The sequence below is a fragment of the Carassius carassius genome, chromosome 19, assembly GCF_963082965.1.
Source record: "Carassius carassius chromosome 19, fCarCar2.1, whole genome shotgun sequence".
Classification (NCBI taxonomy): domain Eukaryota; kingdom Metazoa; phylum Chordata; class Actinopteri; order Cypriniformes; family Cyprinidae; genus Carassius; species Carassius carassius.
This window is the reverse complement of record NC_081773.1, coordinates 3,396,858-3,468,946: the sequence shown is the minus strand read 5'-3', so window position 1 is coordinate 3,468,946 and position 72,089 is coordinate 3,396,858. Positions and strand designations below refer to the sequence as shown.

Here is a 72,089-nt window from a genome sequence, read left to right as displayed (position 1 = left end):
TGAGGAAAGACTTATTCTATTTTTCTCTTCTTATCTCGGATTTTTATTTCTTTCTTGCTTTCTCTCTCTCTTTGTTTCTTTCTTACTTTCTTCTTTCTGTAATTAATTAATTAATTGATTAATTAATTACCTTTTTTTTTTATTAATTTCCTGTATTGATTGGCGTTTGGAGGAGTTTGTCAATGGCTCATTTGGGTGAAATACGAGGTGAGTGTTTTAATTTAGTTTGTTTATTATTGGTATGTTATTATAGTATGATGTTGTACATTGTTTTAATGAATTGATGTGAAGAAATGTGTGCTGGTTAACTCATTTAATCACACATTTCTACCAGCTCACTGATCACATGTATTTTAGTCCCTGTGTATGAAAATCAGTAAAATATGTGTTTAATTATTTGACACAATTATAACGCTGGCAAACTACAGAGCTGCTCAGATGCAATTCAAGACAATAAAAATGTAAAGTAACATAATTGGATGTGAGCAGTGCCATTAGTGGTTGATTATTAATAAATGTCATTAATAAAGGCTGTAAGTGTTTGATGTGTGTAACATTGCAGGCCCGGGCCGCTCCAGATCCAGGAGTGCTGCTGTCTCTCAGACGGATGATCAGGAGGTTGAGAGACGTGGCTCTGGTGACGGCGCTCAGGAACCGCTGCCAAACCCAAACCAGCCGCTGAGCCAAGAGCTGCCTGGACACATCGCACCTCTGCCTTCAGAGTTGGCCGTTTCTGTGTCCACAGATCAGCCTCACAGGAAGAGGAAGTGGCAGAGCGGCAGCCAGGAGGATGAGCATCTGTCTCCTTCATACAGGAGAGCTGCCAAACGCTCCCGCAGAGGTCAGATTCACTCATATTTAACACCTGATTAAAGACTCACTCAATGATTAGTCACTGAAAATGTTCTTCAGCTGAATCACAGTAACGTTCTGTAACCGGTTTAGATTCTGCAGCATGTTTTCTGTTAAAGACGTTTCTTGTGATCTTGTGTGTTGCAGAAGCGTATGTGAAGGGCCCATTGCTGGGGCGAGGAGGATTCGGCTCTGTGTATGCTGGGACCCGCTGGTCTGATGGACTGCCAGTGAGACATTTTCTTACCTCCTGCAGTTAAACAGCTTTTAGAAATGTTGATGTCAGTAAATGTCCCCCATGAGTGATAAGTAGTCAGCATGGTTTACTGTGATTCATCTGTCTACAGGTTGCCATCAAGTACGTCTCTAAACGAGGAACACAGAGACTGAGAGTTGTGAGTTGAGAGTGAATCTGTTGCTCTGTTTGGTCTGATTCAGCGCTGGATATAACGGAGCGTTTGTCCTGCAGGAAGGTCAGGGCCGGCTACCGCTGGAGGTGGCGTTGATGACCCTGGTCAATTCGGCTCCTGCCTGCCCCAACGTCCTGACGCTGCTGGAGTGGTTTGACCGTCCCAGACGCTACACCATGATCCTGGAGCGCCCGCTTCCTTGCCAAGATCTGGAGAGTTTCTGTGAGGAGAACGGACGCCTGGAGGAGAGTCTGGCCAAGAAAGTGCTGCTGCAGCTGATCACGGCGCTGAAACACTGCGAGAGCCGTGGAGTCCTGCACCGGGACGTCAAACCAGAGAACCTGCTGATCTCCACAGACTCACATGACATCAAGCTGCTGGACTTCGGCTGTGGAGATCTGCTGAAAGACTCGGCCTACAAACACTTTGCAGGTTGGTTTGATCTCCCTGCAGTGATCTGTGTTTGTTTGTGGACTTTTGATGATCGAGCGAAGGGAATCTGTTTGGACTGGGGCCTCTTCAGATGATGTTTGAGGTCTTGTTGGGTCTCTCAGGCACTCTTCAGTACGCCCCTCCTGAGTGGTTTCGGCAGCACCGTTATCATGCGGGACCGGCTACGGTTTGGTCAGTGGGGGTGACGCTCTATAACATCCTGTGCAGCTGTTTCCCCTTCAGAGGCGCATTGAGGGTCACCTCCAAAAGCAGACTGCTCTTTCCTAGAGAGCTGTCGACAGGCAAGAGACAGAAATCAGGTCCAGATCCAGGTGAAGCGTGTGGTTTTGTGTTCCTGAACACTGTGTTGTGTGTAACAGAGTGCCGTCAGCTGATTCGCTGGTGCCTCAGTGCAGCGGCATCAGATCGGCCCAGTTTAGACGACATTGAGCGCCACCCCTGGTTACACTGAGCAGGTGGCCAGTGACACACACTTATCTGACTCACAGCAGTCATGGCTGGATTGTCTTGTTAGGATCAGACTAGATAAATGCTTCTGATTGTTTGTATAGGGTGAGCAGGAGTGACACAGGAAGTGCAGAGAACAGCTTCCTGATCACCTACAGAAAGAGCAGAGGATCATGGACTAATGGCCGCCACACAATGAAGGGTTTTGATCCTCTGCTCCAGTCTGTGAGGGGCTCTGTGTGGATGCTGGAGGAGTCTGAACACACAGCAGCTGAAAACGCTGCCCGACGGGCCACAGATCAATATGTGTAGTTTCTCCACAAATACAGTCGAGAGAAGGGAGAAAAGTTTCAAAGAAGCAAAACAGGATCAGAAAGAGTCTGGGGCAGGGTGTTAACTAGCATAATGTATTCATGGAAGAAAGTCCACTTGGTGTTAGACAGAATTTAAGTCACCAAAAAATTAAGTAGTAATTCAAGTAGTCCCCACAATGTTTACGAAATAGAAATGTTGAAATTTTACAAATTCAAAAGCACTGAATATAATTAAATCAAATTGTGACAAAATGTTAAAGGATGACTTTGCTTTGGCTCATTTTAACAAAGTAACATAAACAAGCAGGAAGCTTACTCAATTAGGCCCTAGTCTCTGCTTTTTATTATTTTCTTTTTTAGTTTAGTAACTTCTGCTTTAAAAGGATTATTTTTGTTTTTAGATTACAATGTGATTTGTGATTTTAACCCTTTTTTGCACATAATAAATGCCTACATGCTTACATTCACTTTATTTGTTTAATCCAAATACAAAATCCGGAGATATATAGAATACAGTATACCACAAATCAGTCAAAACATACAGAGATATTAATTTTTGTTCATAACGCTCAGCCCTATACAGACGTGTACTGGAGTTTTTCATAAAGTGTACTGGATTTTTAATTTATCTTTCTTTTTAAAAATGTCAGAAAAAATAGCAAAACCTAACTAAACAGTTACATAAAACAGTAAATTGTTTACCCCCCGCCCCCCTCAAACGCCCGCCACGTTTTAGTTCATTGAGCGAACGAATTACTAAACCGTGCTCACAATATATTTATTTTTTCGTGCATGTCATGTGCGGGGTAGAAAGACAATATTTTTTAATAATAATAAAAAAAAAAAAAAAAAAAAAAAAATATATATATATATATATATATATATATATATATATATATATATATATATATATATATATTATTTTTTTATTTTATTTTTTGTCACCATTTCTGAGCACTTTATGGTTAGGCATTATTCACAACAATATTCTACAACAACATTACGTTATATATCAAGGTTTAATTTTAGTTGAAAATGTGTACAAATATTTATGACGAGATCACATCATAACCATAGACTGTATAAAAACATAACACGCGTCGCTATAGCAACTACGATTCGATTCACGTGACAGCGCGAGTGCACGCATTTATCTTATACATTGAGTTTTTATGCACTTTTCAATATTAACTTGTGAGATATATTAATAAAAGCATAAATCATTATAATCATAATGTATATAATCAGAGATGCTATTATGAGCTTTGGTTAAACTGAATTACAATTTATTAAGGTTTTCAATAGTCTTGTAACGTTACTCACGAACGCGAATTGTAGTTGCTATAGCGACGCGTGTTATGATCTGATCAATATCTGCTGGTTGAGAGACGAGGCGACTTCAGAGACTTCTGGAGAACATTTTCTGTGCTGAGATTGTGATTTTCGACGGAGTTCAGAGCAGAGACTTTTATTTTAGCAGATCGGAGGATTTTTCTTTGAGTAGAGTTTTATATTTGAAGGATTTCTGAGGAAAGACATTCTATTTTTCTCTTCTTATCTCGGATTTTTATTTCTTTCTTGCTTTCTCTCTTTGTTTCTTTCTTACTTTCTTCTTTCTGTAATTAATTAATTAATTGATTAATTAATTACCTTTTTTTTATTAATTTCCTGTATTGATTGGCGTTTGGAGGAGTTTGTCAATGGCTCATTTGGGTGAAATACGAGGTGAGTGTTTTAATTTAGTTTGTTAATTATTGGTATGTTATTATAGTATGATGTTGTACATTGTTTTAATGAATTGATGTGAAGAAATGTGTGCTGGTTAACTCATTTAATCACACATTTCTACCAGCTCACTGATCACATGTATTTTAGTCCCTGTGTATGAAAATCAGTAAAATATGTGTTTAATTATTTGACACAATTATAACGCTGGCAAACTACAGAGCTGCTCAGATGCAATTCAAGACAATAAAAATGTAAAGTAACATAATTGGATGTGAGCAGTGCCATTGGTGGTTGATTATTAATAAATGTCATTAATAAAGGCTGTAAGTGTTTGATGTGTGTAACATTGCAGGCCCGGGCAGCTCCAGATCCAGGAGTGCTGCTGTCTCTCAGACGGATGATCAGGAGGTTGAGAGACGTGGCTCTGGTGACGGCGCTCAGGAACCGCTGCCAAACCCAAACCAGCCGCTGAGCCAAGAGCTGCCTGGACACATCGCACCTCTGCCTTCAGAGTTGGCCGTTTCTGTGTCCACAGATCAGCCTCACAGGAAGAGGAAGTGGCAGAGCGGCAGCCAGGAGGATGAGCATCCGTCTCCTTCATACAGAAGAGCTGCCAAACGCTCCCGAAGAGGTCAGATTCACTCATATTTAACACCTGATTAAAGACTCACTCAATGATTTGTCACTGAAAATGTTCTTCAGCTGAATTACAGTAACGTTCTGTAACAGGTTTAGATGCTGCAGCATGTTTTCTGTTAAAGACGTTTCTTGTGATCTTGTGTGTTGCAGAAGCGTATGTGAAAGGCCCATTGCTGGGGCGAGGAGGATTCGGCTCTGTGTATGCTGGGACCCGCAGGTCTGATGGACTGCCAGTGAGACATTTTCTTACCTCCTGCAGTTAAACAGCTTTTAGAAATGTTGATGTCAGTAAATGTCCCCCATGAGTGATAAGTAGTCAGCATGGTTTACTGTGCTTCATCTGTCTACAGGTTGCCATCAAGTACGTCTCTAAACGAGGAACACAGAGACTGAGAGTTGTGAGTTGAGAGTGAATCTGTTGCTCTGTTTGGTCTGATTCAGCGCTGGAAATAACGGAGCGTTTGTCCTGCAGGAAGGTCAGGGTCGGCTGCCGCTGGAGGTGGCGTTGATGACCCTGGTCAATTCGGCTCCTGCCTGCCCCAACGTCCTGACGCTGCTGGAGTGGTTTGACCGTCCCAGACGCTACACCATGATCCTGGAGCGCCCGCTTCCTTGCCAAGATCTGGAGAGTTTCTGTGAGGAGAACGGACGCCTGGAGGAGAGTCTGGCCAAGAAAGTGCTGCTGCAGCTGATCACGGCGCTGAAACACTGCGAGAGCCGTGGAGTCCTGCACCGGGACGTCAAACCAGAGAACCTGCTGATCTCCACAGACTCACATGACATCAAGCTGCTGGACTTCGGATGTGGAGATCTGCTAAAAGACTCGGCCTACAAACACTTTGCAGGTTGGTTTGATCTCCCTGCAGTGATCTTTGTTTGATTGTGGACTTTTGATGATCGAGCGATGGGAATCTGTTTGGACTGGGGCCTCTTCAGATGATGTTTGAGGTCTTGTTGGGTCTCTCAGGCACTCTTCAGTACGCCCCTCCTGAGTGGTTTCGGCAGCACCGTTATCATGCGGGACCGGCTACGGTTTGGTCAGTGGGGGTGACGCTCTATAACATCCTGTGCAGCTGTTTCCCCTTCAGAGGCGCATTGAGGGTCACCTCCAAAAGCAGACTGCTCTTTCCTAGAGAGCTGTCGACAGGCAAGAGACAGAAATCAGGTCCAGATCCAGGTGAAGCGTGTGGTTTTGTGTTCCTGAACACTGTGTTGTGTGTAACAGAGTGCCGTCAGCTGATTCGCTGGTGCCTCAGTGCAGCGGCATCAGATCGGCCCAGTTTAGACGACATTGAGCGCCACCCCTGGTTACACTGAGCAGGTGGCCAGTGACACACACTTATCTGACTCACAGCAGTCATGACTGGATTGTCTTGTTAGGATCAGACTAGATAAATGCTTCTGATTGTTTGTATAGGGTGAGCAGGAGTGACACAGGAAGTGCAGAGAACAGCTTCCTGATCACCTACAGAAAGAGCAGAGGATCATGGACTAATGGCTCCCACACAATGAAGGGTTTTGATCCTCTGCTCCAGTCTGTGAGGGGCTCTGTGTGGATGCTGGAGGAGTCTGAACACACAGCAGCTGAAAACGCTGCCCGACGGGCCACAGATCAATATGTGTAGTTTCTCCACAAATACAGTCGAGAGAAGGGAGAAAAGTTTCAAGAAGCAGAACAGGATCAGAAAGAGTCTGGGGCAGGGTGTTAACTAGCATAATGTATTCATGGAAGAAAGTCCACTTGGTGTTAGACAGAATTTAAATCACCAAAAAATTAAGTAGTAATTCAAGTAGTCCCCACAATGTTTACGAAATAGAAATGTTGAAATTTTACAAATTCAAAAGCACTGAATATAATTAAATCAAATTGTGACAAAATGTTAAAGGATGACTTTGCTTTGGCTCATTTTAACAAAGTAACATAAACAAGCAGGAAGCTTACTCAATTAGGCCCTAGTCTCTGCTTTTTATTATTTTCTTTTTTAGTTTAGTAACTTCTGCTTTAAAAGGATTATTTTTGTTTTTAGATTACAATGTGATTTGTGATTTTAACCCTTTTTTGCACAAAATAAATGCCTACATGCTTACATTCACTTTATTTGTTTAATCCAAATACAAAATACGGAGATATATAGAATACAGTATACCACAAATCAGTCAAAAAATACAGGGATATTAATTCTTGCTCATATCCGTACTGGATTTTTAATTTATCTTTCTTTTTAAAAATGTCAGAAAAAATAGCAAAACCTAACTAAACCGTTACATAAAACAGTAAACTGTTTACCCCCACCCCCCGCCCCCCATGACCGCCCGCCACACTGATGGTACTTAAACTAATTTCCAAGGTTGGCAGGTCGGCATTTGTACTCTTTTAGGTACATTCTTGTAACTTGATTTTTCTGTGTGATTTTTGTCATAATTTCATATTTTAAATACTTTTGTGTGTATATATATATATATACAAAATGTTTTATATTAATATTATTATTATTATTATTCAGCTACCATCAGAGCTACTCAGACATTCTTCTATATGTTGTCTATAAAGAAGGAGAAGGAGCCTTTCTCTCTCTGTCATTAGTGTTCAGAAAGTTTTATGGCATCAGTTTTCAAAGAAAAGCTCACTTTACCTGGCTGGACATTATGTATATTTACACTTTTATTAACTGAACCGGTTTTATAAAGATATTTAGAAAGTTTATTGCATTAATTCAGAGGTTTTATTTATTTATTTTTGTAGGAATCGTTGACTGGAAGTCTGTCGGTCCAGATGTGAGGTGTGATGGCTGTAGATGCATCTACAAAAACACCACTGGATACTGTGGCCATGAAACAAAGGGGGTCTTCACAGCGTTCTGTTCAGACGAAGAGTTTGCTGGCTTCTGTTCTGCTACTACCGCATAAATGAATGAATGAATGAGTGGTTTATTTATTTATTTATTTTATTTGACTTGAATTGAATTGGCAACTGAAACTAAAAGCTAAATAAATGTTTTAGTGGATAAAGCTGTGTCTGTTTGCTAAATGTCACTTAACAGAGGGTAACTAAACTCTTATGACAATTTTTTTGTTTTGTCAACTATATATTTTTCTCTATCAGACAGAACATTGTTTTTTAGTGTAAGACTTTACAATAAGGTTTTTTTTACATTGATGTCTTAACTAACATTAACTATGAGCAATACATTTGTTAAATTATTTATTAAGCTTTGTAAGTATTAGTTAATAAAAATACAGCTGTTTGTTGTTTGTTCATGTTCACTTCACAGTGCTGTAACTAATGTTAACAAATACAACTTTTGACTTTAACTTAAGAAGAGCTAGTGCCACTAACCGGGGTAAGAGACATTTGTGTAGCGGATCTGACTCGAATCAGACAAATTAAAGAGTCGATCAGGACTGTGGTTGAAACATGAGCCGAATTCCTCAGAAAGGCAACAGGAAGTCATAAAACATCTGTGCCACAAGTCCCAAGATAACCAACCAACTCTTTCACAGAACAGCTTTCAACATTAACACCACTAGAACAATTACTGACAATTTCAATTCAGAGAAGAGTTTGTCAAATTTGGGAAAACAAATTGAGATGCAACGCCGGACATCACATGTAAACCCATGAGAGTACTACACAAGATCCTTAAACACTTCCCCCACCTAGCAGAACCAGACTGATATTCCTGGTTCTGAAAAGAAAGGGGGGCCTTTTAACCTCTGGTCTCCACAGAAATCTTTGTCAGATAATGGCACAGAAAATTGTCTTTTCTACATATATATGGACCAAAATGAACTCAAAAAGACTTATAAATGAATATCAGTCCATCACTTCACTCCATATTCATTTATATGTAACCCACACATTTGACTATCATGTTTAATCACTTATTGTGTATGTTTTTTAATAACTATTGGATAGCTTAAGGATACATATTCATGTTTGGTGTGTACGTTTTTGAATCTGTTAGCTTGAAACAGTCCTGACCACCAGTTATTTGTCAAATGTATCATATTCTTGTTATAGGAATCATGTCCAAAATTAGACCCTGCAAGAGCGGGAAAATTCGGACCATGTGCTTGATAAGATAACATATGATTTATGATACCCCCGAGCCAGGACAATATCTGATTGGTCAAGACAACATTTGAGGTGTGGCCAACAGGCCAGTTTAAATACTTAAGACACCATAAAATCTTGCTTTTAGTTTTAGCTTTGCTTTTGCTATCAGTCATGCCAGCTTTTAGTATGCTTTTAGTTTTTAGCTATGCGTTTAGCTTCTGCTATTAGTCATGCCTGACTTTAGTTTGCTTTTAGCTTTGCTTTTTAGCTTTAGCTTTTAGCCATGCTGTTAGTCATCACTGTTCTTTGAGCGCGGTTCCAGCGTGCTTCGGCCTGCACGCCTGCTGCTACTTAGCCACGATGAGAAGAAAAAAAACTTCTCTATATGGCTCAATGAACTGTACCAGCTCCACTGTACTGGAGGGTCTCTGCATCCCGGTCTGTATTTTCCTGTCCAAGATCCTGCTAAACTGATGCAGTTCATGTCCCAAATCCTCAATACTTGAATCATACAATCGAGCAAAATGAGTACAGAGCTGTCTCTTTTAGAAATGCATCATTTTTAGGGTTTAGAGCCTGGATGCTGTTCATTATGTCACAGTTTGTCCTGGAAAAACGCCTGTTAATCTCACTGAGCATCAGATCAATGATAGGGTAGAAGAAGGTTGTGCGAAACCCGTCTTTACCTCGTTCCGACTCTCTCTGACCAACAGTGGTCATCACACAGTGCTCACCGAGTTTAGAGCTTAGCATTTTTTGTCGTTTTGCCGGTGGCTGTGTTGCATCACATTGTCCAGAAATGTTCAACACCTCATCCCAAACATCATCAAAAAACAATTCCTGCCTGAAATCCTTTAATGTCTGAACTAAAGCTTCAACTAAATCTACAGCTTTTGAAATATCAAGAGTCGAGGCCTGTAGCATATCAGAGAGAAGTTTTGTTTCTCCAAACACGTTACGGAGAGTAACAAGATGCACTATGAACTCAAGATCTATCTGTGCCGGCAGACCTCGAGCCTCAACGGATCTTTCACCATTATGTTCTTGGGCTATCTCTTGCAGGAGCCGCTTGAGGGCAGGTAGTTGATCCATAATGTTACGTGGAGCTATAAATCGGCATGCCCAACGTGTGTCACTTAATCGCTGAAGCTCTCTTGGTGCCCTTTCATACATCTCTCTTTGTATAGCTAGCCATTTAGGATGAACAGCTGATCCAGATGTGAACACGTAAAGTTTCTCTAGTAAAGAGAAAAACTCCTCAGCCTCCGGGACAGCTTTGATTGTATCTACTAAAACAAGGTTTAGACAGTGGGCACTACAATGGATATAAAAAGCATATTTTGCTTGCTCTTTGATTCTTGCCTGGACTCCAGAATGCTTACCACTCATGACAGAAGCCCCATCATATGCTTGACCTACCAGGTTCTTTTTGTAGCCTACTCTAGGCCATGACTTTCTAGCATGTGGATTATTTTCTCACTAAAACTTGCTGCATCCAGCTTCTCTGTGGACTCAAAATGGAGAAAACTTTCCTGGATAGCTCCATTGTAGTAATATCTCAGCACCAGAGAGATCTGTTCCTTATTCTTTACATCTTTTGTTTCGTCAGCCATGATGCTGAAGAATTCACTGCTTTTTACTTCTTCTGCAATTTCAGTTCGAACCATGTCCGCTTAACAATCTAGAACCTCATTCTGGATTATTTTGCTTGTATACTTTGCATTATGAAATGATGTTAACCTTTTTTTAACAGCTTTATCATGGTTACCAATTGTCTCTAGAATTGCCATGAAGTTCCCTCTGTTATCAGAGTCTACAGACTCATTGTGACCTCTTTGGGCCATGTTTGGAGTTGCAGTAAGTAGCAGCCCTTCCCCTATAGTTTTTATGTATTTCCTGTTTTCTCTGATCTGTCTGTTGTGTTCCTTATTTAAGACATTTACCAGTGTTGCATTATCTGCTGCAGCTTTCTGATAATCCCGCCAGCTAACCATAGCTTGTTTGTGCCTCTCAGATCTTGCATGCATTGCAAAACCCCCCCACTTTATTGGTTGCCTTCTTCAAGTTTTTGAATCCGGATGGCGAGTCAAAGACTGTGTCAGGACTATTAGGAGGGCTAAAATGTCTGCATGTGTAACAATACGCAGAGTCCGAGTTTTTTGAATACTCAAGCCAGGGCAGGGTTTCTGCAGGTATCTTCAAATTAAATTTAATGCCTTTTTAATGCCATTTTAAAAAATTTTAATGCCATACACGACCCATGACTAACCACGGATATTTTATATACGGATATAATCGTTTTATTTTAAATAGACATGTCGCAAATTATTAATTGCAACCATCCAGTTTGATGATGATGCAATCATGAAATTATATAACTCAGAACTGAATTAGAAATGGCTCAGGAGGCAGCTTAATTAATTGTCAATTTATTTGGAGATATTTCAAAATTAGCAAAAAGAGAATTATTCTATTTATAATTTTATCATCACAAAAACAGCTCTTCAATAAGCTCAACTTTTTAAATGCTGGAACTTAATGTATTCAAAGTACATAGATGTAAGCAAGAGCTATAGAAATTGCACATTTTGAGGTCATTTACTGTGTAAATAAGTTCATTAAGGCATGTGACTTAATTCAGTCGATTTTAGTTCCAACTCTTTTCTTTTTCATTTCTTCCAACTCATCTTCCAAAGCTTTTCTCTTTAGTCCACGCATGGCACCCTCTCTCTTCCTCCTCTCCTCATCAAGGTAGATCCTGTATCTGGTCCTGGCTGAGGCTACAGAATGCAGTAGTTCCTTTGCGAGGGACACTTGAATGCAAGACTCTTGCTCTCTCTCTCCCTCGCGCATATTAATCAAAATCAATTGATACGATGGTGTCGAAAAAAAAAACACTCCAGGGATGAAATGTTTCCTGTGTTGACAAATCTTGTGCAATATCCTAAATTACCGAATGCATTGCTTGTTTTTTCTGTTTACATTTCATGGTGTGACACTTCTTTTCTCCCATGATTGAAAGCTTCCCCGTACTTTTTGACAAGCGTCCTTGACGGCCAGAGCTTCTTTGCAGCTCAAGTCGGCGGCGTTGTGAACGTACAGTTAGAATGACAAATGCAAGAATAAAAAAAACAATTATACTTACTTTGAAATGGTGCAGTAGATCCTCACTCTTTGAATGTCCCATCATGAACTGTGATCCCAGATAACGGGACTGGACACAACCAGCCTCCCAAAATCGAACATGAACATCTAGTTGTTTATTTTTTGTTGAGTGGTTTAAACTCTCATCAAACATCAAGACAAATGGTCCTGCATTGTTAACTGCAGTAATCAGTTGATTTTTGAAGTATGGGGCAAGTCCAAATTTTAAAATGTAGCTGGTTTTGTCCTTGCCACAAGAGAAAGATTTGACGATTTCAGAATCAGGAAACATTGCCTGAAACAACTCAGAAACACCTTCATTGGACGCGTAAGAGTGGTGATGGACAGCTGTGTTCAGACACCAGAGCACCTCCGCCTGCAAAGTCGCATTCGAGCCAACACAGTAAATTTGTTAGAGTAAAATTTACTCAAATTGAAGAAAATTTTACTTTATGCCAGATAACATTTGGTCCCTCTCTGAAAAGAGTAAAAGTTACTCTTTTGATAGAGCAGTTTTTCCAGAGTTAATTATACTCAATTTAGTGATAATATTTTACTCTTTCCTACGATATTTAACTCTATTTAGTGTTTTTTTAAATCAACTCTCATGCTATTTTACTCACTTAAGAGCTACAAGAAATTGACTCTGCTACTTTTTAACTCTGTTCAGGGGAACTTCAAATTTACTCTGCCACATTTTACTTCCCCTCCAGAGTTGTTTATCATCAATTATGAGTAAACTATAAAGAATAACTAACTGAATAAAGAATAACTATTCATGGTTTACACTCAAAAAGTCTAGAAAATATAAATGAAAAACTTGCTTTTCAGTCTGAAAATAAAATCAACAACTGTATACTCATGTCTCAATTTTATTTTCAAGCACCTGTTTCAACAACATTACACTTACACTTAATTCATTTGTGATCCTAAAAAAAAAATAATGAAAACAATACTAAAAAAATAATAGATAAATCTAGCACCTGTTTAGTTCACTTGTGATCATAAAATAAATAATGAAAACAGTAATACTAAAATAATAGAAAATTGTGATAGTGGTAATGTAAAAGAAGAGATGAAGAATTACATGAAACAATATGGTACAATAAACAAATCAGAATCCAAACCATAAGACATAAGAATATCAAACAACTTGTGGTGCAAAATATCCCTAATCTCCAAAACAGAAGGTGCTTCTGTGGTATGTGCAACTTTGTAAGCATGGATATGATCAGCTAAACAAAACGTTTTTAGTGCAGTTGTAATCAAAAGGACCTGCTCATCTTTGATAACAATTTTCTGGATTACATGAAATACAGGCATTTCATTTTGAACTTGAACACAAACTGCTAACCCCAAACGATAAGTATTTCCACAACGCTTGACCCATTTCACATTTAGAACCTTAGTCCACATAGGTACATTAAGTTTCTCAGCAATCTCAGCACCAACTTCCATTTCATTCAAGGGAGCCATTTTCCCAGGCCCTAATTTCATGTCATTTGGATCAAATGTTTGCCAAATGTAAGCGGTTTGGCACTGGTGTTTTTTTGCTAATGTTTTCGTTATGTTTTTAAAGCTTTTCAACTGCTTTTTAAAAAAGTTATGCTTTGCTTCATAACGCATGCACCAACAATGTATCAGTGGTCCAATTTTCTGCATACAACTGGGGTAATGCACCATGAAATGATGCTTTGGTAACAAGTTCTTATCAGGAAACAAATGCTTAAACAAACTGTGGTGCTCTGCAATCAGGTGTTTCAAATAAATTGTGATACCAGTGGATATAACTGAAGAAAACACTATATTAACTATCTGAAGCAATAAAATAAACAAATACCAGTGTTGATCATTAGGACAGACAAGATCTCCAAACATAATGGGTAGATGACGCAGTAAACACCAGCTCTGGGTGGCATTTAAGCCCAAGTCATTGGAACCCTCTCTTAATGCTACACCAGGAGGTTTGTTGTTTTGTTCCAAGAAGCCATAGTTGAAACTCTGAATTCTTCTGTGTACTTCTGCTGATGTGGTGTAATTGTCAATCAGGTGCTGAAGGAGTAATTTCATTTCATATTGTCCAACGCCCTCTAAAATATCATGCATGATATCAACCGAAAAATTTGCAGTGGTGTGGAAATATTGCAACGAATTTAAAAGGCAAGACTTTTTTACTCCCATTACATAAGGTAGACTGGGATTGCTCTGCATACTCTGACAGTGTTCAGCATGAAGTTCTTTAGTTCGCACTGATATCTTTGGACTATCTTCACTGAACTCTGTCTGAAAGTCTTCTTTCTCTAGTAAGCAAAAGCGGCAGCAGTACCTAGCACTGAAAGATTCTACAAAACCAAATAAAGAATGGACTCCAAGGTTGTCACCAGTGACTTGGACAATGGTTCCATAAACTGTATGATCAAATAAAGGAATCTGAATTCCCTTGGTTTCCAGTGTTGAGATATCCTGAACAAGCGGCTCTAGTATTTTATCAAACCCGTATGTTTTTATATCTTGTGCATGAAATAAAGCGACTAAATGGATATTTAGTAAACTCGAATTGTATTTAGGGGAAATATTTCTAAGGGTAAAATAGATAGCTCCTAGTTTATGTATTCCCTTTTTTGATCCAAGGGGGTGTGAGCATTCGAATTCATCAAAAAAAAGCTGGATCTGAACAGCATGTCTTTGTTTTGAGAAGAGCGCATGATTCTTAAAGAATTCTCCATCTTGTATGTCATAAAGAAAATTTGGTATTTGTTGTGAATCCCTCATCGTCATATCTTTAATGTTAGGGTGCTTATAAATTGACTGTAATGTCTCAAGAATTGGTATATATACAAATTTATCCTTAACAATGGTTTGGACAAAAGTTCCAATTGTTCTGTTACGCCGTGTAGCAAATCTTGTTCCGAGAACATATTCAACAGGATCTATTTTTCCCCATTTATCCGAAAAGTACTGCATTCTCTTACTCTCAGTGTTTAATGCCACAAAAGGATTTTGCATTTTTTCAAAACACTGATCAATTTGAGACTCAACTAAACTTTTTATGGGCTCCTCTAAAGATAAGCTGTTTTTCACAGATTCTTGAGTTTGACTATAAACGTCTCCAATCACTTCTTCTAGAGCACTAACAACATAGTTAATAGTTGTCTCTGCAACACCAGCAACTTTAAGTTCAGCTACCACTGTTGCACAACTGTTTGCTATATTTGTTTTTAGGAGTACAGGCTCACAAGTTGAATTTTCGTTTGGTAAAACACCTACATCCCCTAGTGAAATGGAGTTGGCGTTGGATGAGCTTTCACCATACTCGAGGCGCGAACGGTCAATTGAACAACACTTGCTGAGATGCTTTCGTAATCCAGAAAAACTATGGTAAACATGTGAACAACCTCTTTGAGCACATTTTAACTTCAAACTTTTGCCTGGACAAAGGCCATGAACTAACTTAAAGTGCCTTATAAGGGCATTGGCACTAGCATGCCCCCTTTTACATATGAAACAAATCATCTGCTCACTGGAGCATTCTAGCTCTTAACTCAGCCACTCTGGGATTCACCTTGGTGGTTTCAACATCTATGTCATAGACAGTGGTTTGCAGAAAGCTATACACATTGGTAAGTTCCTGACAGTATGAGGTGCCAAAGACAAAGTGAGCTTTGAAAAGCTCATCAACACAGGCCAGTGAATTAGAGGCCTTACAGGGTAGAGCATGTTGGTCAATCACAATAAAACAAGACTGGACCATACTTCTCTTTGGCCCAACAACAAGTAGATACGGCTGGAGACTCTCTCCAATGGTATCCAAGTGCCCTTGGATACTGGTACCGGTCTGTGAAAGAAAGAAAACACATTAGTGCCAATGTGATTTAAAAGTTAAACTCAATATACACCATGAATAAAATATACAGTGATGTCTTCTACCAAGGTTTCATTACATACTTCCAACAGATTGTTACTAAGCAGGGCTCCAGACTAACTTTTCCACTGGTTGCATTGGTGCTACCAACTTTCTCAGTTGGTCGCACCAGCACATGATTTGGTCGCACCCATTTTTTTTTGCTACAACATAGGATTAATCAATGCATGCTGATGAATAGTTGTCTCAATCTTTTCATTTTTATATAACTTAATTCCTAAATTTCCTTAATTTCGAATGGACTATATGCACGGTTACTTTCTGGAACATTCCGTACTCACTTTACATCCACACAAAACCATCAATGGTTGACTTAATGTTGTATTTCTCTTTTAATGCCGTTATCACACTTAAACACAGTTTGAAAAATGGATTCAGGATGTACTCGTTCATTATATAAATTTGGTTGCAGTCTAGAACCCTGCTAAGTATGTACTAAGTAGAAAAGAATAGAACAAAAACAACAATTTGGAGGACCAAATAAGAACCTGTCTGAGAATTAAGCAAGTTCAAGGTCACACAGTAACACAACAATATGAACTAGTGTCATTTGATCTGCTTCATCAGTAGCTTCACCTTGATGAATTTGACAAGACAATCACATGCTTTTCTCGCTGAGATCTTTCCCAGTCTTTTGCGACCTTGACTTGAGGGTGGTAAAAGGTGAACCAGCATCAGAATGGAAGACATGTCACTGTCCCAACCTGGAGACAAGGAAAACAAAATAAACACATTTGTTTTAAGTTTTTAGGTAGAAGGGGTTGAGCATACCCTCCTACTCAGTTGAACTAGTTTAACTTAGATTTAACTTCACTTGGATGATGTGCCGGTATAAATACATTAACCACTCTAGTACTTTAGTTTATACTGCACACAGAATCAGTATTAACAGCACATTAATGGCCAAGTCTTGATGACTACATATGTGTGGATGAATTAAGGTGAAACCTCTACATATATTGAAATGAGGTCATAGAGTTAAACTTTATCTACTACATATCAACCATACTTTTGTTATTCAGAGACCCAAATTCTGTAAATCTGCAACTCCTGTACTAGGCCTTTGAGAAAAGATCAGGGTAGAAATGTTAGAGAAACAGGTGATTTTCATTCTGACAGGTTACCCCATGCAAGTCTGTGTTGCATATGAATCAAGCATGTCTAATGGGTAAAGTTGTGACCACACTTTAAACTCTATAGATCTGAATAAAGCTATGCTTGTCATTAACGCATAACTTCCTATTAAATAATTTAAGTTATAGCACAATATAGTTACCTTCTTCACCTTCAGTGGCTTCAGCATTTTGGATGAGGTCTTGGAGCTCACTAGTCTGTGTGAGGCCACGGCACTGTGCAATAACCTTTGGTTTTATGTTGGTAGACCACTTCTCCAACAACTTTGCAGAGGTCGCATCACCAAATAGAAGTCCAAAATCTTGATCAATCTGTACAAAATGCCAAAGATAATTAAAGTAGGAACCACAGTAGAAACTTGCTTTTTTTACCTAATGAGTCTGGGTTACTGCAGAAAAACAATAGCACTTAATTTCATATGTGTATGTTTTCATGTTTAAAAATTTGAAGTCTCACATATCAAGCCTGGTATATCCAAGAATCGCGGGAAAATAGAAAGAATATCAGATGACTCTTTAGGGTCGTGCAGCATCTTCTGGCGATAGGCCAGTGTTAACCTCATCTTTTCCTTTACCACTGCCTCATCAGCTGTATGCTTCATCAGGGCAATTGCTTCCTGACACTGACGTTCATCTTTCAACCAGCTGTCTTCTTTGAAGGGATCCCTGTCAGTAGTTGGCCCACCTGAAAGTGTTTAAGACAATATGAAAACCAAATATTTAGTTCCTTTTCTTTCAAAAGCATGCACAACACATTTATACCAAAACTAGATACATGACAGGAAAAAACATAGAAAACATACATGTACAGTATCCCAGATGAACTTTTAAATTTGCCCAACATGGATGATTGTGCAAAACATATTTGCATTTAAAAAGAACAGCAATTATATTTTGAAGAGATACTATGTAACACTTGACCTCATTTACATTATGACTTAATTACAGACCAATCTGGAACAAAAGAATACTAGAATACTTTTAAAAAATTATAAAAATAAGCAAGTTTTACGTTCAATAAAAAAAAAAAAAGTTTATCAAGCCTTCCAGCCAAGCTAATAAGAGCACTAACTAAGCATCAAATATCGCACCTGTTTGTGGTTGCCGTTGGCGTTTCATCCGTCCCTCTGATGCTTCTTTCTGCAGAGTCTTTATTCTCCATGCCAGATATCCACTTCCATCTTCTGCATTGTAATAGTGCTCCTATGACCAGAACAATACACAGACCTAGTAGTTATACATTACACAGCTAAGAAAATAAATACCATATAAATTATAATGTAGATAATCTTTACTCTGCAATAAACAGAGTATATCCTCTTCCTGTAAATCAAAAAGATTGAGAGGCAACAGCTACTTACATAACCAAGCTTGCTCCTGGGGTCAGCCAAGTATGGGAATAGGGAGATGATTCCCTTTGCATATTCTTCCTTCAAACGTCGGGAAGGGCTTGTTCCCTTTCGAGAGTACTCTCGTACTGCGTAAGCTAGCTTACGCTATGGGAAAAGGTCCCCTTTTCTCGAGAATATGAAGCCAAAAATTATCCTTAATTTTTAAATAATGTAAAACGCAGTGCTGCAGCACAGCAGACCCAAGCGAAGCGGCTCGCGCGCTTATTGGCTGTGCTGCGGCAACTGCAGCAACCTATGGTGAGGCGGCGGAGAGTAACGAACCAATGGGGGCGCTTCGCGCCCATTGGACGTCAGAGCGCGCCAAAATAGGCGTGGCTGGAACTATATAAGCCACCGCTTCACCATAGGGATCAGATTTCATCTCCTTCAGCGATCTCACCTGCACTTCGCTGTCTTCTCCGGAGAAGCCTCTACACGCCGTCGAAAAGCCTCTCAGCGGGATAGCACTGCAACGCAGATCTGAGGACGCCGGCTCGTGCTTCATCTCGACGCCGCCTTCAGCACTCGCTTCCTGCTGCGCCATCCGGCGTGACTATATCCTTTTCAAAGCTAGTGTGTTTGCCGCTGCATCACACTTTTTTCCTCCAGAATTCGAGGCGTTGTTTCAAATGCCTCGGGCCTGCGCTTCCTGCCGAGGCCCTCTGCCCAGCGAGGACCGCCACATCATCTGTGTCTCCTGCCTGGGCCGCGAGCATGCTGAGAGCGCACTCTTCAAGGGCGGCTGCCCTGAGTGCGACGACATGGCTATATCGACCCTGCGGGCTCGATTAGCTCAAACCAGCCACGATGCTCCACCCGCTCCGCCTCTTCTCTCTCAAGTGCCGCGTAAGAAACGCCGCGATCAGAGAATGCCTGAGCATACTGCTACACGCGAGCTCACGCCGGAACACTCCCCGCGTGCCTCGCCCGCTCTCTCTCCTTCGCCTGTCCTCTTCGTGGATGAGCAGCGCCAGTCCCTGCTCACCAGCGCCCCCTTCTCCTTCGGAGCGCCTGAGGCGGAAGAGGACAGACACGACAGCCTTTCTCTCGACGCGTCCAGTAGTGAGGAATGGTCGGGCTCCATTGCGGACCCCCCCCCCCCTCTACAGCACCCAGCTGCACCGGACAACGCGCCGATATCGACGCGGAGCTTACTCGCGTGCTTACAAGGGCTGTCAGCGACCTTCAGCTCGACTGGTCTCCTCCAGACGAGCCCGCTAAAAGCAGGCTGGATGAATGGTTCCTGCAGGGGCGCCCTTCGGCCCCTCCGCAAAGAAATGCCCCCTTCTTCCCGGAAGTTCACAATGAACTCACGAAGTCGTGGAAAGCCCCATTCTCCGCACGCTTGAAGACTTCTGTCTCGTCAGCGCTCTCCTCTGTCGACGGCGCCCGAGACCACGGTTACGAGAGCCTCCCCCCTCTCGAGGAGGCTATTGCTGCACACCTCTGCCCGCCCTCAGCCGCTGGATGGCGGTCGAAGCCTGTGCATCCATCCAAGCCGTGCCGCACCACCTCAGCTCTCGCTGGCCGAGCTTACACCTCCGCTGGTCAAGCTGCTTCGGCTCTACACACCATGGCTGTGCTGCAGGTTTTTCAGGCCAGACTTCTCCGTAACCTGGACGAGTCTGCCCCAGATACCTATGACTTTAAAGATCTCCGCAGCGCTACTGATCTAGCCCTGCGTGCGACAAAGACCACAGCACAAGCGATCGGCCGAAGCATGGCAAGCCTCGCTGTTTTAGAGCGACACCTCTGGCTCACGCTCACGGAGATGAAAGACGCCGACAAATCCGCCTTTCTCGACTCTCCTATCTCGCCTTCCGGCCTCTTTGGCCAGTCGGTTAAGGGTTTCGCTGAACGCTTCACTGAGGCTCAGAAAACGTCACAGGCAATGAGACACTTCCTGCCGAAACGCTCTAGCTCTGCTGCGGGACGCCGTAGAAATGCGCCGCCCCCTCAGACCTCAAAGCCATCGCAGCCAGACTTACAGTCTCGCCCAGCGACCAAAGCCCAGCACCGCTCTCGCTCTACGAGCCGCAAACCGCCAGAGAGACGGGGACCTCGGCCCAGGATTGTGCTGAACCCCGAGCCTCCGAAGCCCTCCTGACCTTCGGGCTGAAAAGACCGTGGTTAAGTCCCGCTGCGGCCGGACCACCACACAAGAAACCTCACATGCTTCCTCCAATCCCCTCACTAAAGGCGGTTGGAGATGTCTATACTGCAGTAAACGAGCCTGTTACAATGCACGCACGCCTGCACACAAACGCCGTTTTCACGGCGACCTCAATAAAGCACAAAAAGAGCTTTTTCTATGTAGGCAGTGTGCCCACTACACAGTACGCACCCCTACATGTATACACACTCCCCCAAGTGTCACAAAGACTCACTCGGGTCTCCTTTCATGCCCACCTTCCCGCTCGCGCCGGAGGTGCTCTAAATGTAGCGCGCGTGCCCACTTCTCAGTGCGCAACCCTACAAATAAGCGCTGTCACCACAGTGTCACAAGCACAGCATACTCGAGCTACTGGTCCCCTCATAACAGGCGGCCAGTGCCCGAAGCACATTCAACCCATAGCCGCACGAGCCGCTGCATGGCAGGCCATCCCCGGCATATCGAATTGGGTTTTGAATATAATAAAACGGAGTTACTCGCTCCAGTTCGCTCGCAGACCGCCGCGCTTTCGCGCCGTGGTCGAAACGAAAGTGAAAAGCGAAATGACACACGTCCTTCGCGCCGAACTGATAAACCTTCTTGCAAAAGGGGCGATAGAAACTGTCCCCCCTGTGCAGCGCGAGTCAGGCTTTTACAGCCGCTACTTCCTCGTACCAAAAAAGGATGGCGGTCTCAGACCCATCCTAGATCTCAGACGTTTGAACAAAGCGCTTATGACGCGATCGTTCAAAATGTTAACTACCAAACAAATACTCGCGCAAATTCGCCCGAGGGATTGGTTTTTCTCAGTGGATCTGAAAGACGCTTACTTTCACATTCAAATAGCACCCCATCACAGGCCATTCTTGAGATTCGCCTTCGAGGGGCAGACTTATCAGTACATGGTTCTTCCATTCGGCCTCTCCGTAGCGCCCCGTACGTTTACACGGTGCATGGATGCCGCTCTCGCACCCCTAAGAATGCGCCCTAAGAATGCGGGGAGTGCGAGTATTGAACTACCTCGACGACTGGCTAGTTTTAGCCCATTCCGAGGAACTACTGACGACACACAGATCCTGGATCCTCAGCCATTTAGAATGCCTGGGTCTCACGATCAACACTGTCAAGAGCGCTCTGTCTCCCAGCCAGAGGGTTTCCTTTTTGGGGATAGACATAGACTCTGTGACATGTACAGCGCGTCTGACGTCACAGCGCGCTCTCACTATTCAGCATTTAGCCGTGTCGTTCAAAGCCGGGTCTCTTTACCCGCTCAAACGATTTCAGGAAATGCTAGGTCTGATGGCATCAGCCTCTGCGGTTCTCAAACTGGGCCTGCTGCGCATGCGCCCACTACAGCGCTGGCTGAGAGACCGTGTTCCAGCGCGCGCCTGGATTTCCGGCCGCGCGCGCATCAGGGTGACCCACGGCTGCATCACAGCTCTGGCCCCTTGGAAAATAGCCAACTGGTATCAGTTAGGCGTAAGCACGGGCGCTGTCTCGAAATGGAAAGTAGTCTCGACAGATGCATCCAACCTCGGTTGGGGTGCCCTGTACGAGGGCAGGTCTGCCTCCGGCCTCTGGTCGAGCCCGGAGCGACTGTTACACATAAACTGTCTGGAGATGATAGCGGTCGAACTATCCCTGAAAGCTTTCCTCCCATTTTTAAAGGGCCACCACGTTCTGGTCAGATCAGACAGCATGTCAGTGGTGGCCTACATAAATCGCCAGGGTGGTGTCAGGTCAGAAACCTTGCACACCCTGACCGAGCGTCTTCTGACATGGGCACATTACAATCTGCGCTCGCTAAAGGCAGCGCATGTACCTGGCATCCTGAACCGGGGCCCGGACATGCTTTCCAGGGCGAATGTTCCCCCTGGGGAGTGGTCTCTTCACCCACAGACGGTTCAGTTGATGTGGAGCATCTTCGGCAGGGCAGAGGTCGACCTCTTCGCCTCAGAAGACAACGCTCATTGCCCAATATATTTTTCAAAGAGCAGGGACGCGCTGGCCCTCGATTGGCCCAGACGCCCGCTTTATGCCTTCCCACCGGTCGCGATGCTACCGCAGGTCATCGATCGGGTCAGGAAGAGCAGATGTGCTATGCTGCTAGTAGCCCCACTCTGGACGACCCAACCTTGGTTCTCCGAGCTGATGCAGCTGTCCAGTACAGCCCCATGGCCAATACCGCTGCGGAAAGATCTCCTCACGCAGCTGAAGGGCGCGCTCTGGCATCCCCACCCCGAACTTTGGGCCCTTCATGTATGGCCCCTCAACGGGTACCCGGGAACCTCCCTGAGGGAGTGTTAAAGACCATTACGGAAGCCAGAGCGCCCTCAACCAGGCGCCTATATGCGCAGAAATGGTCAGTGTTCTCCACCTGGTGCGGGACACGGAACCTAGACCCTCACTTATGTGACGTGACGGAGATACTCTCCTTCCTACAGGAGCGTTTAGATGCGGGCAGATCCCCGTCTACGCTCAAAGTGTATGTGGCAGCCATTGCAGCTTCTCATGCTCCGGTGGCCGGCCTATCACTGGGAAAAAACGAACTGGTCATTCGTTTCCTTAAGGGAGCTCGTCGGATGAACCCTCCCCGACCCCCTTCAATCCCTTCCTGGGACCTGTCTACGGTCCTAGAGGCCTTAAAGGGCCCCCCTTTTGAACCGCTTCAGTCTGTCGATATGAAGCTTCTTTCGTTCAAAACCGCTTTTCTACTGGCTCTGGCCTCAGTCAAGCGAGTGGGGGATTTACATGCGCTATCTGTAAGCGCTGACTGTCTCGAGTTTGGGCCTAATGACTCCAGAGTCATTCTCAGACCAAGACACGGCTATGTCCCCAAGGTGCTCTCAACACCGTTCAGAGCGCAGGTCATCTCGCTGTCAGCCCTTTCCTCGCAAAGCGACGAAAGCAACGCGAGCTTCATCTGCCCCGTCAGGGCTCTTAAAACCTATATTGCGCGCTCCGCCTTATTCAGGAGGTCGGACCAGCTCTTCATATGCTTTGGTGGGCGCACCCGAGGTCTCGCCACCACGAAGCAAAGCCTATCGCGATGGATAGTAGACACTATCTCGCTGGCTTACAAATCTAAGGGCCTTCACTGCCCGTTCGGCATCAGAGCCCATTCCACCCGAGGTATGGCCTCGTCATGGGCGTGGTCCTGCGGGATTCCACTGGATGATATCTGTGCGGCGGCAGGCTGGGCCTCTCCGTCCACATTTATTAGATTCTATAATCTGCAAGTCCCTGCCCTGCAGGCCAGGGTACTTTCTATATAGACGTGCTAAGCCTTATCACGTCCCCCTTTTTTCGTTCCCTATATAAAGCTCACTAAGGTTGGCTGTTGGGACTGGGATTTCTCCTGCTATAAAGCCCCGAGCTCTCGCCTCGGGCTGTGACAGGTCGAAGTTCCCGAGCACGCACGGCGTTTTACATTGTGTTCCCATAGCGTAAGCTAGCTTACACAGTACGAGAGTACTCTCGAAAGGGAACGTACTCGGTTACTAACGTAACCTCGGTTCCCTGAGATGAGGGAACGAGTACTGCGTAACCTGCCGTGCTATGTGCTCGGACCGGGTGATCGCTTCAGTCGATTTAAAACCTGATCCCTATGGTGAAGCGGTGGCTTATATAGTTCCAGCCACGCCTATTTTGGCGCGCTCTGACGTCCAATGGGCGCGAAGCGCCCCCATTGGTTCGTTACTCTCCGCCGCCTCACCATAGGTTGCTGCAGTTGCCGCAGCACAGCCAATAAGCGCGCGAGCCGCTTCGCTTGGGTCTGCTGTGCTGCAGCACTGCGTTTTACATTATTTAAAAAGTAAGGATAATTTTTGGCTTCATATTCTCGAGAAAAGGGGACCTTTTCCCATAGCGTAAGCTAGCTTACGCAGTACTCGTTCCCTCATCTCAGGGAACCGAGGTTACGTTAGTAACCGAGTACGTTCTTTACACGCACAAATTAATTACAACCCATAACATCATAAACATCAATTTACAAATAAATGTATGAACAACCTACCCATGTTCATTTGTCAACTGGGCAACCAATATTTTCACCAAGTCACGTCTTCTGCCATCTGACAGACTTTTAGTGCGCGTGTATTCATTTATGACCTTCTCGCCTCCAGGGCTGCTCTTTAGGATATCTTCAATCATCTGGAGGGGGGAATTATGTAATATTGAGCAGAGATGAGAAATTATTAACAACTGTCAAGTGTAGTTCCAAATATATTTACTATTTAAGTAATTCTATAGAATTCAGACTCACGTCAGACTCTGACGTGCCCTCAGTATCTCCTAAATATGAGCTTAAGCTTAAAGAATCTGCAATATAAACCATATCAATGGTCTGAAGATCTGTTCATACTACTTTTGATTGCATGCTATAACAGCTATTGAGAATTAGTCGAATAGATTAGACTATGCAAATTGGTAAATATTGCTGAGAATAAACAAAACTTACCATCAATGCTTGCTGTGCCTGGGATGAAAATTTCCAGGACACCAATGTCTGGTCGTGTCAGCAGATATTCAAAAGCTTCTTCATCAACCTCTGTCTTTGAGTCATCAAAGACTTTTACATCCATTGTAGGAAGATCAAATTTCTTGGCAACTGAAGGAAGACAAACCATTGGGAAATTGACAAAGGCCAACAATGCCAAAGGAACTAAAACAGTTATTTTTATACCCCATAAGATAAAATCATACTTATTACATTACTATTAAAAAAATATTTTCAGAGGAAAAAGTATTAATGATATTAACAATGTTAAAGTTTGTTATATCTCAGCACATTCCAAAAACGTCTGAAATGTAAAAGGTGTTGGAGAAAAAATATATTTCTTGCTATCTTTGAACTTCACTCTGACAACGTTGTTGGTTTGCATTCTGGAGGGACCAAAGACACAAAGTTAAACAAGGCGTTGACACTCACAGTCAGATGAAAAAAGGAAAAAAAGAAAAAATTTGGTAACACTTTACTAAGCTTATTTTATAGGCCCATTTTCTTTCTTTTTTTTACAGGCCGAGTAAAAATTTGAATCACTGGCCCGACTGGATTTTCCAGCTAAAAAATCCTTAGCGTTGAGCCCTAGATTATGTATAATATAAGGTAATGAAAAGCATGATAGCTCCCTAATGTTGGCTGAAGTCATTGTTAGCTGTTGAGGTTTTTGTAAGATTTTGGATAGTAATGACGCAAGTGTTACTACATCTTTCTAAAGGAACTACTAATTATTTGGATCAGTATTCTAAAGTGAAGATCTTGGTAACCTACTAGTAATGACTAAAGTGTTACCAAATCAATCGGAAGGAATTACTATTCCAAATCTTCCAAAAATCTAAAAAGCCTACAATGACTATGACTTTAGCCATTACTCGGGAGTTATCATGCTTTTAACTTTAGAATACTGTTCCAAATAATTAGTAGTTCCTTCTGAAGGATTTGGTAATACTTGAGTCATTATTAGTGGGTGACTACCATTACCATATTTTATACGTTATGCATTATTCACGTTAATTATGAACCTGCAGTGTTCTTAGTAGTCCTCTGGGAGGTATGATTTTTATTTTATTTTACTGATAAACTAATTGTGAACTACCACATTCAGAGCGATATTACTTACTAATTCATAAATCAGAGTTTCTTGTTAGTTAATAGTTGTTACTACGTGTTAACAATGCATTAATCATTTGTTCCATTGAAGTTATTCATTAATGATGGAACTTCCATCATTTATGAATAACTAACTTACACATGATGTGTAACAGTTAGGCTATGCGAACTAAATGATTAACGCATTGTTAACACTCTAGTAACCACCATGGAACATTATTCTAACGTGTTACCAAATGCACTACACAACATAAATTAACTTTTTTCACTAATGTGTTTTTAATTTGTAATAACAGTTTAATAGTTATGTTAAGGCACGGTGCTCAATGCTCATCCAAATCCACATCAAAATGGCCTCCATCGATCCTAACGTTAACTTAACTCATTACAGAGTCAAGTACATGTGGTGCACAACTCGAGCGCGCTCGTCACATTTGATATGAAGCTAACTTCACTGGTGTTAACGTTCATGTAATATATATGTTAGCTAACGTTATTTGCTTTGGTTACAAAAATAAGATAATTTATCATTTAAGATAATAAGATAACTTTCAAGATTTATCCTAACTTAGTTCTATCTTGAGGCCAGTTTAAAATGTGATCATTTTAGGCTATGTGTTCGCCTTCCCAGTAAACTAACGTAGGCTAAACATTTTGGTGCACCACAGCATCCAACAAGTGATTAACGTTAGTGATTCTCCCTCGTTAGCTAGCTAAACAAGTCTTGTCGAGCACTAACGTTCACGTTAAACTTCACATCAAGTTAACATTAGAAAGCGATCTCTGTAATGTTTAAAAAAACGCGGCAAAATTATCTGAGCTCAAAATAGAGGCTATTATTATGAAAATGAGTAATATAACTTTGAAATTCTACTTACTTTTACATCAAGCAGAAGCACAAATTCTTCCAAATCCACATGCATGCGATCGCGATCGCCGTATCCAACGTAATGGCGGATAAACGAAACTTTCGGAGGAGAAGATTTTGGGGAGGAGTCACAGTTACTCTTTAATTTTGCTCCCACTCTATGGACACATTTTACTCTGTTCACTCAAAATAGACCAAAAACAACTATTTTTGAGGAAAAAAAAAATGACTCTGGAAAAATTACTCTGCCAGTTTTCCTGTGAAACGTTGATCGAATGGACTCAATTTTGCTGTGGTAATGTTAGCTGCTCCACAAACAGTGGTGACAGCATCAGTTGTTATTACTTGTAGATTTGTCGGTCACGCCAAAGTAACTAGACATAGTGGTTTGCTGTTTTACTCTTACCGCGGATTTGTGGCCGTCACACTGCATATGGGATTTTACGGCGCCAATTCCCATTGTCCCCAACTTAAATGCTTTTCTGCAAACACCGCAAAATCCTTCATCATTTTTACCACTAACAGGCTGCAACCATGTCTTGAAATTTTAGTTTTCCAGCTACTTCAGTTGGAATTTGCACTTTGCCATTTTTCCTCAGACCTCGTCCACCGCTGTACAAAATACCCGCCGCCCGCGTCACCTCCGTATCACGGCAATTTTGGTCCGGCCGAAACCAATTACCAAACTGGTTCCGTGTGTTTATCACACTAACGTACATTTTGCGAAAGCAAATAAAATGATTAATTATGAAGGCTATATTCAAAGAAATTGATATAAAATTCTCTTCAAAACTATAAAAAAAAATTAATGCCTGTAGGAATCAAATTTAATGCTTTTTAATGCCTTTTAAGGCCTTAATTTTTGCAAAATCCATTTAAGGACTTTGCTTTTTAATGCCCCGCGGAAACCCTGCAGGGGTAGATGTGGTACCAGGCTGCCTTGAAGCTCCTCCTTCTGTCCCCCATCAAAGTTCTTGGGAACAATTTAAGTTTTGGCTGCATCGGTGGGTCTTCTCTACATTTGCTGATATCTGTGGAGAAAGACAAACCCAATACATGTAAATATATATTCTATAAAGACACACACTCTCTCTCACACACACTCACACAACACATACACACAAAATAAAAGGTAAACTTGTTATACTAATCCACACATGATTATAAAAGGGTATCCCCTCTGTATTGTGTAAATGTTCGGAACATTCATTAAAGTGCACATTTCCTAATGCTGCTCTCTCTCTAAATTTCAATAAGCTTTATTGGCATGACAGTAAATTTGCAAATACTGTACAATAATAGAAGTTAAATCAGGAAATGTACAAATTACAAATAAAGCAAGTAAATCAATCAGAAAATAAGAAAATTATGGGAAAGAAATGTGCATATAACAGATGATTTAAACATAAAATTAAATTATGTAATTGATTATTTTATCTCTCTCTCTCACACACTTTATGCAAATGCTTTTCTTTTTCCACATCACAAACCTGATGGTGCAGTGCTTGTTGATGCACATGGATCATCTGTCTGGGTCTCAAACTCTACTTGTATGTCTCCCTCAGGCTCGTCTTCACTATTAGGATCTTCATCTTGCTCTTGTTCCTGCTCTGTGGCCTTCCTGCTAATCTCTCCAAAGTTCACTGGCTCTCTTTCTGTAGCTCTCTCAGCCTCCTCACACATCTCTGCATCTCTGTCTGGCTCTGTCTCAACATTTGCCTTGTCATCTTTCTTTTGGGGGCAGAAATCGGACACAATGTCCCTTTTTTCCTCATTTTGAACTATTGACAAAAAAGCAAATGAGAGGAATACACAACATCAGCAAACCAGAATATGAATATTACATATGATAGGTGCTGACTTTCTTGGATTTGTGTTGTGATATAGTGAACCTTTGTGGTTATGTAGTACCCTCACCGCCTGATGAGGGGAGATATATTTATATATTAATACAAGACACAGAGCTGTTGCTGCTTCAATCATCAGAGTCTGTATTGGGTTTTTTTCATACAATGTAAAAAAGTTCAATCACTCTTATGTCAATAAATGACAGTGCATCACTTCAAGAGTAGGCTAATCACAATATACAGAATTACATACAGTATTTTTCCTTTACTACTGTGTCCACAGATTAAGCAGATGTACTATGAAATATTCACTGATAACATAGATAGCATTTTACACGTGAATAAATCCTAAAAATGTGTTCATATTTGCCAGAATTATTCTTTCTGATACATTTTTAGTACAGACACTCATTTTCAAAGTCATTTGGCACTTACAACTTACTCATTGCATTATTTAAAAAAAAAAACATCTCATTTGTGGACTTACTCTAACATTGCGCCTTCTCTTTGAGACCGCATGGTTTCCATCATTAGCATGAAATGTATAACTAACACGCGTGACGCAGCACACATACGTGAATAGAAGCGAACTTTTACATGTCCGTGATAACAGTAAACTTTAACCCTTTAAACGATTTAATTAACATTTCTTAACCTCTTACATGTCAAAACACATACTCTTATTGCTTTTATGTAATTCATACCTGATGAGGGGAGATATATTTATATATTAGTACAGGACACGGAGCTGTTGTGTTGCTGCTTCTATCATCAGAGTCTGTTTGTTTGAGCAGCGCGCGCGCATCCCGTCCTCAAGCAGGCGAACACTCCCAAAAGGTAAAAGCAATCAAATAATCGAACGATGGAGCAGGGAACATTAATCGTCAACGAAATAACCACTAAAACATTTAAGAAATACATTCTCTTGCACATCTTACATATCATATATTTATTTACTACTATTTATCTACTTATTTATTTTCAATTACTTATCTACCTTTGTAACCACCACACTTACATCTGGGTTCTCTTAACTAAAGTGTGTGGAGACTGGAAAGTCTTCTTCTTCATCTCTGAACAAACTAAGTTTGAACTTTCCTCTTTGTTTCTGGAATGTTTGAAGAACATGTTCACTTCGGATTCTAACAAATTCCTCTTTCCATCTTTGCAACGCCGTTACCATTACTGACGATAAAAAAACGTTACTGACAGTGTGTTATTACTATTTTAAAATAATTAAGAGAGAAGGCAGAGTTATACGTTTCAATCTGGAAAATACGCTCAGTGTTTGAGTAAAACAAGGGTTGCTGTGAACGGTGTAAGCTCAGAATAAAGCAGTCAACAACATTACCTGACCAGAAGTCTTACTTTATAACAGTTACACAAAAGATACTAGCTTTGCTTACCTTAAATCTCAGATCTTAGACGTGTATTCCCTTTTTCCCGGCCGCGGCGCGCAACAGTCAGTCAGTGAGCTTCTGGCGTGTAACCGTCTAACGCTCCAAGGGGGCCGGCCGACTGGAACCAAGTGCGACACGCATTTGTTCCGCCTGTCACATCAGGTCGAATTATTGTGATACATCGTGCTGCATTGTAGCCTATCGAAGGCGCTGCGACTAATCAAATGTGCAGTTGTTTGGTGTGATTTTACGATTCCAAATTTAGGGGGACCAGAGGGGGGGCCAAGCTCGGTGACAGGGGGCTCTGGCCCCCCCTGACCTTCCATTTCACCTTCCGTTTCACCAATGAGAAACCTTTTGGCATGCCCCCCCACTTTTCGTTACACAGTGAGAAACCTTTTGGCATTTTGCCTTCCTTTTGTTCCACATATTAGAAACCTTTTGGCACGCCCCCATCTTTGTTTCACCAATGATAAACCTTTTGGCACGCCCCCTTTCATTTCACCAATGAGAAACCTTTTGGCATGCCCCTTAGCTTTCGTTTCACAAATGAGAAACCTTTTGGCACACCCCCTTTCGTTTCACCAATGAGAAACCTTTTGGCACGCCCCCCAGCTTTCGGTTCACAATGAGAAACCTTTTGGCACGCCCCCCAGCTTTCGGTTCACAATGAGAAACCTTTTGGCATGCCCCTTAGCTTTCGTTTCACAAATGAGAAACCTTTTGGCACACCCCCTTTCGTTTCACCAATGAGAAACCTTTTGGCACGCCCCCCAGCTTTCGTTTCACCAATGAGAAACCTTTTGTAATGTTGCCTTCCTTTCGTTTCACCAATAGGAAACCTTTTGCCATGCCCCTACCTTTCGTTTCACTAATGAGAAACCTTTTGGCACGTCTCCTTCCTTTCGTTTCACCAACGATAAACCTTTTGTCATGCCCCCTTACTTTCGTTTCACCAATGAGAAACCTTTTGGCACGCCCCCCAGCTTTCGTTCCACAAATGAGAGACCTTTTGCACATCCCCCAGCTTTCGTTTCACAAATGAGAAACCTTTTGGAACCCCCCTACCTTTCGTTTCACTAATGAGAAACCTTTGGGACACCCCCTTCGTTTCGTTTCACCAATGAGAATCATTTTGGCACACCCCCCACCTTTCGTTTCATCAATGAGAAACCTTTTGGAAAGTCCCCTAACTTTCGTTTCACCAATGAGAAACCTTTTAGAACGCCCCCTACCTTTTGGCACGCCCATTGCTCCTAGCTGCAGCCTATAGAGTGGGAGCCCCTCATATTTTGCACCCTTAAACGCCATTGGCCAGTTTCACTGGCGTGATTCAATAAGGCTTCAGTAGTATGTGGAGCAAAGGGTATATTATGTGAAAATTTGAAGTTTAGACTAGGTAAGTGTCAGATAATAAGTGTATGAGTGTATAAATAGTGTTGTGTGTTCCACAGTTATTGTCAAGTGTTCATGAGATGGATTGCCTTAGGGAAGAAACTTCACCTGTGTCTGGTCATTCTAGTGCTCAGAGCTCTGTAGCGTCGACCAGATGGCAACAGTTCAAAGAGGGAGTGTGCTGGATGTGAGGGGTCCAGAGTGATTTTGCCAGCCCTTTTGCTCACTCTGGATAAGTAGAGTTCTTGAATAGAAGGGAGGGTTGTACCAATGATTCGCTCAGCAGTCCGAACTATCCTCTGTAGTCTTCTGAGGTCAGATTTGGTAGCTGAGCTGAACCAAACAGTTACTTAAGTGCAGAGGACGGATTCAATTATGGTGGAGTAGAACTGTTTCTGTAGAAAATGTGTACAAATATTTATGACGAGATCACATCATAACCATAGACTGTATAAAAACATAACACGCGTCGCTATAGCAACTGTGATGTTTGTGATGTTTCTTGGATTCACGTTTTACAAAGACACACGGAGACACAGGTTTCATGCGACTGGTATATTTTACTGAACTTTCTTATTCCCCCCTTTTACAAGGTACACCCACCATTTCTTAAGAAGGAGAGCGCCACCCTCAGGTAAGGAATAATACTACAATTCCCATACATCACATCTCCCCTCTTAAGAAATAAATTCCCTTAAGGAATAGTAACTACACATTTACTATTATAATTATTTTCTCAATTACCCACTACAACTTAAATCAATCTTGCTGTCATAACCCATTAACTATAAACATCTCTTTCTTCTTTTAACTCCTCTTTAATGTTTTCATGGAGAATAGAGCTTTGGAGGTCTAATCAGTCTTCCCCATCTTGACCTTTTGAACTGTTCTTCCATGCCCCTAATTGGTGTCACAGGTCTTTTCACTGGTGACAGTGCAGGTGATTGCACCGGAGTATTACTCTCTGCAAGCTCTCTGTTTGCTGAAGAACATTCATCCAACTCGATAGAGCTTGGTTTCGGAAATGTCATTTCTCGGGTTTTCAGCAGGTCTCGTCGATTTCTTCTGAAGATGTTTCCGTCAGGCCTTTGAATCACATATGATCTCGGTTTTTCATGATTCCTCAATACAATTGCTGGTTGCCAGTTGTTTTTGACTTTCACTCTCACGTTCTCTCCAGTTGTAATAGGTGGTAACTGTTTTGCTCCACAGTCAAAGTAACTTTTCTGTTTGACCTGTCTGTCCGTGATGTCTTTATGTACATTTCTGTACAGTTGTGGTCTCAACAGCTTTGTTGATGTAGGCAATTTTGTTTTCAGTCTTCGACCCATAAGCATCTGTGCAGGAGATAGTTTCACACCATCCAAAGGAGCATTTCTGTACTCCAATAGTGCAGTATAAGGATCTCGCTGGCTCTCTTGTGCTTTCTTTAACAGGTTCTTGACTGTCTGGATTGCTCTTTCCCTTTGTCCATTTGCCTGAGGAAATCCAGGACTAGATGTGGTGTGTCCAAACTCCCAGCTTTCTGTGAATGCTCTGAATTCTGCACTCGAAAATTGTGGCCCATTATCCGACACCACTTCATCCGGGATTCCATGTCTCGCAAAGATTGACTTAAGAGCTGTCACCACATGTTTGCTCGTTGTCTGTGTGAGTTTAGCAATCTCCGGAAACTTTGAAAAGTAATCCACACACATCAAGTATTCACCTTGGTTGAAGTGGAACAAGTCAACACCGACTTTCGCCCATGCTCTGTCTGGAATGTCATGGCAGATGAGTGGCTCTTTGGTGTTACTCCGTCTGAAAGTATTACAGATAGCACACTTCAACACGACGTCCTCAATTTGCTTTGCCATGCTGGGCCAAAACATCACATCTCTTGCCCTCTCTTTGCATTTGACAATACCCAGATGTGACTCATGAACTCTTTTAAGCATGTCTGCTCTCAAGCTTTGTGGAACTACTATTGTCCAGTTCTTGAAGAGTAGCCCATCGGAACAGGTAAGTTCTTCTCTGTAAGTCCAGTACTTCCTTATGTCTGCTGGAACGTGTCTTATGTCAGCAGGCCATCCTGTCTGAACTAATTCCACGACTTTTTGCAGCTCTTCATCTTCTGCTGTTGCTGTTTTGAACATTTTCTGCTTTTCCTTTGAGATTGGCAGACAAACTGACAAAGTATGAACTTGTAACTCATCTTCCAGTAGTGGTTCCATTTGTTCTTTTAGGTACGCTCGACTCAGAGTGTCTGCGATGTACAATTCCTTTCCAGGCTTGTAGCTGACACGTAGATCATATAGCTGCAATCTCATCAGCATTCTCTGCAGTCTCGGTGGAGCTTTTTGGAGAGATTTTTTGAAAACGGTCTCCAAGGGCTTATGATCCGTCTCCACATGTACTGTTTTTCCATAGACATACTGATGGAACTTCTCGCAGCCATAGACAATTGCCAAGAGCTCTTTTTCTATTTGAGCGTATCTTTTCTGACACTCAGTAAGAGACCTTGAGCCGAATGCTACCGGATGTCCTTCTTGCAGTAACACTGCTCCCAGACCTTCAGCGCTTGCGTCCACTGACAGCATTATCTCTTTGTTAAGTATTAAGTATCATCAAAATACTTTAACACTGGGGCGTTACTCACAAGTGACTTCAGTCTTTCAAAGCTCTTCTGTTGTTCTGACTCCCAATGCCATGCTACATCTCCCTCTAGCAGTTTCCTCAATGGCGCACTTATGTCTGACATGTTTGGAACGAACTTGGACAGGTACTGAAGCAGACCTAAGAACCTCATCAGTGCAGCTTTGTCCTCTGGTTCTGGCATGTTCTGTATCGCTCTGACTTTTCCTTTGTCTGGCTTCAAACCTTCTGCAGTCAGAATGTGTCCAACATAGCTGACTTCAGTCATCCTGATCTTGCACTTGGTTTTGTTCAACTTTAGATTAATGTCTCTGATTCTGTCCAACAGCTTTCTTAGTCTCTTGTCGTGTTGTTCCATGTCTTCACCCCACACCAGAATATCATCCACTATGTTCATGACTCCATCTTAGCCTTCCAGTCTTTGAGCAATGCACTTTTGAAACACTTCTGGAGCTGACACAATGCCAAATGGAAGTCTCAAAAAACGGTATCTTCCAAAAGGAGTGTTGAAAGTACATAGTTTGGAGCTCTCATCATCCAACTGTACTTGCCAAAATCCATGATTGGCATCAAGCACTGAGAAGACTTTAGCATTTGGCATCTCCGCTACAATTTCTTCAATTGTACGCAACAGATAATGTTCTCTCTTGATGGCTTTGTTAAGATCTTGTGGATCGATGCAGATCCTGAGTGTCTCTGGTTTAACTACTGTGACCATACTATTAACCCAATCAGTGGGCTCAGTTTGCTTCACAATGACTCCAAGATCTTCCATTCGTTTCAACTCCATTTTGACCCTGTCCTTTAACGCTATGGGTACTTTTCTTGGTGCGTGAATGACTGGAGCAACATCTGGGTTTGGCTGTATGTGATGCAGTCCTGGTACACATCCTAAACCAGTAAACACGTCTTGATATTCACTCAGAATGTCAGTTTGGTCTTTGTTCTCTACTTTGTACACTCTTTTAATCAGTCAAGTTTTGAGCATGCTTCTCTTCCCAGAATTGCTGGTGAATCTTCATCTACAACTTGGAATTCCAGATCAAACTCAGTGTCTTTGTACCCACACTTAAGCCATACCTTACCCTTTGTCTCCATCGTGTGGCCAGAATAAGTAACTAAAGTGCAGTTTGACTTCTTTAAAGTTGTTGTCTTGTTAGAAGTTTTCTCAAAATCTTTAAATGACAACACGTTGCACTCTGCTCCTGTATCTAGCTTAAAGGTAAGTAGACTGTTGTTTATGCTGAATTCTTGTGTCCATTTCTTGGTTTCACTTTCTATTGTAGAGACTGTATTCATTTGTGGCAGCCATTTGCTAGCTTTTTTCTCACTTTGTTCAATTTCAATGGTACCAATAAATAATTCAGCATCTTGTTGTTCTATCTCATGGACTTTTTTCTCAAATCTTTTTTGTTTGCCCTTTTGCTGTGGTGTTTTGCACATGCGGCTAAAGTGATTCTTCCTTGAGCACTCATTACAAATTTTTCCATAAGCTGGACACTTCCTTGGCTCATGAACATACCCACATCTTGTGCACTCATCTTTCTCTTTCCCTGTGTGCTTGAAATTCGTTTGTCTGGTCGACTTTGTCTTCGTGATTTTGTTCACTGCCACTTCTGCTTCTTCATGCAGCACTTTCAGATGGCTTTGTGTTATTTCGTTTGCACGACAGATATCCACAGCCTTTGCTAGGTTCAGATCTGTTTCTCTGAGAAGCCTAGCTCTCACAGTGTCATTGTTAACTCCACAGACAATGCGATCTTTAATCAAGTCATCATTTAATCTTCCAAATTCACAATCTTTTGCCTTATTTTTCAAGTCTGTCACGTATGCATCAATGGTTTCGTTCGGTCCCTGTGCTCTCGTGAAAAACATATGCCTCAGATATGTAATATTCTTTCTTGGCTCACAGTATTCTCTAAACTTCTCTTTGAGCATTTCAAAATCATCCACATCATCATCAAAGTCCATGGTATTAAATACCTTTATGGCATCATCTCCCGCCACGTGAAGAAATGTCGCACTTTTTACCTTGTCACTCTTTTCTGCAATGCCAGTTGCAATGAGATACAGATCAAACTTTTGAATCCACGTTCGCCAGTTTTCCGCCAGATTTCCTTCAAAATCCAAACTGTTAGGAGGCTTTAACTGATCCATAGTTTTCTTCTGACACCATATGATGTTTGTGATGTTTCTTGGATTCACGTTTTACAAAGACACACGGAGACACAGGTTTCATGCGACTGGTATATTTTACTGAACTTTCTTATTCCCCCCTTTTACAAGGTACACCCACCATTTCTTAAGAAGGAGAGCGCCACCCTCAGGTAAGGAATAATACTACAATTCCCATACATCACAGCAACTACAATTCGATTCACGTGACAGCGCGAGTGCACGCATTTATCTTATACATTGAATTTTTATGCACTTTTCAATATTAACTTGTGAGATTTATTAATAAAAGCATAAATCATTATAATCATAATGTATATAATCAGAGATGCTATTAGGAGCTCTGGTTAAACTGAATTAGAGTTTATTAAGGTTTTCAATAGTCTTGTAACGTTACTCACGAACGCGAATTGTAGTTGCTATAGCGACGCGTGTTATGATCTGATCAATATCTGCTGGTTGAGAGACGAGGCGACTTCAGAGACTTCTGGAGAACATTTTCTGTGCTGAGATTGTGATTTTCGACGGAGTTCAGAGCAGAGACTTTTATTTTAGCAGATCGGAGGATTTTTCTTTGAGTAGAGTTTTATTTTTGAAGGATTTCTGAGGAAAGACTTATTCTATTTTTCTCTTCTTATCTCGGATTTTTATTTCTTTCTTGCTTTCTCTCTTTGTTTCTTTCTTACTTTCTTCTTTCTGTAATTAATTAATTAATTGATTAATTAATTACCTTTTTTTTATTAATTTCCTGTATTGATTGGCGTTTGGAGGAGTTTGTCAATGGCTCATTTGGGTGAAATACGAGGTGAGTGTTTTAATTTAGTTTGTTAATTATTGGTATGTTATTATAGTATGATGTTGTACATTGTTTTAATGAATTGATGTGAAGAAATGTGTGCTGGTTAACTCATTTAATCACACATTTCTACCAGCTCACTGATCACATGTATTTTAGTCCCTGTGTATGAAAATCAGTAAAATATGTGTTTAATTATTTGACACAATTATAACGCTGGCAAACTACAGAGCTGCTCAGATGCAATTCAAGACAATAAAAATGTAAAGTAACATAATTGGATGTGAGCAGTGCCATTGGTGGTTGATTATTAATAAATGTCATTAATAAAGGCTGTAAGTGTTTGATGTGTGTAACATTGCAGGCCCGGGCCGCTCCAGATCCAGGAGTGCTGCTGTCTCTCAGACGGATGATCAGGAGGTTGAGAGACGTGGCTCTGGTGACGGCGCTCAGGAACCGCTGCCAAACCCAAACCAGCCGCTGAGCCAAGAGCTGCCTGGACACATCGCACCTCTGCCTTCAGAGTTGGCCGTTTCTGTGTCCACAGATCAGCCTCACAGGAAGAGGAAGTGGCAGAGCGGCAGCCAGGAGGATGAGCATCCGTCTCCTTCATACAGAAGAGCTGCCAAACGCTCCCGAAGAGGTCAGATTCACTCATATTTAACACCTGATTAAAGACTCACTCAATGATTTGTCACTGAAAATGTTCTTCAGCTGAATTACAGTAACGTTCTGTAACAGGTTTAGATGCTGCAGCATGTTTTCTGTTAAAGACGTTTCTTGTGATCTTGTGTGTTGCAGAAGCGTATGTGAAGGGCCCATTGCTGGGGCGAGGAGGATTCGGCTCTGTGTATGCTGGGACCCGCAGGTCTGATGGACTGCCAGTGAGACATTTTCTTACCTCCTGCAGTTAAACAGCTTTTAGAAATGTTGATGTCAGTAAATGTCCCCCATGAGTGATAAGTAGTCAGCATGGTTTACTGTGCTTCATCTGTCTACAGGTTGCCATCAAGTACGTCTCTAAACGAGGAACACAGAGACTGAGAGTTGTGAGTTGAGAGTGAATCTATTGCTGTGTTTGGTCTGATTCAGCGCTGGAAATAACAGAGCGTTTGTCCTGCAGGAAGGTCAGGGTCGGCTGCCGCTGGAGGTGGCGTTGATGACCCTGGTCAATTCGGCTCCTGCCTGCCCCAACGTCCTGACGCTGCTGGAGTGGTTTGACCGTCCCAGACGCTACACCATGATCCTGGAGCGCCCGCTTCCTTGCCAAGATCTGGAGAGTTTCTGTGAGGAGAACGGACGCCTGGAGGAGAGTCTGGCCAAGAAAGTGCTGCTGCAGCTGATCACGGCGCTGAAACACTGCGAGAGCCGTGGAGTCCTGCACCGGGACGTCAAACCAGAGAACCTGCTGATCTCCACAGACTCACATGACATCAAGCTGCTGGACTTCGGATGTGGAGATCTGCTAAAAGACTCGGCCTACAAACACTTTGCAGGTTGGTTTGATCTCCCTGCAGTGATCTTTGTTTGATTGTGGACTTTTGATGATCGAGCGATGGGAATCTGTTTGGACTGGGGCCTCTTCAGATGATGTTTGAGGTCTTGTTGGGTCTCTCAGGCACTCTTCAGTACGCCCCTCCTGAGTGGTTTCGGCAGCACCGTTATCATGCGGGACCGGCTACGGTTTGGTCAGTGGGGGTGACGCTCTACAACATCCTGTGCAGCTGTTTCCCCTTCAGAGGCGCATTGAGGGTCACCTCCAAAAGCAGACTGCTCTTTCCTAGAGAGCTGTCGACAGGCAAGAGACAGAAATCAGGTCCAGATCCAGGTGAAGCGTGTGGTTTTGTGTTCCTGAACACTGTGTTGTGTGTAACAGAGTGCCGTCAGCTGATTCGCTGGTGCCTCAGTGCAGCGGCATCAGATCGGCCCAGTTTAGACGACATTGAGCGCCACCCCTGGTTACACTGAGCAGGTGGCCAGTGACACACACTTATCTGACTCACAGCAGTCATGGCTGGATTGTCTTGTTAGGATCAGACTAGATAAATGCTTCTGATTGTTTGTATAGGGTGAGCAGGAGTGACACAGGAAGTGCAGAGAACAGCTTCCTGATCACCTACAGAAAGAGCAGAGGATCATGGACTAATGGCTCCCACACAATGAAGGGTTTTGATCCTCTGCTCCAGTCTGTGAGGGGCTCTGTGTGGATGCTGGAGGAGTCTGAACACACAGCAGCTGAAAACGCTGCCCGACGGGCCACAGATCAATATGTGTAGTTTCTCCACAAATACAGTCGAGAGAAGGGAGAAAAGTGTCAAGAAGCAGAACAGGATCAGAAAGAGTCTGGGGCAGGGTGTTAACTAGCATAATGTATTCATGGAAGAAAGTCCACTTGGTGTTAGACAGAATTTAAATCACCAAAAAATTAAGTAGTAATTCAAGTAGTCCCCACAATGTTTACGAAATAGAAATGTTGAAATTTTACAAATTCAAAAGCACTGAATATAATTAAATCAAATTGTGACAAAATGTTAAAGGATGACTTTGCTTTGGCTCATTTTAACAAAGTAACATAAACAAGCAGGAAGCTTACTCAATTAGGCCCTAGTCTCTGCTTTTTATTATTTTCTTTTTTAGTTTAGTAACTTCTGCTTTAAAAGGATTATTTTTGTTTTTAGATTACAATGTGATTTGTGATTTTAACCCTTTTTTGCACAAAATAAATGCCTACATGCTTACATTCACTTTATTTGTTTAATCCAAATACAAAATACGGAGATATATAGAATACAGTATACCACAAATCAGTCAAAACATACAGGGATATTAATTCTTGCTCACATCCGTACTGGATTTTTAATTTATCTTTCTTTTTAAAAATGTCAGAAAAAATAGCAAAACCTAACTAAACCGTTACATAAAACAGTAAACTGTTTACCCCCACCCCCCGCCCCCCATGACCGCCCGCCACACTGATGGTACTTAAACTAATTTCCAAGGTTGGCAGGTCGGCATTTGTACTCTTTTAGGTACATTCTTGTAACTTGATTTTTCTGTGTGATTTTTGTCATAATTTCATATTTTAAATACTTTTGTGTGTATATATATATATATATACAAAATGTTTTATATTAATATTATTATTATTATTATTCAGCTACCATCAGAGCTACTCAGACATTCTTCTAGATGTTGTCTATAAAGAAGGAGAAGGAGCCTTTCTCTCTCTGTCATTAGTGTTCAGAAAGTTTTATGGCATCAGTTTTCAAAGAAAAGCTCACTTTACCTGGCTGGACATTATGTATATTTACACTTTTATTAACTGAACCGGTTTTATAAAGATATTTAGAAAGTTTATTGCATTAATTCAGAGATTTTATTTATTTATTTTTGTAGGAATCGTTGACTGGAAGTCTGTCGGTCCAGATGTGAGGTGTGATGGCTGTAGATGCATCTACAAAAACACCACTGGATACTGTGGCCATGAAACAAAGGGGGTCTTCACAGCGTTCTGTTCAGACGAAGAGTTTGCTGGCTTCTGTTCTGCTACTACCGCATAAATGAATGAATGAATGAGTGGTTTATTTATTTATTTATTTTATTTGACTTGAATTGAATTGGCAACTGAAACTAAAAGCTAAATAAATGTTTTAGTGGATAAAGCTGTGTCTGTTTGCTAAATGTCACTTAACAGAGGGTAACTAAACTCTTATGACAATTTTTTTGTTTTGTCAACTATATATTTTTCTCTATCAGACAGAACATTGTTTTTTAGTGTAACATTTTACAATAAGGTTTTTTTTACATTGATGTCTTAACTAACATTAACTATGAGCAATACATTTGTTAAATTATTTATTAAGCTTTGTAAGTATTAGTTAATAAAAATACAGCGGTTTGTTGTTTGTTCATGTTCACTTCACAGTGCTGTAACTAATGTTAACAAATACAACTTTTGACTTTAACTTAAGAAGAGCTAGTGCCACTAACCGGGGTAAGAGACATTTGTGTAGCGGATCTGACTCGAATCAGACAAATTAAAGAGTCGATCAGGACTGTGGTTGAAACATGAGCCGAATTCCTCAGAAAGGCAACAGGAAGTCATAAAACATCTGTGCCACAAGTCCCAAGATAACCAACCAACTCTTTCACAGAACAGCTTTCAACATTAACACCACTAGAACAATTACTGACAATTTCAATTCAGAGAAGAGTTTGTCAAATTTGGGAAAACAAATTGAGATGCAACGCCGGACATCACATGTAAACCCATGAGAGTACTACACAAGATCCTTAAACACTTCCCCCACCTAGCAGAACCAGACTGATATTCCTGGTTCTGAAAAGAAAGGGGGGCCTTTTAACCTCTGGTCTCCACAGAAACCTTTGTCAGATAATGGCACAGAAAATTGTCTTTTCTACATATATATGGACCAAAATGAACTCAAAAAGACTTATAAATGAATATCAGTCCATCACTTCACTCCATATTCATTTATATGGAACCCACACATTTGACTATCATGTTTAATCACTTATTGTGTATGTTTTTTAATAACTATTGGATAGCTTAAGGATACATATTCATGTTTGGTGTGTACGTTTTTGAATCTGTTAGCTTGAAACAGTCCTGACCACCAGTTATTTGTCAAATGTATCATATTCTTGTTATAGGAATCATGTCCAAAATTAGACCCTGCAAGAGCGGGAAAATTCGGACCATGTGCTTGATAAGATAACATATGATTTATGATACCCCCGAGCCAGGACAATATCTGATTGGTCAAGACAACATTTGAGGTGTGGCCAACAGGCCAGTTTAAATACTTAAGACACCATAAAATCTTGCTTTTAGTTTTAGCTTTGCTTTTGCTATCAGTCATGCCAGCTTTTAGTATGCTTTTAGTTTTTAGCTATGCGTTTAGCTTCTGCTATTAGTCATGCCTGACTTTAGTTTGCTTTTAGCTTTGCTTTTTAGCTTTAGCTTTTAGCCATGCTGTTAGTCATCACTGTTCTTTGAGCGCGGTTCCAGCGTGCTTCGGCCTGCACGCCTGCTGCTACTTAGCCACGATGAGAAGAAAAAAAACTTCTCTATATGGCTCAATGAACTGTACCAGCTCCACTGTACTGGAGGGTCTCTGCATCCCGGTCTGTATTTTCCTGTCCAAGATCCTGCTAAACTGATGCAGTTCATGTCCCAAATCCTCAATACTTGAATCATACAATCGAGCAAAATGAGTACAGAGCTGTCTCTTTTAGAAATGCATCATTTTTAGGGTTTAGAGCCTGGATGCTGTTCATTATGTCACAGTTTGTCCTGGAAAAACGCCTGTTAATCTCACTGAGCATCAGATCAATGATAGGGTAGAAGAAGGTTGTGCGAAACCCGTCTTTACCTCGTTCCGACTCTCTCTGACCAACAGTGGTCATCACACAGTGCTCACCGAGTTTAGAGCTTAGCATTTTTTGTCGTTTTGCCAGTGGCTGTGTTGCATCACATTGTCCAGAAATGTTCAACACCTCATCCCAAACATCATCAAAAAACAATTCCTGCCTGAAATCCTTTAATGTCTGAACTAAAGCTTCAACTAAATCTACAGCTTTTGAAATATCAAGAGTCGAGGCCTGTAGCATATCAGAGAGAAGTTTTGTTTCTCCAAACACGTTACGGAGAGTAACAAGATGCACTATGAACCCAAGATCTATCTGTGCCAGCAGACCTCGAGCCTCAACGGATCTTTCACCATTATGTTCTTGGGCTATCTCTTGCAGGAGCCGCTTGAGGGCAGGTAGTCGATCCATAATGTTACGTGGAGCTATAAATCGGCATGCCCAACGTGTGTCACTTAATCGCTGAAGCTCTCTTGGTGCCCCTTCATACATCTCTCTTTGTATAGCTAGCCATTTAGGATGAACAGCTGATCCAGATGTGAACACGTAAAGTTTCTCTAGTAAAGAGAAAAACTCCTCAGCCTCCGGGACAGCTTTGATTGTATCTACTAAAACGAGGTTTAGACAGTGGGCACTACAATGGATATAAAAAGCATATTTTGCTTGCTCTTTGATTCTTGCCTGGACTCCAGAATGCTTACCACTCATGACAGAAGCCCCATCATATGCTTGACCTACCAGGTTCTTTTTGTAGCCTACTCTAGGCCATGACTTTCTAGCATGTGGATTATTTTCTCACTAAAACTTGCTGCATCCAGCTTCTCTGTGGACTCAAAATGGAGAAAACTTTCCTGGATAGCTCCATTGTAGTAATATCTCAGCACCAGAGAGATCTGTTCCTTATTCTTTACATCTTTTGTTTCGTCAGCCATGATGCTGAAGAATTCACTGCTTTTTACTTCTTCTGCAATTTCAGTTCGAACCATGTCCGCTTAACAATCTAGAACCTCATTCTGGATTATTTTGCTTGTATACTTTGCATTATGAAATGATGTTAACCTTTTTTTAACAGCTTTATCATGGTTACCAATTGTCTCTAGAATTGCCATGAAGTTCCCTCTGTTATCAGAGTCTACAGACTCATTGTGACCTCTTTGGGCCATGTTTGGAGTTGCAGTAAGTAGCAGCCCTTCCCCTATAGTTTTTATGTATTTCCTGTTTTCTCTGATCTGTCTGTTGTGTTCCTTATTTAAGACATTTACCAGTGTTGCATTAGCTGCTGCAGCTTTCTGATAATCCCGCCAGCTAACCATAGCTTGTTTGTGCCTCTCAGATCTTGCATGCATTGCAAAACCCCCCCACTTTATTGGTTGCCTTCTTCAAGTTTTTGAATCCGGATGGCGAGTCAAAGACTGTGTCAGGACTATTAGGAGGGCTAAAATGTCTGCATGTGTAACAATACGCAGAGTCCGAGTTTTTTGAATACTCAAGCCAGGGCAGGGTTTTCTGCAGGTATCTTCAAATTAAATTTAATGCCTTTTTAATGCCATTTTAAAAAATTTTAATGCCATACACGACCCATGACTAACCACGGATATTTTATATACGGATATAATCGTTTTATTTTAAATAGACATGTCGCAAATTATTAATTGCAACCATCCAGTTTGATGATGATGCAATCATGAAATTATATAACTCAGAACTGAATTAGAAATGGCTCAGGAGGCAGCTTAATTAATTGTCAATTTATTTGGAGATATTTCAAAATTAGCAAAAAGAGAATTATTCTATTTATAATTTTATCATCACAAAAACAGCTCTTCAATAAGCTCAACTTTTTAAATGCTGGAACTTAATGTATTCAAAGTACATAGATGTAAGCAAGAGCTATAGAAATTGCACATTTTGAGGTCATTTACTGTGTAAATAAGTTCATTAAGGCATGTGACTTAATTCAGTCGATTTTAGTTCCAACTCTGACTCAACATTTTTCAATTCACAGCACTTTTCCTTGAATCTCCTCCTTAGAGTATTAGATTTTGTTATCATTTTAGCCATGAGCGTTTTCGATTTGTTTTCGGCCTGCTCAGCTAGTTGATCGGCGTCCTTCTGAAGGCTGGCGCACACGACCGTCAACACCCCCTTTTTCTTTTTCATTTCTTCCAACTCATCTTCCAAAGCTTTTCTCTTTAGTCCACGCATGGCACCCTCTCTCTTCCTCCTCTCCTCATCAAGGTAGATCCTGTATCTGGTCCTGGCTGAGGCTACAGAATGCAGTAGTTCCTTTGCGAGGGACACTTGAATGCAAGACTCTTGCTCTCTCTCTCCCTCGCGCATATTAATCAAAATCAATTGATACGATGGTGTCGAAAAAAAAAACACTCCAGGGATGAAATGTTTCCTGTGTTGACAAATCTTGTGCAATATCCTAAATTACCGAATGCATTGCTTGTTTTATCTGTTTACATTTCATGGTGTGACACTTCTCTTCTCCCATGATTGAAAGCTTCCCCGTACTTTTTGACAAGCGTCCTTGACGGCCAGAGCTTCTTTGCAGCTCAAGTCGGCGGCGTTGTGAACGTACAGTTAGAATGACAAATGCAAGAATAAAAAAAACAATTATACTTACTTTGAAATGGTGCAGTAGATCCTCACTCTTTGAATGTCCCATCATGAACTGTGATCCCAGATAACGGGACTGGACACAACCAGCCTCCCAAAATCGAACATGAACATCTAGTTGTTTATTTTTTGTTGAGTGGTTTAAACTCTCATCAAACATCAAGACAAATGGTCCTGCATTGTTAACTGCAGTAATCAGTTGATTTTTGAAGTATGGGGCAAGTCCAAATTTTAAAATGTAGCTGGTTTTGTCCTTGCCACAAGAGAAAGATTTGACGATTTCAGAATCAGGAAACATTGCCTGAAACAACTCAGAAACACCTTCATTGGACGCGTAAGAGTGGTGATGGACAGCTGTGTTCAGACACCAGAGCACCTCCGCCTGCAAAGTCGCATTCGAGCCAAACGTTGATCGAATGTCGCTCGATTTTGCTGTGGTAATGTTAGCTGCTCCACAAACAGTGGTGACAGCATCAGTTGTTATTACTTGTAGATTTGTCGGTCACGCCAAAGTAACTAGACATAGTGGTTTGCTGTTTTGCTGTTTAGTTGGAATTTGCACTTTGCCATTTTTCCTCAGACCTCGTCCACCGCTGTACAAAATACCCGCCGCCCGCGTCACCTCCGTATCACGGCAATTTTGGTCCGGCCGAAACCAATTACCAAACTGGTTCCGTGTGTTTATCACACTAACGTACATTTTGCGAAAGCAAATAAAATGATTAATTATGAAGGCTATATTCAAAGAAATTGATATAAAATTCTCTTCAAAACTATGAAAAAAAATTAATGCCTGTAGGAATCAAATTTAATGCTTTTTAATGCCTTTTAAGGCCTTAATTTTTGCAAAATCCATTTAAGGACTTTGCTTTTTAATGCCCCGCGGAAACCCTGCAGGGGTAGATGTGGTACCAGGCTGCCTTGAAGCTCCTCCTTCTGTCCCCCATCAAAGTTCTTGGGAACAATTTAAGTTTTGGCTGCATCGGTGGGTCTTCTCTACATTTGCTGATATCTGTGGAGAAAGACAAACCCAATACATGTAAATATATATTCTATAAAGACACACACTCTCTCTCACACACACACTCACACAACACATACACACAAAATAAAAGGTAAACTTGTTATACTAATCCACACATGATTATAAAAGGGTATCCCCTCTGTATTGTGTAAATGTTCGGAACATTCATTAAAGTGCACATTTCCTAATGCTGCTCTCTCTCTAAATTTCAATAAGCTTTATTGGCATGACAGTAAATTTGCAAATACTGTACAATAATAGAAGTTAAATCAGGAAATGTACAAATTACAAATAAAGCAAGTAAATCAATCAGAAAATTATGGGAAAGAAATGTGCATATAACAGATGATTTTAAACATAAAATTTAATTATGTAATTGATTATTTTATCTCTCTCTCTCTCACACACTTTATGCAAATGCTTTTCTTTTTCCACATCACAAACCTGATGGTGCAGTGCTTGTTGATGCACATGGATCATCTGTCTGGGTCTCAAACTCTACTTGTATGTCTCCCTCAGGCTCGTCTTCACTATTAGGATCTTCATCTTGCTCTTGTTCCTGCTCTGTGGCCTTCCTGCTAATCTCTCCAAAGTTCACTGGCTCTCTTTCTGTAGCTCTCTCAGCCTCCTCACACATCTCTGCATCTCTGTCTGGCTCTGTCTCAACATTTGCCTTGTCATCTTTCTTTTGGGGGCAGAAATCGGACACAATGTCCCTTTTTTCCTCATTTTGAACTATTGACAAAAAAGCAAATGAGAGGAATACACAACATCAGCAAACCAGAATATGAATATTACATATGATAGGTGCTGACTTTCTTGGATTTGTGTTGTGATATAGTGAACCTTTGTGGTTATGTAGTACCCTCACCGCCTGATGAGGGGAGATATATTTATATATTAATACAAGACACAGAGCTGTTGCTGCTTCAATCATCAGAGTCTGTATTGGGGTTTTTTCATACAATGTAAAAAAGTTCAATCACTCTTATGTCAATAAATGACAGTGCATCACTTCAAGAGTAGGCTAATCACAATATACAGAATTACATACAGTATTTTTCCTTTACTACTGTGTCCACAGACTAAGCAGATGTACTATGAAATATTCACTGATAACATAGATAGCATTTTACACGTGAATAAATCCTAAAAATGTGTTCATATTTGCCAGAATTATTCTTTCTGATACATTTTTAGTACAGACACTCATTTTCAAAGTCATTTGGCACTTACAACTTACTCATTGCATTATTTAAAAAAAAAACATCTCATTTGTGGACTTACTCTAACATTGCACCTTCTCTTTGAGACCGCATGGTTTCCATCATTAGCATGAAATGTATAACTAACACGCATGACGCAGCACACATACGTGAATAGAAGCGAACTTTTACATGTCCGTGATAACAGTAAACTTTAACCCTTTAAACGATTTAATTAACATTTCTTAACCTCTTACATGTCAAAACACATACTCTTATTGCTTTTATGTAATTCATGCCTGATGAGGGGAGATATATTTATATATTAGTACAGGACACGGAGCTGTTGTGTTGCTGCTTCTATCATCAGAGTCTGTTTGTTTGAGCAGCGCGCGCGCATCCCGTCCTCAAGCAGGCGAACACTCCCAAAAGGTAAAAGCAATCAAATAATCGAACGATGGAGCAGGGAACATTAATCGTCAACGAAATAACCACTAAAACATTTAAGAAATACATTCTCTTGCACATCTTACATATCATATATTTATTTACTACTATTTATCTACTTATTTATTTTCAATTACTTATCTACCTTTGTAACCACCACACTTACATCTGGGTTCTCTTAACTAAAGTGTGTGGAGACTGGAAAGTCTTCTTCTTCATCTCTGAACAAACTAAGTTTGAACTTTCCTCTTTGTTTCTGGAATGTTTGAAGAACATGTTCACTTCGGATTCTAACAAATTCCTCTTTCCATCTTTGCAACGCCGTTACCATTACTGACGATAAAAAAACGTTACTGACAGTGTGTTATTACTATTTTAAAATAATTAAGAGAGAAGGCAGAGTTATACGTTTCAATCTGGAAAATACGCTCAGTGTTTGAGTAAAACAAGGGTTGCTGTGAACGGTGTAAGCTCAGAATAAAGCAGTCAACAACATTACCTGACCAGAAGTCTTACTTTATAACAGTTACACAAAAGATACTAGCTTTGCTTACCTTAAATCTCAGATCTTAGATGTGTATTCCCTTTTTCCCGGCCGCGGCGCGCAACAGTCAGTCAGTGAGCTTCTGGCGTGTAACCGTCTAACGCTCCAAGGGGGCCGGCCGACTGGAACCAAGTGCGACACGCATTTGTTCCGCCTGTCACATCAGGTTGAATTATTGTGATACATCGTGCTGCATTGTAGCCTATCGAAGGCGCTGCGACTAATCAAATGTGCAGTTGTTTGGTGTGATTTTACGATTCCAAATTTAGGGGGACCAGAGGGGGGGCCAAGCTCGGTGACAGGGGGCTCTGGCCCCCCCTGACCTTCCATTTCACCTTCCGTTTCACCAATGAGAAACCTTTTGGCATTTTGCCTTCCTTTTGTTCCACATATTAGAAACCTTTTGGCACGCCCCCATCTTTTGTTTCACCAATGATAAACCTTTTGGCACGCCCCCTTTCATTTCACCAATGAGAAACCTTTTGGCATGCCCCTTAGCTTTCGTTTCACAAATGAGAAACCTTTTGGCACACCCCCTTTGGTTTCACCAATGAGAAACCTTTTGGCACGCCCCCCAGCTTTCGGTTCACAATGAGAAACCTTTTGGCACGCCCCCCAGCTTTCGGTTCACAATTAGAAACCTTTTGGCACACCCCCTTTCGTTTCACCAATGAGAAACCTTTTGGCACGCCCCCAGCTTTCGGTTCACAATGAGAAACCTTTTGGCACGCCCCCCAGCTTTCGGTTCACAATGAGAAACCTTTTGGCATGCCCCTTAGCTTTCGTTTCACAAATGAGAAACCTTTTGGCACACCCCCTTTCGTTTCACCAATGAGAAACCTTTTGGCACGCCCCCCAGCTTTCGTTTCACCAATGAGAAACCTTTTGTAATGTTGCCTTCCTTTCATTTCACCAATAGGAAACCTTTTGCCATGCCCCTACCTTTCGTTTCACTAATGAGAAACCTTTTGGCACGTCTCCTTCCTTTCGTTTCACCAATGATAAACCTTTTGTCATGCCCCCTTACTTTCGTTTCACCAATGAGAAACCTTTTGGCACGCCCCCCAGCTTTCGTTCCACAAATGAGAGACCTTTTGGCACATCCCCCAGCTTTCGTTTCACAAATGAGAAACCTTTTGGAAGGCCCCCTACCTTTCATTTCACCAATGAGAAACCTTTGGGACACCCCCTTCGTTTCGTTTCACCAATGAGAATCATTTTGGCACACCCCCCACCTTTCGTTTCATCAATGAGAAACCTTTTGGAAAGTCCCCTAACTTTCGTTTCACCAATGAGAAACCTTTTAGAACGCCCCCTACCTTTTGGCACGCCCATTGCTACTAGCTGCAGCCTATAGAGTGGGAGCCCCTCATATTTTGCACCCTTAAACGCCATTGGCCAGTTTCACTGGCGTGATTCAATAAGGCTTCAGTAGTATGTGGAGCAAAGGGTATATTATGTGAAAATTTGAAGTTTAGACTAGGTAAGTGTCAGATAATAAGTGTATGAGTGTATAAATAGTGTTGTGTGTTCCACAGTTATTGTCAAGTGTTCATGAGATGGATTGCCTTAGGGAAGAAACTTCACCTGTGTCTGGTCATTCTGGTGCTCAGAGCTCTGTAGCGTCGACCAGATGGCAACAGTTCAAAGAGGGAGTGTGCTGGATGTGAGGGGTCCAGAGTGATTTTGCCAGCCCTTTTGCTCACTATAAGTAGATAAGTAGAGTTCTTGAATAGAAGGGAGGGTTGTACCAATGATTCGCTCAGCAGTCCGAACTACCCTCTGTAGTCTTCTGAGGTCAGATTTGGTAGCTGAGCTGAACCAAACAGTTACTTAAGTGCAGAGGACGGATTCAATTATGGTGGAGTAGAACTGTTTCTGTAGAAAATGTGTACAAATATTTATGACGAGATCACATCATAACCATAGACTGTATAAAAACATAACACGCGTCGCTATAGCAACTGTGATGTTTGTGATGTTTCTTGGATTCACGTTTTACAAAGACACACGGAGACACAGGTTTCATGCGACTGGTATATTTTACTGAACTTTCTTATTCCCCCCTTTTACAAGGTACACCCACCATTTCTTAAGAAGGAGAGCGCCACCCTCAGGTAAGGAATAATACTACAATTCCCATACATCACATCTCCCCTCTTAAGAAATAAATTCCCTTAAGGAATAGTAACTACACATTTACTATTATAATTATTTTCTCAATTACCCACTACCACTTAAATCAATCTTGCTGTCATAACCCATTAACTATTAACATCTCTTTCTTCTTTTAACTCCTCTTTAATGTTTTCATGGAGAATAGAGCTTTGGAGGTCTAATCAGTCTTCCCCATCTTGACCTTTTGAACTGTTCTTCCATGCCCCTAATTGGTGTCACAGGTCTTTTCACTGGTGACAGTGCAGGTGATTGCACCGGAGTATTACTCTCTGCAAGCTCTCTGTTTGCTGAAGAACATTCATCCAACTCGATAGAGCTTGGTTTCGGAAATGTCATTTCTCGGGTTTTCAGCAGGTCTCGTCGATTTCTTCTGAAGATGTTTCCGTCAGGCCTTTGAATCACATATGATCTCGGTTTTTCATGATTCCTCAATACAATTGCTGGTTGCCAGTTGTTTTTGACTTTCACTCTCACGTTCTCTCCAGTTGTAATAGGTGGTAACTGTTTTGCTCCACAGTCAAAGTAACTTTTCTGTTTGACCTGTCTGTCCGTGATGTCTTTATGTACATTTCTGTACAGTTGTGGTCTCAACAGCTTTGTTGATGTAGGCAATTTTGTTTTCAGTCTTCGACCCATAAGCATCTGTGCAGGAGATAGTTTCACACCATCCAAAGGAGCATTTCTGTACTCCAATAGTGCAGTATAAGGATCTCGCTGGCTCTCTTGTGCTTTCTTTAACAGGTTCTTGACTGTCTGGATTGCTCTTTCACTTTGTCCATTTGCCTGAGGAAATCCAGGACTAGATGTGGTGTGTCCAAACTCCCAGCTTTCTGTGAATGCTCTGAATTCTGCACTCGAAAATTGTGGCCCATTATCCGACACCACTTCATCCGGGATTCCATGTCTCGCAAAGATTGACTTAAGAGCTGTCACCACATGTTTGCTCGTATTCACCTTGGTTGAAGTGGAACAAGTCAACACCGACTTTCGCCCATGCTCTGTCTGGAATGTCATGGCAGATGAGTGGCTCTTTGGTGTTACTCCGTCTGAAAGTATTACAGATAGCACACTTCAACACGACGTCCTCAATTTGCTTTGCCATGCTGGGCCAAAACATCACATCTCTTGCCCTCTCTTTGCATTTGACAATACCCAGATGTGACTCATGAACTCTTTTAAGCATGTCTGCTCTCAAGCTTTGTGGAACTACTATTGTCCAGTTCTTGAAGAGTAGCCCATCGGAACAGGTAAGTTCTTCTCTGTAAGTCCAGTACTTCCTTATGTCTGCTGGAACGTGTCTTATGTCAGCAGGCCATTCTGTCTGAACTAATTCCACGACTTTTTGCAGCTCTTCATCTTCTGCTGTTGCTGTTTTGAACATTTTCTGCTTTTCCTTTGAGATTGGCAGACAAACTGACAAAGTATGAACTTGTAACTCATCTTCCAGTAGTGGTTCCATTTGTTCTTTTAGGTACGCTCGACTCAGAGTGTCTGCGATGTACAATTCCTTTCCAGGCTTGTAGCTGACACGTAGATCATATAGCTGCAATCTCATCAGCATTCTCTGCAGTCTGGGTGGAGCTTTTTGGAGAGATTTTTTGAAAACGGTCTCCAAGGGCTTATGATCCGTCTCCACATGTACTGTTTTTCCATAGACATACTGATGGAACTTCTCGCAGCCATAGACAATTGCCAAGAGCTCTTTTTCTATTTGAGCGTATCTTTTCTGACACTCAGTAAGAGACCTTGAGCCGAATGCTACCGGATGTCCTTCTTGCAGTAACACTGCTCCCAGACCTTCAGCGCTTGCGTCCACTGACAGCATTATCTCTTTGTTAAGTATTAAGTATCATCAAAATACTTTAACACTGGGGCGTTACTCACAAGTGACTTCAGTCTTTCAAAGCTCTTCTGTTGTTCTGACTCCCAATGCCATGCTACATCTCCCTCTAGCAGTTTCCTCAATGGCGCACTTATGTCTGACATGTTTGGAACGAACTTGGACAGGTACTGAAGCAGACCTAAGAACCTCATCAGTGCAGCTTTGTCCTCTGGTTCTGGCATGTTCTGTATCGCTCTGACTTTTCCTTTGTCTGGCTTCAAACCTTCTGCAGTCAGAATGTGTCCAACATAGCTGACTTCAGTCATCCTGATCTTGCACTTGGTTTTGTTCAACTTTAGATTAATGTCTCTGATTCTGTCCAACAGCTTTCTTAGTCTCTTGTCGTGTTGTTCCATGTCTTCACCCCACACCAGAATATCATCCACTATGTTCATGACTCCATCTTAGCCTTCCAGTCTTTGAGCAATGCACTTTTGAAACACTTCTGGAGCTGACACAATGCCAAATGGAAGTCTCAAAAAACGGTATCTTCCAAAAGGAGTGTTGAAAGTACATAGTTTGGAGCTCTCATCATCCAACTGTACTTGCCAAAATCCATGATTGGCATCAAGCACTGAGAAGACTTTAGCATTTGGCATCTCCGCTACAATTTCTTCAATTGTACGCAACGGATAATGTTCTCTCTTGATGGCTTTGTTAAGATCTTGTGGATCGATGCAGATCCTGAGTGTCTCTGGTTTAACTACTGTGACCATACTATTAACCCAATCAGTGGGCTCAGTTTGCTTCACAATGACTCCAAGATCTTCCATTCGTTTCAACTCCATTTTGACCCTGTCCTTTAACGCTATGGGTACTTTTCTTGGTGCGTTAATGACTGGAGCAACATCTGGGTTTAGCTGTATGTGATGCAGTCCTGGTACACATCCTAAACCAGTAAACACGTCTTGATATTCACTCAGAATGTCAGTTTGGTCTTTGTTCTCTACTTTGTACACTCTTTTAATCAGTCCAAGTTTTGAGCATGCTTCTCTTCCCAGAATTGCTGGTGAATCTTCATCTACAACTTGGAATTCCAGATCAAACTCAGTGTCTTTGTACCCACACTTAAGCCATACCCTACCCTTTGTCTCCATCGTGTGGCCAGAATAAGTAACTAAAGTGCAGTTTGACTTCTTTAAAGTTGTTGTCTTGTTAGAAGTTTTCTCAAAATCTTTAAATGACAACACGTTGCACTCTGCTCCTGTATCTAGCTTAAAGGTAAGTAGACTGTTGTTTATGCTGAATTCTTGTGTCCATTTCTTGGTTTCACTTTCCATTGTAGAGACTGTATTCATTTGTGGCAGCCATTTGCTAGCTTTTTTCTCACTTTGTTCAATTTCAATGGTACCAATAAATAATTCAGCATCTTGTTGTTCTATCTCATGGACTTTTTTCTCAAATCTTTTTTGTTTGCCCTTTTGCTGTGGTGTTTTGCACATGTGGCTAAAGTGATTCTTCCTCGAGCACTCATTACAAATTTTTCCATAAGCTGGACACTTCCTTGGCTCATGAACATACCCACATCTTGTGCACTCATCTTTCTCTTTCCCTGTGTGCTTGAAATTCGTTTGTCTGGTCGACTTTGTCTTCGTGATTTTGTTCACTGCCACTTCTGCTTCTTCATGCAGCACTTTCAGATGGCTTTGTGTTATTTCGTTTGCACGACAGATATCCACAGCCTTTGCTAGGTTCAGATCTGTTTCTCTGAGAAGCCTAGCTCTCACAGTGTCATTGTTAACTCCACAGACAATGCGATCTTTAATCAAGTCATCATTTAATCTTCCAAATTCACAATCTTTTGCCTTATTTTTCAAGTCTGTCACGTATGCATCAATGGTTTCGTTCGGTCCCTGTGCTCTCGTGAAAAACATATGCCTCAGATATGTAATATTCTTTCTTGGCTCACAGTATTCTCTAAACTTCTCTTTGAGCATTTCAAAATCATCCACATCATCATCAAAGTCCATGGTATTAAATACCTTTATGGCATCATCTCCCGCCACGTGAAGAAATGTCGCACTTTTTACCTTGTCACTCTTTCTGCAATGCCAGTTGCAATGAGATACAGATCAAACTTTTGAATCCACGTTCGCCAGTTTTCCGCCAGATTTCCTTCAAAATCCAAACTGTTAGGAGGCTTTAACTGATCCATAGTTTTCTTCTGACACCATGTGATGTTTGTGATGTTTCTTGGATTCACGTTTTACAAAGACACACGGAGACACAGGTTTCATGCGACTGGTATATTTTACTGAACTTTCTTATTCCCCCCTTTTACAAGGTACACCCACCATTTCTTAAGAAGGAGAGCGCCACCCTCAGGTAAGGAATAACACTACAATTCCCGTACATCACAGCAACTACAATTCGATTCACGTGACAGCGCGAGTGCACGCATTTATCTTATACATTGAATTTTTATGCACTTTTCAATATTAACTTGTGAGATTTATTAATAAAAGCATAAATCATTATAATCATAATGTATATAATCAGAGATGCTATTAGGAGCTCTGGTTAAACTGAATTAGAGTTTATTAAGGTTTTCAATAGTCTTGTAACGTTACTCACGAACGCGGAATGTAGTTGCTATAGCGACGCGTGTTATGATCTGATCAATATCTGCTGGTTGAGAGACGAGGCGACTTCAGAGACTTCTGGAGAACATTTTCTGTGCTGAGATTGTGATTTTCGACGGAGTTCAGAGCAGAGACTTTTATTTTAGCAGATCGGAGGATTTTTCTTTGAGTAGAGTTTTATTTTTGAAGGATTTCTGAGGAAAGACTTATTCTATTTTTCTCTTCTTATCTCGGATTTTTATTTCTTTCTTGCTTTCTCTCTCTCTTTGTTTCTTTCTTACTTTCTTCTTTCTGTAATTAATTAATTAATTGATTAATTAATTACCTTTTTTTTTATTAATTTCCTGTATTGATTGGCGTTTGGAGGAGTTTGTCAATGGCTCATTTGGGTGAAATACGAGGTGAGTGTTTTAATTTAGTTTGTTAATTATTGGTATGTTATTATAGTATGATGTTGTACATTGTTTTAATGAATTGATGTGAAGAAATGTGTGCTGGTTAACTCATTTAATCACACATTTCTACCAGCTCACTGATCACATGTATTTTAGTCCCTGTGTATGAAAATCAGTAAAATATGTGTTTAATTATTTGACACAATTATAACGCTGGCAAACTACAGAGCTGCTCAGATGCAATTCAAGACAATAAAAATGTAAAGTAACATAATTGGATGTGAGCAGTGCCATTGGTGGTTGATTATTAATAAATGTCATTAATAAAGGCTGTAAGTGTTTGATGTGTGTAACATTGCAGGCCCGGGCCGCTCCAGATCCAGGAGTGCTGCTGTCTCTCAGACGGATGATCAGGAGGTTGAGAGACGTGGCTCTGGTGACGGCGCTCAGGAACCGCTGCCAAACCCAAACCAGCCGCTGAGCCAAGAGCTGCCTGGACACATCGCACCTCTGCCTTCAGAGTTGGCCGTTTCTGTGTCCACAGATCAGCCTCACAGGAAGAGGAAGTGGCAGAGTGGCAGCCAGGAGGATGAGCATCCGTCTCCTTCATACAGAAGAGCTGCCAAACGCTCCCGAAGAGGTCAGATTCACTCATATTTAACACCTGATTAAAGACTCACTCAATGATTTGTCACTGAAAATGTTCTTCAGCTGAATTACAGTAACGTTCTGTAACAGGTTTAGATGCTGCAGCATGTTTTCTGTTAAAGACGTTTCTTGTGATCTTGTGTGTTGCAGAAGCGTATGTGAAGGGCCCATTGCTGGGGCGAGGAGGATTCGGCTCTGTGTATGCTGGGACCCGCAGGTCTGATGGACTGCCAGTGAGACATTTTCTTACCTCCTGCAGTTAAACAGCTTTTAGAAATGTTGATGTCAGTAAATGTCCCCCATGAGTGATAAGTAGTCAGCATGGTTTACGGTGCTTCATCTGTCTACAGGTTGCCATCAAGTACGTCTCTAAACGAGGAACACAGAGACTGAGAGTTGTGAGTTGAGAGTGAATCTATTGCTGTGTTTGGTCTGATTCAGCGCTGGATATAACGGAGCGTTTGTCCTGCAGGAAGGTCAGGGTCGACTGCCGCTGGAGGTTGCGTTGATGACCCTTGTCAATTCGGCTCCTGCCTGCCCCAACGTCCTGACGCTGCTGGAGTGGTTTGACCGTCCCAGACGCTACACCATGATCCTGGAGCGCCCGCTTCCTTGCCAAGATCTGGAGAGTTTCTGTGAGGAGAACGGACGCCTGGAGGAGAGTCTGGCCAAGAAAGTGCTGCTGCAGCTGATCACGGCGCTGAAACACTGCGAGAGCCGTGGAGTCCTGCACCGGGACGTCAAACCAGAGAACCTGCTGATCTCCACAGACTCACATGACATCAAGCTGCTGGACTTCGGCTGTGGAGATCTGCTAAAAGACTCGGCCTACAAACACTTTGCAGGTTGGTTTGATCTCCCTGCAGTGATCTGTGTTTGTTTGTGGACTTTTGATGATCGAGCGATGGGAATCTGTTTGGACTGGGGTCTCTTCAGATGATGTTTGAGGTCTTGTTGGGTCTCTCAGGCACTCTTCAGTACGCCCCTCCTGAGTGGTTTCGGCAGCACCGTTATCATGCGGAACCGGCTACGGTTTGGTCAGTGGGGGTGACGCTCTACAACATCCTGTGCAGCTGTTTCCCCTTCAGAGGCGCATTGAGGGTCACCTCCAAAAGCAGACTGCTCTTTCCTAGAGAGCTGTCGACAGGCAAGAGACAGAAATCAGGTCCAGATCCAGGTGAAGCGTGTGGTTTTGTGTTCCTGAACACTGTGTTGTGTGTAACAGAGTGCCGTCAGCTGATTCGCTGGTGCCTCAGTGCAGCGGCATCAGATCGGCCCAGTTTAGACGACATTGAGCGCCACCCCTGGTTACACTGAGCAGGTGGCCAGTGACACACACTTATCTGACTCACAGCAGTCATGGCTGGATTGTCTTGTTAGGATCAGACTAGATAAATGCTTCTGATTGTTTGTATAGGGTGAGCAGGAGTGACACAGGAAGTGCAGAGAACAGCTTCCTGATCACCTACAGAAAGAGCAGAGGATCATGGACTAATGGCTCCCACACAATGAAGGGTTTTGATCCTCTGCTCCAGTCTGTGAGGGGCTCTGTGTGGATGCTGGAGGAGTCTGAACACACAGCAGCTGAAAACGCTGCCCGACGGGCCACAGATCAATATGTGTAGTTTCTCCACAAATACAGTCGAGAGAAGGGAGAAAAGTGTCAAGAAGCAGAACAGGATCAGAAAGAGTCTGGGGCAGGGTGTTAACTAGCATAATGTATTCATGGAAGAAAGTCCACTTGGTGTTAGACAGAATTTAAATCACCAAAAAATTAAGTAGTAATTCAAGTAGTCCCCACAATGTTTACGAAATAGAAATGTTGAAATTTTACAAATTCAAAAGCACTGAATATAATTAAATCAAATTGTGACAAAATGTTAAAGGATGACTTTGCTTTGGCTCATTTTAACAAAGTAACATAAACAAGCAGGAAGCTTACTCAATTAGGCCCTAGTCTCTGCTTTTTATTATTTTCTTTTTTAGTTTAGTAACTTCTGCTTTAAAAGGATTATTTTTGTTTTTAGATTACAATGTGATTTGTGATTTTAACCCTTTTTTGCACAAAATAAATGCCTACATGCTTACATTCACTTTATTTGTTTAATCCAAATACAAAATACGGAGATATATAGAATACAGTATACCACAAATCAGTCAAAACATACAGGGATATTAATTCTTGCTCACATCCGTACTGGATTTTTAATTTATCTTTCTTTTTAAAAATGTCAGAAAAAATAGCAAAACCTAACTAAACCGTTACATAAAACAGTAAACTGTTTACCCCCACCCCCCGCCCCCCATGACCGCCCGCCACACTGATGGTACTTAAACTAATTTCCAAGGTTGGCAGGTCGGCATTTGTACTCTTTTAGGTACATTCTTGTAACTTGATTTTTCTGTGTGATTTTTGTCATAATTTCATATTTTAAATACTTTTGTGTGTATATATATATATATACAAAATGTTTTATATTAATATTATTATTATTATTATTCAGCTACCATCAGAGCTACTCAGACATTCTTCTAGATGTTGTCTATAAAGAAGGAGAAGGAGCCTTTCTCTCTCTGTCATTAGTGTGCAGAAAGTTTTATGGCATCAGTTTTCAAAGAAAAGCTCACTTTACCTGGCTGGACATTATGTATATTTACACTTTTATTAACTGAACCGGTTTTATAAAGATATTTAGAAAGTTTATTGCATTAATTCAGAGATTTTATTTATTTATTTTTGTAGGAATCGTTGACTGGAAGTCTGTCGGTCCAGATGTGAGGTGTGATGGCTGTAGATGCATCTACAAAAACACCACTGGATACTGTGGCCATGAAACAAAGGGGGTCTTCACAGCGTTCTGTTCAGACGAAGAGTTTGCTGGCTTCTGTTCTGCTACTACCGCATAAATGAATGAATGAATGAGTGGTTTATTTATTTATTTATTTTATTTGACTTGAATTGAATTGGCAACTGAAACTAAAAGCTAAATAAATGTTTTAGTGGATAAAGCTGTGTCTGTTTGCTAAATGTCACTTAACAGAGGGTAACTAAACTCTTATGACAATTTTTTTGTTTTGTCAACTATATATTTTTCTCTATCAAGCAGAACATTGTTTTTTAGTGTAACATTTTACAATAAGGTTTTTTTTACATTGATGTCTTAACTAACATTAACTATGAGCAATACATTTGTTAAATTATTTATTAAGCTTTGTAAGTATTAGTTAATAAAAATACAGCGGTTTGTTGTTTGTTCATGTTCACTTCACAGTGCTGTAACTAATGTTAACAAATACAACTTTTGACTTTAACTTAAGAAGAGCTAGTGCCACTAACCGGGGTAAGAGACATTTGTGTAGCGGATCTGACTCGAATCAGACAAATTAAAGAGTCGATCAGGACTGTGGTTGAAACATGAGCCGAATTCCTCAGAAAGGCAACAGGAAGTCATAAAACATCTGTGCCACAAGTCCCAAGATAACCAACCAACTCTTTCACAGAACAGCTTTCAACATTAACACCACTAGAACAATTACTGACAATTTCAATTCAGAGAAGAGTTTGTCAAATTTGGGAAAACAAATTGAGATGCAACGCCGGACATCACATGTAAACCCATGAGAGTACTACACAAGATCCTTAAACACTTCCCCCACCTAGCAGAACCAGACTGATATTCCTGGTTCTGAAAAGAAAGGGGGGCCTTTTAACCTCTGGTCTCCACAGAAATCTTTGTCAGATAATGGCACAGAAAATTGTCTTTTCTACATATATATGGACCAAAATGAACTCAAAAAGACTTATAAATGAATATCAGTCCATCACTTCACTCCATATTCATTTATATGGAACCCACACATTTGACTATCATGTTTAATCACTTATTGTGTATGTTTTTTAATAACTATTGGATAGCTTAAGGATACATATTCATGTTTGGTGTGTACGTTTTTGAATCTGTTAGCTTGAAACAGTCCTGACCACCAGTTATTTGTCAAATGTATCATATTCTTGTTATAGGAATCATGTCCAAAATTAGACCCTGCAAGAGCGGGAAAATTCGGACCATGTGCTTGATAAGATAACATATGATTTATGATACCCCCGAGCCAGGACAATATCTGATTGGTCAAGACGACATTTGAGGTGTGGCCAACAGGCCAGTTTAAATACTTAGGACACCATAAAATCTTGCTTTTAGTTTTAGCTTTGCTTTTGCTATCAGTCATGCCAGCTTTTAGTATGCTTTTAGTTTTTAGCTATACGTTTAGCTTCTGCTATTAGTCATGCATGCATTTAGTTTGTTTTTAGCTTTGCTTTTTAGCTTTAGATTTTAGCCATGCTGTTAGTCATCACTGTTCTTTGAGCGCGGTTCCAGCGTGCTTCGGCCTGCACGCCTGCTGCTACTTAGCCACGATGAGAAGAAAAAAAACTTCTCTATATGGCTCAATGAACTGTACCAGCTCCACTGTACTGGAGGGTCTCTGCATCCCGGTCTGTATTTTCCTGTCCAAGATCCTGCTAAACTGATGCAGTTCATGTCCCAAATCCTCAATACTTGAATCATACAATCGAGCAAAATGAGTACAGAGCTGTCTCTTTTAGAAATGCATCATTTTTAGGGCTTAGAGCCTGGATGCTGTTCATTATGTCACAGTTTGTCCTGGAAAAACGCCTGTTAATCTCACTGAGCATCAGATCAATGATAGGGTAGAAGAAGGTTGTGCGAAACCCGTCTTTACCTCGTTCCGACTCTCTCTGACCAACAGTGGTCATCACACAGTGCTCACCGAGTTTAGAGCTTAGCATTTTTTGTCGTTTTGCCAGTGGCTGTGTTGCATCACATTGTCCAGAAATGTTCAACACCTCATCCCAAACATCATCAAAAAACAATTCCTGCCTGAAATCCTTTAATGTCTGAACTAAAGCTTCAACTAAATCTACAGCTTTTGAAATATCAAGAGTCGAGGCCTGTAGCATATCAGAGAGAAGTTTTGTTTCTCCAAACACGTTACGGAGAGTAACAAGATGCACTATGAACTCAAGATCTATCTGTGCCGGCAGACCTCGAGCCTCAACGGATCTTTCACCATTATGTTCTTGGGCTATCTCTTGCAGGAGCCGCTTGAGGGCAGGTAGTCGATCCATAATGTTACGTGGAGCTATAAATCGGCATGCCCAACGTGTGTCACTTAATCGCTGAAGCTCTCTTGGTGCCCCTTCATACATCTCTCTTTGTATAGCTAGCCATTTAGGATGAACAGCTGATCCAGATGTGAACACGTAAAGTTTCTCTAGTAAAGAGAAAAACTCCTCGGCCTCCGGGACAGCTTTGATTGTATCTACTAAAACAAGGTTTAGACAGTGGGCACTACAATGGATATAAAAAGCATATTTTGCTTGCTCTTTGATTCTTGCCTGGACTCCAGAATGCTTACCACTCATGACAGAAGCCCCATCATATGCTTGACCTACCAGGTTCTTTTTGTAGCCTACTCTAGGCCATGACTTTCTAGCATGTGGATTATTTTCTCACTACGACTTGCTGCATCCAGCTTCTCTGTGGACTCAAAATGGAGAAAACTTTCCTGGATAGCTCCATTGTAGTAATATCTCAGCACCAGAGAGATCTGTTCCTTTTTCTTACATCTTTTGTTTCGTCAGCCATGATGCTAAAGACTTCACTGCTTTTTACTTCTTCTGAAATTTCAGTTCGAACCATGTCCGCTTAACAATCTAGAACCTCATTCTGGATTATTTTGCTTGTATACTTTGCATTATGAAATGATGTTAACCTTTTTTTAACAGCTTTATCATGGTTACCAATTGTCTCTAGAATTGCCATGAAGTTCCCTCTGTTATCAGAGTCTACAGACTCATTGTGACCTCTTTGGGCCATGTTTGGAGTTGCAGTAAGTAGCAGCCCTTCCCCTATAGTTTTTATGTATTTCCTGTTTTCTCTGATCTGTCTGTTGTGTTCCTTATTTAAGACATTTACCAGTGTTGCATTATCTGCTGCAGCTTTCTGATAATCCCGCCAGCTAACCATAGCTTGTTTGTGCCTCTCAGATCTTGCATGCATTGCAAAACCCCCCGACTTTATTGGTTGCCTTCTTCAAGTTTTTGAATCCGGATGGCGAGTCAAAGACTGTGTCAGGACTATTAGGAGGGCTAAAATGTCTGCATGTGTAACAATACGCAGAGTCCGAGTTTTTTGAATACTCAAGCCAGGGCAGGGTTTCTGCAGGTCTCTTCAAATTAAATTGAATGCCTTTTTAATGCCATTTTAAAAAATTTTAATGCCATACACGACCCATGACTAACCACGGATATTTTATATACGGATATAATCGTTTTATTTTAAATAGACATGTCGCAAATTATTAATTGCAACCATCCAGTTTGATGATGATGCAATCATGAAATTATATAACTCAGAACTGAATTAGAAATGGCTCAGGAGGCAGCTTAATTAATTGTCAATTTATTTGGAGATATTTCAAAATTAGCAAAAAGAGAATTATTCTATTTATAATTTTATCATCACAAAAACAGCTCTTCAATAAGCTCAACTTTTTAAATGCTGGAACTTAATGTATTCAAAGTACATAGATGTTAGCAAGAGCTATAGAAATTGCACATTTTGAGGTCATTTACTGTGTAAATAAGTTCATTAAGGCATGTGACTTAATTCAGTCGATTTTAGTTCCAACTCTGACTCAACATTTTTCAATTCACAGCACTTTTCCTTGAATCTCCTCCTTAGAGTATTAGATTTTGTTATCATTTCAGCCATGAGCGTTTTCGATTTGTTTTCGGCCTGCTCAGCTAGTTGATCGGCGTCCTTCTGAAGGCTGGCGCACACGACCGTCAACACCCCCTTTTTCTTTTTCATTTCTTCCAACTCATCTTCCAAAGCTTTTCTCTTTAGTCCACGCATGGCACCCTCTCTCTTCCTCCTCTCCTCATCAAGGTAGATCCTGTATCTGGTCCTGGCTGAGGCTACAGAATGCAGTAGTTCCTTTGCGAGGGACACTTGAATGCAAGACTCTTGCTCTCTCTCTCCCTCGCGCATATTAATCAAAATCAATTGATACGATGGTGTCGAAAAAAAAAACACTCCAGGGATGAAATGTTTCCTGTGTTGACAAATCTTGTGCAATATCCTAAATTACCGAATGCATTGCTTGTTTTTTCTGTTTACATTTCATGGTGTGACACTTCTCTTCTCCCATGATTGAAAGCTTCCCCGTACTTTTTGACAAGCGTCCTTGACGGCCAGAGCTTCTTTGCAGCTCAAGTCGGCGGCGTTGTGAACGTACAGTTAGAATGACAAATGCAAGAATAAAAAAAACAATTATACTTACTTTGAAATGGTGCAGTAGATCCTCACTCTTTGAATGTCCCATCATGAACTGTGATCCCAGATAACGGGACTGGACACAACCAGCCTCCCAAAATCGAACATGAACATCTAGTTGTTTATTTTTTGTTGAGTGGTTTAAACTCTCATCAAACATCAAGACAAATGGTCCTGCATTGTTAACTGCAGTAATCAGTTGATTTTTGAAGTATGGGGCAAGTCCAAATTTTAAAATGTAGCTGGTTTTGTCCTTGCCACAAGAGAAAGATTTGACGATTTCAGAATCAGGAAACATTGCCTGAAACAACTCAGAAACACCTTCATTGGACGCGTAAGAGTGGTGATGGACAGCTGTGTTCAGACACCAGAGCACCTCCGCCTGCAAAGTCGCATTCGAGCCAAACGTTGATCGAATGTCGCTCGATTTTGCTGTGGTAATGTTAGCTGCTCCACAAACAGTGGTGACAGCATCAGTTGTTATTACTTGTAGATTTGTCGGTCACGCCAAAGTAACTAGACATAGTGGTTTGCTGTTTTGCTCTTACCGCGGATTTGTGGCCGTCACACTGCATATGGGATTTTACGGCGCCAATTTCCATTGTCCCCAACTTAAATGCTTTTCTGCAAACACCGCAAAATCCTTCATCATTTTTACCACTAACAGGCTGCAACCATGTCTTGAAATTTTAGTTTTCCAGCTACTTCAGTTGGAATTTGCACTTTGCCATTTTTCCTCAGACCTCGTCCACCGCTGTACAAAATACCCGCCGCCCGCGTCACCTCCGTATCACGGCAATTTTGGTCCGGCCGAAACCAATTACCAAACTGGTTCCGTGTGTTTATCACACTAACGTACATTTTGCGAAAGCAAATAAAATGATTAATTATGAAGGCTATATTCAAAGAAATTGATATAAAATTCTCTTCAAAACTATAAAAAAAAATTAATGCCTGTAGGAATCAAATTTAATGCTTTTTAATGCCTTTTAAGGCCTTAATTTTTGCAAAATCCATTTAAGGACTTTGCTTTTTAATTCCCCCGCGGAAACCCTGCAGGGGTAGATGTGGTACCAGGCTGCCTTGAAGCTCCTCCTTCTGACCCCCATCAAAGTTCTTGGGAACAATTTAAGTTTTGGCTGCATCGGTGGGTCTTCTCTACATTTGCTGATATCTGCGGAGAAAGACAAACCCAATACATGTAAATATATATTCTATAAAGACACACACTCTCTCTCACACACACACTCACACAACACATACACACAAAATAAAAGGTAAACTTGTTATACTAATCCACACATGATTATAAAAGGGTATCCCCTCTGTATTGTGTAAATTTTCGGAACATTCATTAAAGTGCACATTTCCTAATGCTGCTCTCTCTCTAAATTTCAATAAGCTTTATTGGCATGACAGTAAATTTGCAAATACTGTACAATAATAGAAGTTAAATCAGGAAATGTACAAATTACAAATAAAGCAAGTAAATCAATCAGAAAATAAGAAAATTATGGGAAAGAAATGTGCATATAACAGATGATTTAAACATAAAATTAAATTATGTAATTGATTATTTTATCTCTCTCTCTCACACACTTTATGCAAATGCTTTTCTTTTTCCACATCACAAACCTGATGGTGCAGTGCTTGTTGATGCACATGGATCATCTGTCTGGGTCTCAAACTCTACTTGTATGTCTCCCTCAGGCTCGTCTTCACTATTAGGATCTTCATCTTGCTCTTGTTCCTGCTCTGTGGCCTTCCTGCTAATCTCTCCAAAGTTCACTGGCTCTCTTTCTGTAGCTCTCTCAGCCTCCTCACACATCTCTGCATCTCTGTCTGGCTCTGTCTCAACATTTGCCTTGTCATCTTTCTTTTGGGGGCAGAAATCGGACACAATGTCCCTTTTTTCCTCATTTTGAACTATTGACAAAAAAGCAAATGAGAGGAATACACAACATCAGCAAACCAGAATATGAATATTACATATGATAGGTGCTGACTTTCTTGGATTTGTGTTGTGATATAGTGAACCTTTGTGGTTATGTAGTACCCTCACCGCCTGATGAGGGGAGATATATTTATATATTAATACAAGACACAGAGCTGTTGCTGCTTCAATCATCAGAGTCTGTATTGGGTTTTTTTCATACAATGTAAAAAAGTTCAATCACTCTTATGTCAATAAATGACAGTGCATCACTTCAAGAGTAGGCTAATCACAATATACAGAATTACATACAGTATTTTTCCTTTACTACTGTGTCCACAGATTAAGCAGATGTACTATGAAATATTCACTGATAACATAGATAGCATTTTACACGTGAATAAATCCTAAAAATGTGTTCATATTTGCCAGAATTATTCTTTCTGATACATTTTTAGTACAGACACTCATTTTCAAAGTCATTTGGCACTTACAACTTACTCATTGCATTATTTAAAAAAAAAAACATCTCATTTGTGGACTTACTCTAACATTGCGCCTTCTCTTTGAGACCGCATGGTTTCCATCATTAGCATAAAATGTATAACTAACACGCGTGACGCAGCACACATACGTGAATAGAAGCGAACTTTTACATGTCCGTGATAACAGTAAACTTTAACCCTTTAAACGATTTAATTAACATTTCTTAACCTCTTACATGTCAAAACACATATTCTTATTGCTTTTATGTAATTCATACCTGATGAGGGGAGATATATTTATATATTAGTACAGGACACGGAGCTGTTGTGTTGCTGCTTCTATCATCAGAGTCTGTATTGTTTGAGCAGCGCGCGCGCATCCCGTCCTCAAGCAGGCGAACACTCCCAAAAGGTAAAAGCAATCAAATAATCGAACGATGGAGCAGGGAACATTAATCGTCAACGAAATAACCACTAAAACATTTAAGAAATACATTCTCTTGCACATCTTACATATCATATATTTATTTACTACTATTTATCTACTTATTTATTTTCAATTACTTATCTACCTTTGTAACCACCACACTTACATCTGGGTTCTCTTAACTAAAGTGTGTGGAGACTGGAAAGTCTTCTTCTTCATCTCTGAACAAACTAAGTTTGAACTTTCCTCTTTGTTTCTGGAATGTTTGAAGAACATGTTCACTTCGGATTCTAACAAATTCCTCTTTCCATCTTTGCAACGCCGTTACCATTACTGACGATAAAAAAACGTTACTGACAGTGTGTTATTACTATTTTAAAATAATTAAGAGAGAAGGCAGAGTTATACGTTTCAATCTGGAAAATACGCTCAGTGTTTGAGTAAAACAAGGGTTGCTGTGAACGGTGTAAGCTCAGAATAAAGCAGTCAACAACATTACCTGACCAGAAGTCTTACTTTATAACAGTTACACAAAAGATACTAGCTTTGCTTACCTTAAATCTCAGATCTTAGATGTGTATTCCCTTTTTCCCGGCCCCGGCCGCAACAGTCAGTCAGTGAGCTTCTGGCATGTAACCGTCTAACGCTCCAAGGGGGCCGGCCGACTGGAACCAAGTGCGACACGCATTTGTTCCGCCTGTCACATCAGGTCGAATTATTGTGATACATCGTGCTGCATTGTAGCCTATCGAAGGCGCCGCGACTAATCAAATGTGCAGTTGTTTGGTGTGATTTTACGATTCCAAATTTAGGGGGACCAGAGGGGGGGCCAAGCTCGGTGACAGGGGGCTCTGGCCCCCCCTGACCTTCCATTTCACCTTCCGTTTCACCAATGAGAAACCTTTTGGCATGCCCCCCCACTTTTCGTTACACAGTGAGAAACCTTTTGGCATTTTGCCTTCCTTTTGTTCCACATATTAGAAACCTTTTGGCACGCCCCCATCTTTTGTTTCACCAATGATAAACCTTTTGGCACGCCCCCTTTCATTTCACCAATGAGAAACCTTTTGGCACGCCCCCTTTCATTTCACCAATGAGAAACCTTTTGGCATGCCCCTTAGCTTTCGTTTCACAAATGAGAAACCTTTTGGCACACCCCCTTTCGTTTCACCAATGAGAAACCTTTTGGCACGCCCCCCAGCTTTCGGTTCACAATGAGAAACCTTTTGGCACGCCCCTCAGCTTTCGGTTCACAATGAGAAACCTTTTGGCACACCCCCTTTCGTTTCACCAATGAGAAACCTTTTGGCACGCCCCCCAGCTTTCGTTTCACCAATGAGAAACCTTTTGTAATGTTGCCTTCCTTTCGTTTCACCAATGAGAAACCTTTTGGCACGCCCCCCAGCTTTCGTTCCACAAATGAGAGACCTTTTGGCACATCCCCCAGCTTTCGTTTCACAAATGAGAAACCTTTTGGAACCCCCCTACCTTTCGTTTCACTAATGAGAAACCTTTGGGACACCCCCTTCGTTTCGTTTCACCAATGAGAATCATTTTGGCACCCCCCCCACCTTTCGTTTCATCAATGAGAAACCTTTTGGAAAGTCCCCTAACTTTCGTTTCACCAATGAGAAACCTTTTAGAACGCCCCCTACCTTTTGGCACGCCCATTGCTCCTAGCTGCAGCCTATAGAGTGGGAGCCCCTCATATTTTGCACCCTTAAACGCCATTGGCCAGTTTCACTGGCGTGATTCAATAAGGCTTCAGTAGTATGTGGAGCAAAGGGTATATTATGTGAAAATTTGAAGTTTAGACTAGGTAAGTGTCAGATAATAAGTGTATGAGTGTATAAATAGTGTTGTGTGTTCCACAGTTATTGTCAAGTGTTCATGAGATGGATTGCCTTAGGGAAGAAACTTCACCTGTGTCTGGTCATTCTAGTGCTCAGAGCTCTGTAGCGTCGACCAGATGGCAACAGTTCAAAGAGGGAGTGTGCTGGATGTGAGGGGTCCAGAGTGATTTTGCCAGCCCTTTTGCTCACTCTGGATAAGTAGAGTTCTTGAATAGAAGGGAGGGTTGTACCAATGATTCGCTCAGCAGTCCGAACTATCCTCTGTAGTCTTCTGAGGTCAGATTTGGTAGCTGAGCTGAACCAAACAGTTACTTAAGTGCAGAGGACGGATTCAATTATGGTGGAGTAGAACTGTTTCTGTAGAAAATGTGTACAAATATTTATGACGAGATCACATCATAACCATAGACTGTATAAAAACATAACACGCGTCGCTATAGCAACTGTGATGTTTGTGATGTTTCTTGGATTCACGTTTTACAAAGACACACGGAGACACAGGTTTCATGCGACTGGTATATTTTACTGAACTTTCTTATTCCCCCCTTTTACAAGGTACACCCACCATTTCTTAAGAAGGAGAGCACCACCCTCAGGTAAGGAATAATACTACAATTCCCATACATCACATCTCCCCTCTTAAGAAATAAATTCCCTTAAGGAATAGTAACTACACATTTACTATTATAATTATTTTCTCAATTACCCACTACCACTTAAATCAATCTTGCTGTCATAACCCATTAACTATAAACATCTCTTTCTTCTTTTAACTCCTCTTTAATGTTTTCATGGAGAATAGAGCTTTGGAGGTCTAATCAGTCTTCCCCATCTTGACCTTTTGAACTGTTCTTCCATGCCCCTAATTGGTGTCACAGGTCTTTTCACTGGTGACAGTGCAGGTGATTGCACCGGAGTATTACTCTCTGCAAGCTCTCTGTTTGCTGAAGAACATTCATCCAACTCGATAGAGCTTGGTTTCGGAAATGTCATTCCTCTGGTTTTCAGCAGGTCTCGTCGATTTCTTCTGAAGATGTTTCCGTCAGGCCTTTGAATCACATATGATCTCGGTTTTTCATGATTCCTCAATACAATTGCTGGTTGCCAGTTGTTTTTGACTTTCACTCTCACGTTCTCTCCAGTTGTAATAGGTGGTAACTCTTTTGCTCCACAGTCAAAGTAACTTTTCTGTTTGACCTGTCTGTCCGTGATGTCTTTATGTACATTTCTGTACAGTTGTGGTCTCAACAGCTTTGTTTTCAGTCTTCGACCCATAAGGCAATTTTGTTTTCAGTCTTCGACCCATAAGCATCTGTGCAGGAGATAGTTTCACACCATCCAAAGGAGCATTTCTGTACTCCAATAGTGCAGTATAAGGATCTCGCTGGCTCTCTTGTGCTTTCTTTAACAGGTTCTTGACTGTCTGGATTGCTCTTTCACTTTGTCCATTTGCCTGAGGAAATCCAGGACTAGATGTCGTGTGTCCAAACTCCCAGCTTTCTCTGAATGCTCTGAATTCTGCACTCGAAAATTGTGGCCCATTATCCGACACCACTTCATCCGGGATTCCATGTCTCGCAAAGATTGACTTAAGAGCTGTCACCACATGTTTGCTCGTTGTCTGTGTGAGTTTAGCAATCTCCGGAAACTTTGAAAAGTAATCCACACACATCAAGTATTCACCTTGGTTGAAGTGGAACAAGTCAACACCGACTTTCGCCCATGCTCTGTCTGGAATGTCATGGCAGATGAGTGGCTCTTTGGTGTTACTCCGTCTGAAAGTATTACAGATAGCACACTTCAACACGACGTCCTCAATTTGCTTTGCCATGCTGGGCCAAAACATCACATCTCTTGCCCTCTCTTTGCATTTGACAATACCCAGATGTGACTCATGAACTCTTTTAAGCATGTCTGCTCTCAAGCTTTGTGGAACTACTATTCTCCAGTTCTTGAAGAGTAGCCCATCGGAACAGGTAAGTTCTTCTCTGTAAGTCCAGTACTTCCTTATGTCTGCTGGAACGTGTCTTATGTCAGCAGGCCATCCTGTCTGAACTAATTCCACGACTTTTTGCAGCTCTTCATCTTCTGCTGTTGCTGTTTTGAACATTTTCTGCTTTTCCTTTGAGATTGGCAGACAAACTGACAAAGTATGAACTTGTAACTCATCTTCCAGTAGTGGTTCCATTTGTTCTTTTAGGTACGCTCGACTCAGAGTGTCTGCGATGTACAATTCCTTTCCAGGCTTGTAGCTGACACGCAGATCATATAGCTGCAATCTCATCAGCATTCTCTGCAGTCTCGGTGGAGCTTTTTGGAGAGATTTTTTGAAAACGGTCTCCAAGGGCTTATGATCCGTCTCCACATGTACTGTTTTTCCATAGACATACTGATGGAACTTCTCGCAGCCATAGACAATTGCCAAGAGCTCTTTTTCTATTTGAGCGTATCTTTTCTGACACTCAGTAAGAGACCTTGAGCCGAATGCTACCGGATGTCCTTCTTGCAGTAACACTGCTCCCAGACCTTCAGCGCTTGCGTCCACTGACAGCATTATCTCTTTGTTAAGTATTAAGTATCATCAAAATACTTTAACACTGGGGCGTTACTCACAAGTGACTTCAGTCTTTCAAAGCTCTTCTGTTGTTCTGACTCCCAATGCCATGCTACATCTCCCTCTAGCAGTTTCCTCAATGGCGCACTTATGTCTGACATGTTTGGAACGAACTTGGACAGGTACTGAAGCAGACCTAAGAACCTCATCAGTGCAGCTTTGTCCTCTGGTTCTGGCATGTTCTGTATCGCTCTGACTTTTCCTTTGTCTGGCTTCAAACCTTCTGCAGTCAGAATGTGTCCAACATAGCTGACTTCAGTCATCCTGATCTTGCACTTGGTTTTGTTCAACTTTAGATTAATGTCTCTGATTCTGTCCAACAGCTTTCTTAGTCTCTTGTCGTGTTGTTCCATGTCTTCACCCCACACCAGAATATCATCCACTATGTTCATGACTCCATCTTAGCCTTCCAGTCTTTGAGCAATGCACTTTTGAAACACTTCTGGAGCTGACACAATGCCAAATGGAAGTCTCAAAAAACGGTATCTTCCAAAAGGAGTGTTGAAAGTACATAGTTTGGAGCTCTCATCATCCAACTGTACTTGCCAAAATCCATGATTGGCATCAAGCACTGAGAAGACTTTAGCATTTGGCATCTCCGCTACAATTTCTTCAATTGTACGCAACGGATAATGTTCTCTCTTGATGGCTTTGTTAAGATCTTGTGGATCGATGCAGATCCTGAGTGTCTCTGGTTTAACTACTGTGACCATACTATTAACCCAATCAGTGGGCTCAGTTTGCTTCACAATGACTCCAAGATCTTCCATTCGTTTCAACTCCATTTTGACCCTGTCCTTTAACGCTATGGGTACTTTTCTTGGTGCGTTAATGACTGGAGCAACATCTGGGTTTAGCTGTATGTGATGCAGTCCTGGTACACATCCTAAACCAGTAAACATGTCTTGATATTCACTCAGAATGTCAGTTTGGTCTTTGTTCTCTACTTTGTACACTATTTTAATCAGTCCAAGTTTTGAGCATGCTTCTCTTCCCAGAATTGCTGGTGAATCTTCATCTACAACTTGGAATTCCAGATCAAACTCAGTGTCTTTGTACCCACACTTAAGCCATACCTTACCCTTTGTCTCCATCGTGTGGCCAGAATAAGTAACTAAAGTGCAGTT

The 72,089-nt window shown here is 41.4% G+C and overlaps 3 protein-coding genes and 1 pseudogene across 3 annotated transcripts; all 4 read left to right on the top strand.

The window, feature by feature from the left end:
• The first annotated feature begins 182 nt into the window (after positions 1-182).
• On the top strand, positions 183-2,510 carry LOC132095628 (serine/threonine-protein kinase pim-3-like; annotated as a pseudogene).
• Positions 2,511-4,176: 1,666 nt separating this feature from the next.
• On the top strand, positions 4,177-5,723 carry LOC132095627 (serine/threonine-protein kinase pim-3-like). The gene is made up of 5 exons (XM_059500768.1): positions 4,177-4,201; positions 4,557-4,835; positions 4,994-5,076; positions 5,194-5,241; positions 5,316-5,723. Exons 1-5 carry the CDS (start codon positions 4,177-4,179, stop codon positions 5,721-5,723), a joined length of 843 nt encoding a protein of 280 aa, XP_059356751.1.
• A 31,567-nt stretch (positions 5,724-37,290) lies between these two features.
• Positions 37,291-38,899, top strand: LOC132095626 (serine/threonine-protein kinase pim-3-like). The gene is made up of 5 exons (XM_059500767.1): positions 37,291-37,377; positions 37,733-38,011; positions 38,170-38,252; positions 38,370-38,417; positions 38,492-38,899. Exons 1-5 carry the CDS (start codon positions 37,353-37,355, stop codon positions 38,897-38,899), a joined length of 843 nt encoding a protein of 280 aa, XP_059356750.1. The 5' UTR covers positions 37,291-37,352.
• Positions 38,900-55,531: 16,632 nt separating this feature from the next.
• Positions 55,532-57,229, top strand: LOC132095625 (serine/threonine-protein kinase pim-3-like). The gene is made up of 5 exons (XM_059500766.1): positions 55,532-55,647; positions 56,003-56,281; positions 56,440-56,522; positions 56,640-56,687; positions 56,762-57,229. Exons 1-5 carry the CDS (start codon positions 55,623-55,625, stop codon positions 57,227-57,229), a joined length of 903 nt encoding a protein of 300 aa, XP_059356749.1. The 5' UTR covers positions 55,532-55,622.
• Positions 57,230-72,089: the final 14,860 nt, after the last annotated feature.

Coding starts and splice junctions, on each gene's coding strand:
- LOC132095627 (XM_059500768.1), top strand. CDS start 4,177: ATGGCTCATTTGGGTGAAATACGAG. Junction 4,202..4,556: donor TCATTTGGGTGAAATACGAG/GTGAGTGTTTTA, acceptor GTAACATTGCAG/GCCCGGGCAGCTCCAGATCC. Junction 4,836..4,993: donor TGCCAAACGCTCCCGAAGAG/GTCAGATTCACT, acceptor TGTGTGTTGCAG/AAGCGTATGTGAAAGGCCCA.
- LOC132095626 (XM_059500767.1), top strand. CDS start 37,353: ATGGCTCATTTGGGTGAAATACGAG. Junction 38,012..38,169: donor TGCCAAACGCTCCCGAAGAG/GTCAGATTCACT, acceptor TGTGTGTTGCAG/AAGCGTATGTGAAGGGCCCA. Junction 38,418..38,491: donor GAACACAGAGACTGAGAGTT/GTGAGTTGAGAG, acceptor TTTGTCCTGCAG/GAAGGTCAGGGTCGGCTGCC.
- LOC132095625 (XM_059500766.1), top strand. CDS start 55,623: ATGGCTCATTTGGGTGAAATACGAG. Junction 56,282..56,439: donor TGCCAAACGCTCCCGAAGAG/GTCAGATTCACT, acceptor TGTGTGTTGCAG/AAGCGTATGTGAAGGGCCCA. Junction 56,523..56,639: donor GCAGGTCTGATGGACTGCCA/GTGAGACATTTT, acceptor ATCTGTCTACAG/GTTGCCATCAAGTACGTCTC.